Here is a 72,089-nt window from a genome sequence, read left to right as displayed (position 1 = left end):
TGATTGGTGACATGAGGGCTAAAAAACCTTAGCCCTTAATTGAATTTAGGGATAATTTCATCATTGCTCCCTTTTTTCATTAGATAAAGTATGAAACCCTTCCAAACAAGCTAAATCACACACTACTCTTACAGATCTCTCCTTTGTGCAAAGCAAACACATCTCCAAGGTACATTTCTAGCCAACCCACAACCTACACAGATCTTCAGCACACTGTTTTGTGGTCTCTATTCTATTCATGTCCTTAGGCTCCACATCAAAGAAGAAGAGTCTATGCAATCTCTATTCTATTCATGTCTTTAGGCTCCACATCAAGGAAGAAGAGTCTATGCAGTCTCTGTTCACATAGGTAGTTCTTGTTATGCTTTTGTTCTTTTTTTATTTTTATATTACTTGACCCATGTCATTTATTTCTATCATAGGTTTAAAATTATGACTTTTAATTATTAATTATGAATATGACTTTAATTTAAGATAAATTTTTATTTGAACATTTATAAATGTATATTAAATTATCCAAGCAACCACTACCTAACAAATTTAAATTAGCTGATAAAGTATTTAAAATATCCACCACTAATTATGTGAGCAGAAGTTCAAAGATGATTAACTCTTATATACTAAATTTTTCTGCCCAATTTTAAGAGGGAACTAGTATGCCTTATATGTCTAGCATCATTGGACTTGATAGAAGGCAACTGGTGTTTAGACAAGTATATGAACCTGAATCTAGTAGACACCTACTGTGCAAGTTGTATAAGGAAAAACATAGGTAAGCCAATGAAACAAAGTTTACAATGAATTGTGTACAATTAATGATGGCTATAGTGGATTGCTACTTCCGTTACTTGTGACATATAAAGCAAGTCATATTATATTACTATTATTTAGAAGCCTTGTTCAGATAGTTTTACATGCCCCTTAATTCAACTTCCTCTCAATAGATTAAGTGCCTACTTTGCTAACTAAAAGACAAAGTGCACTATTTTTCTGTGTGACTTGTTATTTGCCTACACTATGTGCAGCATTCGTGGCATCAGGTGCTGCAAATTTAATAATGTATAATTATAAATAAAATATTATTTTTTAGTAATAATTAATTTTTTTATAAGGATTTTTTTGAGAAAAAATATTAATTACATTTTAAAATTCTAAAACATCAATGGTTTTGAAATTAAGAAGAATATAAAACATTTAAATATATGGAAGGAGATAATACATTTCTTATATTTTGAAATGGAATCTTTTATATTTAACTTACGTGCATATATGCCTCAAATATAACATAGGGTATGTATGGGTACCTGTCTGGAGATTTCAACAATATTTTTGAAACACAATCTATAGTTTTGTATTATGTTTAGATTTTCCTAAAATTAATTTTGTAACCTATCTTAGGAGCAAACCTGAGTTTATATCAAAAGCAACAAATGGGTAGATTGTATATAAGACTCGTGATATTTTCAGATGAGCCTTTATATCCTCCTTGTCACACAACTGGAAACCAATTTTCCAGCACCTACTGTGTGTGTTTCAGTTAAAACTCTACAATATCACTTCCTTCTAAGTTTTATCTAGAAAAATAGGTAACTTTCCTCCAAAGTGATTTAAATTGGAAAAACAAACACACCTCTATCCATAAGTGTTCTATTTGCCACATCAACATCAAATGCAACAGTGATAAAAGTAAGGCAGACAATTACAGACAAGAAGACCAGTAAAGTTTAGCTAATATTCTGCCATCAAATCCATATGAAGCATATTCCTGATCCCGTGAAGGTTGGGCTAGGATCAGAATTACTAATTTATCGGCATTAGTAATTACTTATTCACTTTCCTAATTTATCGGCCACTAATTCAAAGACAAAACACTAGTTATTTACACACCTTTCTTGTGCTTTCATTGTTCAACATCTGAGTAATTTTATATAGAGACAAAAAACAAGGCTATCATTGACAATTTTTAGTATAATTATTTTCCAAAAATATATTAATGATTTATAATTGGAGGAAAGTCCAAAACTGTTATATTTAACACAAAAACTAAGCAGGAATGCAATTAACATTTCTCCTCTAGATATTCAATTGAAGTACGAATAACTTTACTATAATACTACTTATTACTCGAGCAGGAAATGAAATGATTGTCTCATAAGTCATAACTGGTGAGTGGTTTTATGAGCTGTTTGTAAATTTTCACCTGGATAAAGGGCTTTATGGCTGCAGTTCAAGAAGATGTAGTGACAAAGAATGCTACTGATGAGTGGTTTACTTAAGGCTGAGAAACTCCACGATCACCTGAGGCTGCAACAAAAGTTTTATTGGAAACAATTACTAGTTCATTGGCTTCATTACATTGTACTACATGTTGTTATATCACAATCTAACATGAACAAGTTAAATGGTAGAAGGGAATATGTATTGGCACTAATTTACTCAATATATTACTAAACTAAATTTAGAAGGTCCTTGTAATAAATGGGATATGGGACAATCATCCAAAAAAATTGAAATTCATTTTCATATAAAATAATAAGGAATGAGGCAGAAAGCATTAGATGGGGTCTCAACTTCATTTTTATATTTCATAATGAATATATTTAATTTTAGGCATTTTTAGAAACAAACAAATTCAACTACCTGTACAGTTTCGTACAAGTACAGCTTGAAACTAAAACGGCTAAGTCATCATCCAGTTTGGTACCAATGGACTTCTTTGGCTAAGCCATTTCAGGGGTTGCTGTAGTGTGAATAACACTGTTGGTAGTGAGAATAGTAGTTCCCTACTACTAATGTTCTGTCAGCCCAACCCATGACTCTGGCCCACTACTACTCTAGAGTCAGTCAGGTATCAGCTTCTTAACTTCATTCTTGAAAGACACCATCCTTTCATTTTATGTGTAAGGCAATCTTTTTTATACCATAATTCTCTTAAACTGGATCTAATGTGCATCTCAGTCAATCAAGTAAGTGTTAAGAATTAATGATTTTTTAGGAAAACTTATTTTAATTGACTTTGAGAATAAATTTGAGATGATAAAGAAAATACTAACATGTACAACAATAATACCATAACCATTGAATTAGACATAACTAAAAGAAAAAAAACCCCAATAAGTTAGCAAGGGTTAACAACTTTACTGGTCCCAACAACCTGAACTACCCCAAGCCAGCGTATCTTGCTCAAATCAACTCCATATGTTAGTTTGTCATGCCCATGGAAATACCCACAACATACATAAGTTTTAGTCAAAAACATTAAAGCAATGACTATCGGTTGGATAACTTACACACACACACACTGCTACAGAACAAGGATTTAATTACTATAGTAAAAAAGCTTCAGTGTCCTCGAATATGTATACACTACTACAGAACAAAGATGCGAAGAAGTATACATTAGACTTTTGCCTCAAATATTTTAGCTGGTTGAGAAGGTAATGAAATGGAAGAAAAGCACGAGAACATACCTTAAAGTAACAGTCCCAAAAGGAAAAGCTTCAGTGTCCTCGATATGACTTTCTTTGTGGTGTTCAGTTCTTCGTGGCATTGGGAGACACTGTGTGATGGGGGGTTTTGTTTCCAACAGACTGCGGTTGAAGGAGACAAAGCTTGCGCGACAACGGACGGGAAGGCGGCCTAAGAACGAGTTCTTCGTGGGCTAGCTAGGGTAAAAAGTAAAAACGATATACAAAGACGGTCTTTTGTAAAAACCGTCGTTGTCTTACTTCCTGATAATTACAATATTGCCACCGAAGGATATTCTAAGATGGTCGTCTATAGCCGCCTTAGAATGTGCGACGTTAAAGACAAAAGTTTTCTTATTTATTACAAAATTGTCACCGCTTCGTATTCTAAGACGGTTTTAAACAACCGTCTTAGAACACACGTCTTAAAAAAGGGCTTTTGTAGTAGTGGTTAATTCAAAACCCAAAGACAAATGCAATTCTATTATGAATGGTGCCATGCTTGAAACACTTTTGGCCACAACAGTTCAACACTTCCTTAAGAACCAAATAATGTACCATGGCAGAAATTGTGTTCAGGTTTTATCACGTGTAATATAGATGTGACACTTTCCTAGGAACAAAACTGTTGGAGTGGGTATTTGTCTTCGCGGTGATCAAGGAAACTTCATCAAAGCTAGATCCTTGCTTTATTTGGATTGCCAGATCTGAGAGAAGCAGAAGATTGGGCTTTCTTACAAACGTTGCATTGGATGACAAACATACGTATTTCAAATGTAATCTTTGTACTTGACTGTCAAATAGTGGGGGTTAAAACTCCTTCACATGACTCTTTGGATTTCCATTGTGTTTTGTGTATGTGTAGAGTTATTCTTCAACATTTTTCAAATTCAATGATGAGTTTTATTAGAGGACAAGTCAATCATATTGTCCACATGTCTTAGTTAAGACAGTAAAATTTCACACTATTGATCATATTCTAAATTGTATTTACTCCCTTATTTTAAATTAAATGAAGTAATCTTATTCTTTAAAAAAAATCCACTATTGTTTGATTTTATTGACCATTTGTTTAAATAGTTTCATATATTAAATTGGAATTAATTTACTAGCAAAAAAAAAGAAACCTCAGTTATTTACTTATTTATGTATTTTAAATATCAATAATTTATAATTTTATATTACTAAATCCTTTTTAAAACATTAAAATATAATCAGAATTAAATAAATAAAATGAAGACTTTTTTTTTATAATTTCATATTTTTTAAGATAAAAACTATTTTTTTAGAATAATCAAAATAAAAATTCACTCATTTTATAAAGATTAAAAACATATTTGTAATTGTTATCTTAAAAATAGAGGTATCCAATATTAATTTGTGTATAATCGGACATGAAACACTACATGCACATGGAGTTCATTTCCGTAATTGACTCAATGACACACGCATCATCATCATTATTGCTCGTATCTGTTTGTTGGTAATGGTAATTAATTACTCTCCCTTTAGCACAAGCTTATCCAATCCATCCACCAAAATTAGAGAAAAAATGTGGACAGTATCAAATGAAAAAATGTGCCCACATTTGATCCACAAAGCATATGAAGAACCACATGGTCACATGACTACCATCCTATCCATGGTTTTTCTTCTTTCTAACTTTTGTGGGTTATTACTTTAGGTTTAAATATATTTTTATTTTTAATAAATACTTAATTTGTATATTTATTTTTAATAAATTTTTTATTTTCAATTGAATTTTTAATAAAACAATTATTTTATTTATTATCATTCATATTTTATTCCAGTCTGTGATAAATTAGTGATTTTATGTTTATCCTATGATAAATTAGATACTTTTATTTTAGTTTGGGCTAATTATAAATAAAAAATAAAATTATTATTTTATTAAAAACTTAAAATAAAAATTATTAAAAAGTAAACATAAAAATCAAATATTTATTAGAAATTAAATACATATTTAGTTCTATTACTTAATTATTACAATTAGTTTATTATATGGATAATAAGGACTGAAGAGTGGTTTCATTGCTCAATTAGTTGTTACAACAGAAAGAGAAAAATAAACAAAATGTTTAATTACTTATATAATTTTTATAGTTTCTAAATTTATCTATTTTAGTCTTTATATTTAATAAGTAGATTTTTTAGTTTTTGAAGTTTACATTTTAATTTTCATAAAATCTTTGTTATTAAATTTTTTTAATTCACTTATTAAAATTTTAATTCCCAAAAGGCCCATGTTTATGGAATAAGCATTGGTTAACTCTGTGTGAGTAGTTGTGATAAGATAAAGGATGCAAGTGTTATCCGGAATGATTGGGCGTAAAGCGTCTATAGGTGGTTTTTTAAGTTTGCTGTCAAATCCCAGGGCTCAACCTTGGACAGGTGGTGAAAACTACCAAGTTGGAGTACAGTAGGGGTAGAGGAAATTTTCGGTGGAGCGGTGAAATGCGTAGAGATCGAAAAGAACACCAATGGCGAAAGCACTCTGTTGGCCCGACACTGACACTGAGAGACGAAAGCTAGGGGAACGAATGGGATTAGATACCCCAGTAGTCCTAGCCGTAAACGATGGATACTAGGCGCTATGTGTATCAACCCGTGCAATGTTGTAGCTAACGCGTTAAGTATCCCGCCTGGGGAGAACGTTCACAAGAAGGAAACTCAAAGGAATTGATGGGGGGTCGCACAAGCGTTGGAGCATGTTGTTTTAATTCGATGCAAAGCGAAGAACTTTACCCGGGCTTGATATGTTGTGAATCCTCTTGAAAAAAAGGGGTGCCTTCGGGGACCTAGACACAGGTGGTGCATGACTATCATCAGCTCGTGCCATAAGGTGTTGGGTTAAGTCCGCAACGAGCGCAACCCTCATGTTTAGTTGCCAACATTGAGTTTAGAACCCTAAGCAGACTGTCAGTGATAAGCCGGAGGAAGGTGAGGATGACATCAAGTCATCATGCCCCTTATGACACGTGCTACACTGGATGTGACAAAGGATCGTGATCCCGCAAGGGTGAACTAGCTCCAAAAACTCGTCCTTAGTTCGGATTATAGACTACAACTTACCTGCATGAAGCCGAAATCGCTAGTAATCGCCAGTCAGTCATACGGCGACGAATTCATTCCCGGGCCTTGTACACACCGCCCGTCATACTATGGGAGCTGACCATGCCAGAAGTCGTTACCTTAACCGCAAGGAGGGGGATGCCAAAGGCAAGGTTAGTGACTGAAGTGAAGTCGTAATAAGATAGTCGTATTGGAAGGTGTGGCTGGATCACCTCCTTTTCAAGGAGAGCTAATACTTGTTGGATAGTTTAGTTTGATACTGCTTCACATCCAAAAGGAAGCGAGTAAGAACTAAAAAATTCACTTACTAAATTTTAGGTACTAAAAAATTCATTTATTAACTATAGAAATTAAAAGAGATAAGTTTAAAAATTATAAAGACTAAATGAGTAATTAAGCCTAAAAGAAAAACATTATGAGGGTATTTATATGATTATGAAGTCGTCGTTCGTCTTGTTATGAATGGTCGCTCGTTCTGGTTGTGTTTTGTGTTTGCCTTTGGTAAACGTTGTCGTATGGTGTTTGTCATGCAGTGCATCTCTCGTCTTCGACGGTTGCCGTTTCAAAGTCAAAAAGTATAAAAAACGGCTTGCGCTGTATATTTCTCATCCACTGAAATTTAAGCCAGTGCCTTTCCTTGAACTTGTCAATCTCATTTTTATTGCAAAGTAGTAAATTATGCCTCAAACTTAGGGGGGCTTCGGAGCGTGCCTTAGTTTGGTTTTCAGATAAAAAAATCACTCAAATTAAACTGTTATCGCGTGACAGTGAACTAATTAGATCGGTAGAATGTTCCAACACGATTTCAAAATAAATGTTCTACCAATTAACGGAAAAAAGGGAAATCTATTATCTAACAATGAATTTTTAAGTTACTCCAAAAAATACCTGGTGTAGATGAAATCACAAGACAAAAACTAACTCAAGAATGCTAAAGGGAATTCGAAAAGCTAAAAATAGCAGAAAACTGGTAAAATGCAAAAAGATAATTATTGGAAATAAGAAATTAATTTGAGTTGAAGATCATCTCACTTGTTACAATATTTATAGATGAATGAATCGATTCACGTAAATCGAGATTCACCCCCGAAAAGGATTTTCACTTACTAACTAAGTCTTTCTATTTAAGTTTAAAGATCTAAGATTCTAATCGCTAGCTCCATTAATTTTTGACCTCGTCAAGCCTTATCTTTTCACGAGTTAGCAACTAACCCTCTATCATGATTGCCCTTTATTAAGCAACTTTTGCTAACTTACGGAATTTTAAATAATGTTACCAACCCAAACATAACATAAAAATGTAATTTGATTTAAATATAATATCAACTCTAAAATAAATCAAACCAATTTTTTGATTTAGTTTGGTCTAGTTTGATGTCTTTTTATTTTTTAATCTATTATTATAATTTAAAATTTATTAACTAAACTTAAATAATTATTATCTTATATTATTTTAAAAATAAAATTTATTTTTATTAATTTTTCTTTATCATATTTTAATTGAAAACGATTTTTTTACTTCTATTTAGCATTATTATAACACATGATATTGCCAACTCTTTTTAAAACATAATAACAATTTGCACATAACATAATATTTATTCTCGAACATGAGTAAATCATCGTAGTGGTGGTGAATTCAACGACGTTAGTGGGACGACCTCACAATTTAAGGACTCCTTCTTTGGTGAGCTTCTCCACCTTCCTTGATTAAGAAATTAGCATCCACTTATTTGACCCTATGAACAATAATAAAATAAATAAATAAAATTTGTTAAAAACTGACATGATATTATTGTATTCCTTTTGTTTTAAATTAATTTATATTTTAGAATGATATTTTATAAGTAAGTTTTAAAATGTTAATTTTATTAATATGTTAAAATAAAAAAATAGTTTACAAATATTGATATATTTTATTTTATAACGGTTGCAATATCGGTTAATCTTATTAGTTGTTTGTTGTCGAATATTAATTACCTTGTTATTGGCTAAACTATTTTGGTACCAATAGTGACAAAATTTCTTTGTTTAAGTATTTAATACTTAAAATTCAAACAATCTTACACTAATTAATCCATACACTCTTGGTAATTACAACAAATTTACTTATCTGGAAGTAATCTCGGGATAAGAACCAAATTAGGAGAATTGACCAATTCTCCAAAAAAATGGCTAAGAGATGGTATTAAGCTAAAGATATTATTTCCTTTTCGTTTAAAACCTTAAGTTATAACATGTAAGTCAACAATTTCTACAAAGAAGTAACTAACTTAGGAACACCTGATTTGAAAGTGGGATCTTAACATCGTATGAATTGAGATACTCTTTTAACTCAAGTCACCAAAACCAAATCTGTGATCCCATCCTGAGAACCTCTATACTCGAGTTGGAGTCACAACCTTCTCAGCTACAACGAGAAGATGATCACGCTCGATGCGTGGCACCTCACCTAGGGCTACATGATAACAATTGGGATAATTGATTATTCCGCTATAAACATGGTATAAAAGCACGGATATGGTAACTAACTCTATTTCATTCTTGCTCCACCCTCAACATTTGACTGACTTGAGCGTTGAAGTGTATGTAAACACCCTAACGTAGGATCTTCTTGATGTCATCGTGCTCCCCCACCTAAATAGCCATCATGGTTCGTTCCTAGACCCGGAGATCTCTTCCTCCTCAACCAAATCTTCATCTCCTGAATCTAACACTTACCATTATCTAATATGCATTCAATAATTTTTTATCCAGTAATAAGAAGATTAATTTGAGGAAAATTTGGATTGACCAATGACCAAGCGGCTCGTCTCGGTTGGAACACAAGAAGAAATGCTAAGAGTAGTCAAAATGATAGAAACTATGCAAAAAAATTGAGTGGCTTTGGTGCTAATTGGCACTGCCTCAATTCCAAACACAACAACAGAAGGGCCCCAACAACACACGCACACACTCTCTCTCCACACAAACAACAAAAAACAAGGGGTATATATATTTCCACGTACAACACATCCCATCCATCTCGAGAAAAGAGAAGAGAAACAAACAGACCTCATTCACAACTATACATAACACATACCAAACCACGTTGGTTCTCTCATTTTCAACTTTCAATTCCTGTTCCATTTTTTACACAAAGGAAAGGAAAAGAGAAGAGCGAAGAGAAGACGTAGTGGATTTTGGTCCGTGTATGCAACGAAGGAGCCACGCTCGAACACGATGCCCCTAACCAATCATCTTAACATAAAAACATTTTAACATTAAAACTCTTTTCCATTTCTCACTCTCTTCTCTTCTCTTACACTCTCTCCCAATCCAATCAATGGCTTCTTCTCTTTCCCCTTCTCCCTCTTCCCTCGACCAAACCCTTCGCGACGTCGACGACTACGTTCTGGTCAGTCCTTTCCGCATTGCTTCTCTTCAATCACTTCTTTTCCTTTCTTTCAATCGCGCTTTTCTTTTCACTTAGGTCACGTTCGAACGCTCAATTCGCCTTCTCTTTTGCATTCTGTTCCAATGCGTGCTTTTCTTTTGTTTTTTTAGCGTTTCAACACTCGCGATTTTTGGGAAATCGATGTTAAGCGAGTGAAGGTTTCTCATTTCTGTTCTTTTTTTTTCTTTGGCTACTTTTTGATTTAGTGCTTGCTTGTTTTTACTGCACTGTGTAGCTGTGCACAGCTTTTTTTTTTTTTTCGAACTGGTTTCTTTCGTTTGCTTCTTTTTCCTTTTTCGTGTCGGTTTGCTGAGAAGAATATGCTAAAAGCCAAGTCCTCTTGTTACCACACTTTACTTTTTTCCCTTTGACACTTAATTCTTAGGTGGTGAATCCGAGGACAAGAAAAAGACACTCAAAATGGGATTCAATTATTTTTCTGCCCCTTAACTGCGATGTTTTTCTATACCCTGAGTTATTGTGCAACTTTTTCTTAACGTCCTTATTAATAATGGCTTAACTTTTCTGTTTAAAAAACATTGGTTCCTTTCTCACATTCTTGGTGGGTGGTAATGGCTGGGTTTTGATTTGAATAGAACTTTCTGATAAGCAAAGGGGATGTTTTGTCCTCCTTGTTTGACATTGTCCTGTTTGGATTGAGTACCTATAGGAGTAGTAAATAAGAAGGTAAAATGTATCGAGTGAGAAGTTAAATGGGAGAACTTCTATATATAAGTTGATTTTAACTCACAAGAGAAACCCAATTTTTTTAGTTTCTTATTTTCTTCTGCAAATGCTTATGGAGAAATTGATCTAAACGGGATCATAGGCTCATTTGCCATTGGGTAGCTCCTCTTCTATAGTTCTATTGGTTTGATCATTGATGGTCCTCTTATGCATCAAACAATAAAACAGGAAGCAGTAAATTTATAATTTTGAACAGATTGATGTTTTTGTGGAGAATCAAACATAAGGATGTGAACACTAAACTTTGATTGGGTTGCAGGAAAATGGGTCAGAAGGTTTGTCAAGGGACACACTTCATTATGTGTACGAGCTTGTGAAGAATGGGAATGTGGCATTTCGAGAGAACAGAATGGAAGAGGTTAGTGTGCTACTATATATACTTTTTTTGAGGGGTGGTGGTGTTCTGTTGACTGTTCTTTTGAATGCAGTCCATTATATATGATAATTGCTTGCAATTCTTTTTTTTTTTTTTTCTCTCTACAAAAATATAAGTATTAAAGTGACTTTTTCATTAGAGTAATGATATGTCCGTGTAATTCTTAATAAAGTGCTAAAAGAAAATGTACGTGCATTTGTAGTCATGTAAACATAAAAGATATTTAATACTTTGTTGAGTAATTATGAGGACAGATTAGGAGGATGTGGAATAGTTCTTTTCGTTAAAGTACTTTGTCATGTAAGATTAAGCTTTTTTAAAATATGAAATTGAAATGAGATTATTGGCTTATCATAGCTTTATGTCAAGAAATTGGAAGAACAGATCTTCTTCCAACCCTGAGTTGTTCTGGATGCAGCTGCATGTAGTGGAATCTTATTTTAAATGTCTTATTTTATCATTTTATTCCAAAAAAAGGCCTTTATTATCAACCTAATCATATTGTTCTGTTGTGTCTATCATTCTTAGCTTGGTTGTTAACTAGTTTACAAAGCAGATCCTTTTGTTGCACTTTAAATATTGCATAGATATGCTTATTTTAGATTAATTTTTTTGTTAAAGGTTTAAGTACAATCGTTGTATGATTTCAGTATTTTTTCAGTTAGCAACTTTTGTAGAGCTTGATTCCCATGTCTATTGGCCTGTTAGATGGAAGTTAATTGAATTGGTGTTGGCAACAAGTGAACAAACCTGACATAATATAATTAGTCCATTATCATGACAAACAGTTAATTCAGTGTTTTTACTTCATGCTTTGCTTGGGAAACATTAAGTGTTACGCTTCAGTCTGTTCCTTTTTTTGTGTGTTCTTAATGTTTTTCCACTTCATACATGCTTTATTCCTGAAAAACACTCCTCAAATTTGGATATAGATGCAATTCTCATGCATTACAAGCCTTACTGCAGAACTTAATAAAGAGATGTTGTGGAATTGTTTCATACACAATGAAATTTGATGCTTATACAATGTCTTTCCAATGTCTGCCTTTGTCATTATTTCAGGCAATCAACTTTTACTCAAGAGCCAATAACATCAAATCAGGTGATCCAATCATCCTCAGCAATCGAAGTGCAGCTTATATTAGGTTAATCATAGTTTCACAATTTTCTTTTGAATTACTTGTTATAAACGTATTTATCATCTTCAAATAATTTTGCTCCAGTTTTGTATAGTTTAGTGGTCTCATGGCAATCATGATATTTTCCAATCAGGATTAGCCAATATTTCATGCACAGAACACCATCATCTTCAGAACGTAGGCCATTGAGTGGGCTTGAACCCACAACACTTGCTGAAGTATGTCCACTTGCATCATTTTTATCATGCGGATGTATTGTAGTATTTGTAAATTAATTTGCACATACTAAGTTGATTCTTGACAACCATTTCCAGCTGGGTTTGAAGGATGCTGAGAAGCTTGTTGAACTCCAAAGTAATTCAGCAAAATCATATCTTTTAAAGGCCAATGCTTTTCTACTGGTAAGTGTCTCATGCTCTGTTAATCAGTTAATCTCTCCTTTTGAATTTGTGGGGTAGCCCCTGATTTTTATGAAATATATTTACCCTTTAATTTTTATTTTCTTCCCATACATTTGTGTTTTAACTCATGTTGCTAGTTCAGGAGAATTCTCCCACCCTGGGTCTGTACCTACTTGATGGGGAACTCTTGAGTGAAGGACAGGTGTGGCGATGGACATGACTAATATTATGGTGATTCAGAAGAATAATAAGGGACAGTGACTAATTGTTTTAGTTATAACTTATGGCCTGTGATTCTAGGGAATACTTTGAAATAGAAGGCACCTTTACCAGTGTGTGGTTAATTCTTTCAGAAACCTACCAGACAAAAAGTAATTAAAATTATTTGAGTTTTTCTTCTAATAAACTAAATAAACAGTGCAATTGTGATTCTAAACAAGCCTCATTACATTTTATATATTTAATTAATGTGCTTTTGTTATGTTCTGGGTCTTCTATGGTTAATATGGCTATTTTATGCAGATTTCCCTACCTTCTTGACAACTTTAATTTAGAGTCATTATTATTGTGCTTCATTGAGTTTGAACTTTGAAGGTGTGGAAGTTGTACTTGCATAGTATTTAATGCTTGTGTAAAGCCCGATGTCATAAGTAACTTCTATTGTGTATGTGCTATAGGATTTTGAGTTTCTATAATATAGGAAATTATGTCAACTTGTATGTTTTTGCCCCTGGTCAATTGCACATCCTTTTCTCGAGTCTTTACATATGCCTCTCTGCCCTACTTCTTTGTTATGATGGTGCTCATGTTGAATGTAACTTGATATGATATTGTATTAAATTCACAGTTAGAGAAATATGAAAAAGCCCGGGATGTTATTCTTTCAGGCCTTCAAGTTGATCCTTTTAGGTATTACTCATTTTCAAGTCTTTCCTTCTTTTATATACTAGAAATATATATATATATATTCCTTATCTAAATTTAGATGGAATATCTGAATATAGAGCTTTTGCAATAGTCATTTATTGTACTATTTCACAGCTCACTATTTTTTTTTTCTCATTTCTTCTGATATCATGTAGTAATTCTCTTCGGGCTTCTCTTCAAAATTTGGAAAGTGTTTCATCTAGTTCAAGAGGGATGAGTACACATGGACATCCAGAACGTAATGATGATTTTGATTGCACTCTCTGCCTGAAGTTACTGTATGAACCTGTCACAACCCCGTGTGGACATTCTTTTTGCTGTTCGTGTCTATTTCAGTCAATGGATCGTGGTTAGTGCTATCTTCTGTTGATTATATTTTCTACATGAATCTATATATTCTGTGCTATGTTGATTCTTGTCCTCATGTGTTAGGAAACAAATGCCCATTGTGCAGGACTGTTCTGTTTATTAGTCCTAGAACATGTTCCATCAGGTGAGTTGTCTATAGACTCTACAATTACAATGTCATAAATGGGAAACTGCATGAAAGCTTTGGGTTGCTTTATTTTTCTTCTAGTTCATAGTGGGATAGTTCATCATTCTTCTAACCAAAATAGGTTGAAAACCAAGTGGCAAAAAATGTGGCAGTAGGAAGTTACTTTCTTAAGCTACTTTTCTTGTTGAGATTGAGACAATGTATTGCCCCAAATTAATAGGACAAAAAAAATGCATGTTGTCAACACCCTTCTGGTGATTGCTGAACCTCTTTGATATCTATAACAGGCAATTCCTTTGGGATTATGAGTATGTGTTCTTCAGAATTCAGTTTAATCTTCAGATATTTTGGTCAAATAAAAACAATAACAGATTTCATTTACCATTACTTTTCTAATGTTATTGTCAATTTTTTTTTTAGTGTGACATTGAAGAACATCATACAAAAGAATTTCCCAGAGGAATATGCTGAAAGGAAGCAAGAGCACGACAGTTTAATCAAAGCTGGTGTAGATTTACTCCCTCTTTTTGTCATGGATGTTGTCATACCATGTCAAAGGTTTCCACTCAATATATTTGAACCTCGGTATAGACTCATGGTGAGTTGGTAACAGATGCAGATAGTTGCTAGAAAATTTTAAATTTTAATATATCTTGTATGTGCAAGTTGGTGATTTGTTTTCTTGTGGTTCGTCCTTAAGAAACAGTAGGGTCTTTTTCAGTGCCATCTGCCTAATGTTGGTGAGTAGTTGGGACTTGGGAGTGAGGATATAGAAATTAAACCACTTGATTTATTATAAATATTTGAAAAATATATACCAATTCTTTATCTTGAGTAGTGAATAGTGATCAATGTACTGTTGAGAATTCTCCACCCAGCGTCCACGGACCAATTATTGATTATCGATTTGTACTTGTGGCACAAATGGTCAAGTATGCTTCATAAGTGGTTAGTAGTGTTATGAGTTTATTGAAATGTTTAATGGTGGTTAACTATGCTGGGTAGACGCTGGTGGACATTTTCAGTGGGACATTCTTCTTTTTCCTTTTCATATATTCAAAAAATGTTGCTATCAACAAAATGTATGAAAAAAATTAACATGTTAAAAATACTGAAAATGTTCTTATTCATATTCAATCAATTTTCATGAAACTATTTCTTCCTATAATGTATGTATTATAGTTATATTTTGCATTACAAAGTTTGTATTAGGGATTGACAACTTTGCAAAACTTAGAAAAATGAAACTTAGGGCTTTCTTCATTAGTATTGAAACTCTTTTTTATTTTTTTATTTTTTATCAACACTAGTATTGAAACTCTGAATGTCATCATATCTCTAATTTATTATTATTTTTTAAATAAAACAGGTAAGAAGAATAATGGAAGGCAATCATCGGATGGGAATGGTAGATTACTTCACTTATCTCCTTTTCCCCCTTTTTTGCTATATAGCACTGACCATTTCCATCTGTTATTGTGTGTGTGTGACTTGTCTTTTGATCTTGTAGGCTATACTTGATTCAACAGGTTCCTTAGCTGAGTTTGCCTGTGAAGTGGAAATCACAGAGTAGGTGTTTGGCATCCTTTTCACATGAAAATATAAAATCTCAAATACATATCCCCTTCCCCATATGAAATTCATTCTCATGTATTTCACTTGATTTAAATAATTTTATTTATTTGATGTTGTAGGTGTGAACCACTTCCAGATGGTCGTTTTTATATAGAGGTGAAAATTTAACTGATTTATCTATGTACTTATATATACTTCACTGCTCTCAACTTTATTAGTGAAGATGAAATTTGGAAGTTTTTTTTGTCTTTCTCTCAACTTTCAAGAACAAGCCACTTCTCTCTTTCATCTTTGTTGGCAGGATTTCTTTTAGTTCTTTCTGTATTTTCTAAGAACATTTCTCTGGTGTGATTCTCCATATGACAGGAGATTCACAAAATATATAAAAAAATTCTCCTATCTTTAAAATGCTTCCTTTCCAAATCCAGAAACTACAGGGTCTACCTAGGGTTTTCTTATTTGAAACAGAGACAAGGAACAAACATTTGACTGAAAAACTTGCTTAGTGTTCTCCCAGCCCTATCATATACATAGAATTTGTACTAGACATCTCCTATAATTAGGGAAAGAACATTACAAGATACTTAGTTTAATTACCCTAATTATGTACAGCTATTAAAAAGAAATAATTACTATGAAATCAATCAAATATTCTAACACAATTTCAGCGTATATTGTAAAATCTCAACAATACAATGGTTACAATCTTATTATAATATCAACATTTTGTTTGGATTTTCTTTATGTAGCTTTATTTAGGAGGACTTCCTTCTGTCAATGGAATTTTACAGATGATGAGATATTGCTGAACTAGGTGTGAGCTGAATTAGGCCAGACCATTACATGTAGTTAGAACTTAGATTGATTATTATTGATTGTAAAATGTGCAACTCTCCATTACAGAGCAAAAAATCTATATTTTGTTATGATGCTGATTGTCTACACTGTTCTCGCATGGTAAAAATTTTATCCCAATCATTTTCTGACAATTTTGATAAATCCAGAAAGTAATTTATTGAACTTTTTCTTGTTTATATCGTATGCGCTTGCCAGAAGGACTTGAGAATATTGTGAACAATTGACAAGTTGTACAAGTTCACTCTAAGAGTCAGTTGTTTTGGTGTTTGTTTCTCATTTTATTTTTGTCACTGCTGGGCTGGTGTTAGTGGTCCTAGGATACTTCGGAGGCTCCTAAGAATTTTCTATCTTAATCTGGATTCTATTAAAATAGATTTGGCTTTTCTTTAATTTTATTTTAAAATATTTCAATGTCTAAGAAAGTGTTTCTACATGCAGATTGAAAGTCGCAGGAGATTTCGTATCATCCATTCCTGGGATCAAGATGGGTGAGTTGTCTCTGGGTGTTTCATGAATTCTCTAGCTGTTGATCTGGCTGTTTTTCTTTCATGGAAATATGGCTTTATTTTTTAATGTTTTATGCAGGTATCGTGTTGCAGAGGTTGAATGGATACAAGATATTATGCCACCAGAAGGGACAAGTGAAAGAGATACTGTAAGTTCACTAAAATTTTGTTATGAATGTATTTGTAAGCTCACTGTCATGTGGATAGCATGCTAGTTTATTTGACTATCTGCATACATATGATATTTTTTCTTTTTGGGTGTACAATGGTGGTAATGGGGTTTGTACTTAAGATTCCATGCAAACTACTGAAACGCCCACTGTTAGGCTGGCCCTAGTGGTTTGAATAATGAGATCTTTGATTGCCTTTAAAATTTATATTCCTTTATGCTTTACTTTTAAATGTTAAGGCTTAGCTACATGTCTGATGACTCTTTAGATTGAATGCATTATACTGTAACAAATTGTTGATCCATCTTTCTAAGTAATAACTTATTATTATGTTGTTACAGTTACAGCAACAGACATATAATGCAGTCGAAGATGCTAGATCATGGATAGCAAGAGCTAAAGAAGCAGCAAGACATGGTAATTTTTAAACTATAATTATATGATGTTTACCTAGGACTACTTTGTACTTTGGTGATAGTGAAACCCAAGATATATTGGTAATTTTTAAACCATCATCAGATGATGTTTACCTACTACCTAGGACTTCTTTGTACTTTGATTATAATGACAACCAAGATATATTGGTCATCGCCTTTTTCTTTTCCCATTTTTTTTGGGGGGGTTGCTGAACATATATTTCCAGCACTTATAGGAATCTGTTAATTCTGATGATGCTTTAGTTTTTGTTATCCTATGTTTCTGAATGGGAGTGACCTTTTTCCTCTTTGCACCTTTACAAATGACAATGGACTGCTGCAATACTAAACTACTGGAATATCATACAGATCAAAGAAAACTTGAGAGACTCGCCAGTGTTGAAGTAATGATGCCCTCACCAAAAGACCCTGAGCGCTTTAGTTTTTGGGTAATTACATATATCTGTGACTTGACATCAGTTTTTTCGTTGTGGGTGAAAACATCACCTTTTGCTATTTTTGTGTACTTATTTAGGCTTTGATTGCAGCTGGCTACTCTTTCCAATCGGAGGCCTGCGGAAAGATTGGATCTCCTACGCATAAGAGACACTGCCGAGGTATTAAGCCATTTGATCTTCTGAGAGGGAGGGATTGTTGAATTTGATCTTCTGATATAGCATTTTATTCTGTAGTTTAATTCAATGGATGGGAACTGCTGTAGTTACATTTGTATACATTGCTTGCTTGTTACCATATAAAAACAAATTTTCTTCCTTTTATTTGTAGAGGATTAGACGGGGCCTGATATTTCTCCGCCAGGAGGAACAAGGGTGCAGAATTCAGTAAGACAAGCTGAGGAGGGCTGCCACTATTATTGCAATTGAATATTTGTTTATTGCAAATTCATTTACAAGTCTTTCAACATTCTTCGGCCTCATAAACAACCGTTGATGAGGTCATTTTTGCTGTAACATAGGGTTGAACAGTTTTTCTAATATATATAATCATCTACAACACATTTTTTATTGGCCATCTGGTTTTTGCATGTGGTTTTTAAGTTGAGTTATTATGCTGGCGGAATGCAGACGTAATAAATTAAATCATATTTGGAATAAGCCAGAATGATTTACAAGTCCATCCGTAAATCACAAAGCACTTTATTGGGGGTTTACTGTCTTTTAAATTGCCTTTACCCATTGTTTGGATCCTATGTAAAATTTCAAAACCTATAATTCTAGGCAAAAATATTAACAAGTGTTTTTCATTGGTTAAGAAATCAATGATAAAATACTTTTATAGAATTTTTTAATAATATACTTTAATTATGATTTCTAATGTATACTTATAATAATAATAATAATTTATTTATCAGAAGAATTGAAAGTTAAAATATACAAGCTTTTTGTAGAAAAATGATCCAGAACTTTTCGAACACACTAGGGACTTGATGGCAGCGAAAAACAAACGTCCATTGACGGTAATTAACACTCCAAATCATTTTTATATTCGAGTTTGTAGGAGTTCTGGAAAAAAGAGTAAATATTAGGGTATCTCTAATCGGGTAACTCTTCTTTCATGAGATATTTAATGAGGTTCACTTAATTTTGTATTTAAAATATTAGTTTACATTTATATATAAAATATTTAGTTACAAATGAATTATATTTGTTAACTATTTATAAATTAAACTATATTTTAATTTTAACAATGTATTATTTTATATTTCTTTACATAAATAAAAATATGGTTGTTTTAAAATTTATTTTATTTATTTAAATTATTAGCACACTAGTTTTGCATGTATTATAAAAATTATTTAAAATAGTGTATTTTTATTTAAACTTTTCCATTCCTTTTTCTTTATATTTTAAATTTTGAAGTGAAAATTTCATGTAATTACAAATTATTATATATTTATATATTATTAAAACAATTGACATAAAATATATTAAATTAAAATTAAGATAAATAATAAATATAAAAGAGTGAAATAAATTGTGGGATCTATTTAAGAAGCTTTTTAGAATTGCTAAATTGAAAAGAAAAATTGATTAAATTACTTAAAATAATAAAGATAATATATTATTATCAGAAAAAGTGAAAAAATATATATTAAAGATGATATATCATGTGAATTGCTTCATTGGATACGCCTTAACATTATTTTCTTTGGACAACAGTTAATGCCACCTCGATGACAAGGAGGCAGTATTTATTATTTAGAATGATTCGTTGTTTCGCGCTTTGCATTTGTTAAGTTTGTTGACATAAAACATTTTTTTTTTATTTTCCTGTTCAACCAACTAAAGTAAATGTCATACTAAACATTTGCGGACATAACATAATGCCTTGTTGGCAACATGTTACTATTATATTAGGGGCCCAATGCAAGACATTGTTTTATGTTTTATATTATCAATCATTCCTTCGCTCAGTGTTGTACTTATTGAATCTTTCTGAATTTCTATGAAAAAGGTCTCAATAAAATCAGAGTAGTTATCCAGTTCCATTTTGTTCTGATTGGTTTTAAGTATTAGCTGTCCTTGATTCATATCAGTCCAACTTTTGCAATGAGCACATTATTAATAATAGGTTTAATTATAACTTTTATTATTTAACTTTCTTTATTTTATAAATTTTATTATCTAAGTTTTCAATTTTTATGTATTATACCACTATCATAAAAAGAGTTAAAGATAAAATAAAATTACATCGTTTTATTATTAATATGTTGATAAATATAAAAAAAATAAAAAATTTATATGGTAAAATTCATAAAAGAAAAGAGTTGAGTGATAAAATTTGTTAAAATAAAACTTGAATGATAAAATTTATAAAATAATAAAATTTTGGTGGTAAAATTTGTAATTATATAGATATCATCAGTTTAAAGTTTACTTGCTGGTTAGAAATGGAGGTTTAAAGATTGAAGGGAGAAGAAAAGATAGATCTTCTCTGAGTTTAAACCCTTTCACTATATTAGTTGATTAAAAACATATTTTTTTAACATATTTTTTTATTGGTTAAAATTAATTAAAAAATATAAAATTAAAGTACAGATTCATTGAATAAAAACTGAAATCTACTTAAAAATAATATGTTCAAAAAGAATATATTACTCACATTTCTCTTAATGATAATAAAGTTATTTCTCTTAATGATAATAAAGTTTTTGTCGAAGTTTGTTGAAATTATTTTATAAACATTGTTTTTGCCCAAAAGGCCAAAATTTCTGTACATCAGCGTCAATGCCCCCATGACATTGATGCTTTGATTAATGACATGTCTCTTAATCTCAAATTACTTTGTGTTAATTATCTGATTGGCCAATGCAGCAACACAGAAGAAGCACGCTTCATAACGTGATGGATCCACATTATCAGTCCTTTATATTTCTCATAAAGGACTGCAAGAATATCACATTATGAACTGCAAGAATGCTTCAAAATTGTTATGCCCGATTATTATTTTTTTTATAAAAAAAACCGCAAATAAGTCACTTGCAGTTTTATATTTTCAAAAAAGTTGTCTAACTGATCATATTTGTTTTTTAAAAAAGTATTATTTGACATGTAATTTTATTTTAAATAATGTTAATAAATGAGTGGAAAGCACCAGTAAAAAAGATGAGTGAAAAGCAAATACGTTCTCTTGTCGTGGTATAAAATCGGGACAATGTCCGTAAGCAAATGACGTTAGACTCTACGTCAAATGTTTAATCAGAGCGAGATGCTTCAACATATCTAATTTAACGAGTGTTTAGATGCATATTTTCAATATTTTCCCCCTCTTAACAAGGGCTATATTTCCTTAAAGAAAAAACAAGGACAATATTTCTGGTTTAGAATTCTTTAATTTTAACAAATTTTTTTGTGGCAGTAATTTTAACAAATATTTAACTTCGACAGTTGACATAATCAAATGACCTTGGAGTCTACATCAATTCTTTTAATAGGATCAAGATGATTCATCCTCTAATTTAAGCACACTATATTTATGCTTTGTAACGTTGTTTTTTCTTTCTAAAGGTCTGACCTAAGTTTAAAGCACGTAAAGTCTTAATTTTAAGCACTCAAACAATACTGTTAGATGAGAGAACTAGAAAATGAATTTATTGGAAATTGGAGAATGATTACACAATAATTGCTATATATATATCAACTTGGAACTAACTAACTTCTAACAAAGTAACTAAAATAGCTACTTTTACAACTACTTTAACTAACTCTAATATCCTCCCTAAAGTTGGAGAATATATGTTAATAATTCTCAACTTGTGGATGAATCCATGGAAAGCTACAGCAAGCAGGCAGGCAGGCAGAGCCTTAGTAAACATATCAACTACTTGATATTGAGTCTTGACATGAATCAATGTGAGTAGTTATTTCTAAACTAGTTCACGGATAAAGTGACAATCAATATCAATATGTTTAGACCTCTCATGATGGGAAGGATTAAAGGCCAAGTGAATTGCAGAAGAGGATGACTATGTCAATAGAAACCTTGAAGTGTTTTAGCAATCACTGTAACCAAATCACTTCACTTGCTACTTAGGATAAGGCATAATACTCTGACTCAGCTGAAGATTTTGAAACGGTGCCTTGTTTGACAGATTTCCAGGAAATCAAAGAGTCTCCAAGGAAAACACAAAAGCCAATTGTGGATTTTTTGGTATCTAAACAACTCCCCCAGTTTGCATCAACATAGGTTGACAAGTGTAGCTTGTTATTTGGAGGGAAGAAGAGACCTTGACCTGGAGTGGATTTCAAATACTGCAGCAAGTGATGAACTGCATTTAAATGAGTAGACAAAGGATGCTTCATATATTGACTAAGCTTGTGCACAACAAAAGTAATATCTGGCTGAGATATAGTCAGATGCATTATACATAAGCCTGTAAATCATTCTTTTGTACAATGAAGGATCCTTAATAAGATCACCATCAACTAGACTGAGCTTCAGATTTGGATCCATAGGTAGAGTTATAGGTTTGCTACCTAAGAAGCCAGTATCATCAAGCAAGGATAAAGTGTTGTTTCTCTAACTTAAGAAGATTCCTTTGCTGGATTTAGCAATTTCCAAGCCTAAAATATGTTTAAGAGAACTAAGAACCAGCAATTTCAACAATGATTGTAACTGAACTTGTATCTGAGTAACACAAGCAGAATTTGGTTCAGCCAGGATGATATCATCCACATACACCAGTAAATAACCAAGGATGAGCCAGATCCATGTGTGAACAATGAATAGTCATTTTTATACTGTGTAAAACCATGCTGAAACAAGGTAGATGAAAATTTACAGAACCACTGTCTTGAAGCTTTCCTAAGACCATACAAATACTTATTGAGTTTGCAAACTAAATCCTTAGTACTGCTGGTCTTATAACCTTGAGGTAAATCCATGCAAACTTCTTCAAACAATTCTCCATTTAGGAATGCATTATTAATGTCTAATTGTTGTAAACACCAATTTTTACCAGCAGCTACAGCTAATAGGACTCTTACAGATGTAAGTTTGGCTACTGGTGAGAAAGTATCGGAGAAGTCAATCCCAGCTTGTCGTGTGTAGCCCTTGGCTACTAGTCAAGCCTTATATCTATCCATTGAACCATCTACCTTGTATTTCAGTTTGAACACTCATTTGCAACCTATGCAATGCTTGCCATAAGGCAAAGGAACTAAAGACCAAGTGTTACTATCCTCTAAAGCCTTAATTTCCAGAGCCATGGCTTCTCTCCACTTAGGAAAAAGAGCTGCCTAGTTATAAAACTGAGGCTCATATGTGGTAGAAATCTGATTGATAAAAGCCTCGTAATCTGGATTAAGTCTATCTAGGGAAAAAAATTAATGAATTGGATAAGTTTGTGAAGTATTGGAACACACAAAGTCAGACAAATAAGGTGGCTCTTTAGGCTCTCTTTGATATAGGACTATCCAAGGAGGAAGAGTTTGGTTTGGGTGGTCTCAACGTGGATGGGCTAATCACTAGAGCAATGGGTACGAGATTTCAAGAAGAATTTGGCGAGAGACTAAATTCTCTCATGGAGGGGAGAGAAGAAGAAGTGAAGTTCATTTATTTTACCCAACTTTTAAAATAAAATTTATTTTCATTTTTAATTATATTTTTGGGCCTATTTTTGGACTTGTAATGGGTTGCTACATTTTTTTATTGTTATTGTTAAGTCTTTTAATTATTAGATTAGTTATTGGGCCTTGGGCCTGATTTAAGATTATTAGTAGGAGTTATAAATAGACTCCTTAAACACTTTGTTGACAATTTTGATGAAATTTTTCATATTAGACTTAGTTAAGAGAGAGTCTCTCTTGGTTCTTGTGTGAAATCTTAGGTTCTTATCAAAGAATTATCAAAGAATTCTATTCTTTGTGACGAATCATCCTCAACTTATCACTCTTCCAAGATTGTGGCGTTGTTCTTTCCATCTTCTTCTCTAATTCCACTCTTTCCTTTTATTATTTTCCCCAATTTCATAGAGCCTCAAATTGGTTTTCCAGTTTGCTTATGCTAAAAATTGGATCCGCAAATCGGGGTTACAACAATTGGGTTCAGAGCTTTGGTTCTTAAAATTAGGTGTTATCTATCCTTTGTGTTTTCTGTTTCATGTGTGTTTCCTACTTTGTTTGTTCTGTCACTTTTTTAATTAACTTTATATTATTATTTTATCTTCTTTTATTTTATTTCTTTGAGTCTATCTTTCTTTTTTGAACTATATCTAGTATCGATATATTTTTATCTTTTTTTTATAAATATAGTATTAAAATTTTTGCAAAAAAAGGAAAGAAAGAAGTTAAAAAAAAAAGAAAGAAACCCAATTTTCAGATTTGGAGGCAAAATTCTATTACAATTTAGATTTGAATTTTTCCAATCACATATTTGCATTCAAGTTTGAATTGTGTGCCAAAATAAAAAATAAAAAAGAAGAAAAGTGTAGAAAAAAGAAAGAAAAAAAATCTGCATTGAGAGTCTTTCTTGTTTTTACATACCTCTATTTTTTTAAAAAAAAATGTGTCTTATTGGTTATTTACATCTAGTATAGTTCAATTCTTGGACAATTCTTTTCTTCATTCTGGAGTCTTTTAGTTTGCCTTCCTTGACTTTTCTTTTGAGTATTCCTTTCATTGTTTTTGCTTGTCTTTAAAATTCCTTAGTTTCTCTTAGAGTATTTTTTTTTCTTGGCTTCTTGAGTTGAGTTTTGATTTGTGACATATTTCACATTGAATACTTCTTGATTTTGAGCTTGAAGGTTCTGCATAAGAACTGATATTATAAAAGAAAAAGCCTTGAAAGAGTGATACACAAGTGAAATACTAAGTTGAGTGGTGAGGTCCTATTCTATTTTTTACTTGTGCACCAACTTTTCTTGTAGGTATGGCTTCTACAAGTGGAGATGCTACTCCACCATCTCCAAAAACCGCAAGGCTCATGGAGGAGATAATTAAACTTGGTGAGCAAATGAGAAGAATGAGTTATGAAGAAGAAGAAAGGATGGAGAAAATGAGAAAGGAGAATGAAGAGAGTTTGGAAAGAATACACAGAAGTAGTGAAGCTTTAAGTGTGAGGATTGAAAATATAGAGCGAAGAAGAGAAGGCAAATCATCTAAGTCTTCTTATGGAGAAGATGAGGGGTATGAAGAAGATGAGGGAGGTAAGAGGAATAAGAGGTATAGAGAGAGAAGAAATCATAGAAGATATGGAGGTAGACAAAGAAAGGAAGAGATTGAGGGAGTGAAGGTGAGCATCCCTACTTTTAACGGGACTTATGATCCAGAAGTGTATCTTGAGTGGGAGATGAAGGTTGAGCAAGTCTTTGCTTGCCACAACTACAACGAAGAGAAAAATATCAAATTGGCCTCCCTGGAGTTTGAGGGATATGCCTTAGTGTGGTGGAATCAAGTGAGGAGTGATGTTGAAAGGATGAGAAGGCCTTTGATTAATACTTGGCAAGACATGAAGAGAGTTTTGAGAGAGAGATTTGTGCCTTCCTATTATGGGAGAGACCTTCACAACAAGCTCCAAAGACTAATCAAGGAAATAGGACTATGGATGAGTATTACAAAGAGATGGATATTTCCTTAATCAGGGCTCTAATTGAGGAGTCTCAAGAGGCCACCATGGCAAGGTTTTTGCATGGTCTCAATAGAGAGATCCAAGGCATTGTAGAGTTGCACCACTATGCCTCTTTGGAGGATCTCATTTATCAAGCTATCAAGGTGGAGTAGCAATTAAAGAGGAATCAAGCATACAAGAAGTCCCTCTATGGCTTTTCAACTTGGAAAGATAAGGAGACATTCAAGAAAGAGGGAGGATCTTCATTCAAATGATCAAATCTCATGAAAAAGGTGCTGCCCTTGGTAAAAAAAATTCTAACCCTACTCCCATTTCTTCAAAGGCGAGTTCTATTAAATGTTTTAAGTGTTTGGCAAAGGGTCATATTGCCTCCCAATGTCCTAACAAAAGGACTATGGTTGTGATGGGTAATGGGGATATCACTAGTGCATCTTCTTCTAGCTCTTCTAGTTCTTCTAGTGAGAGTGAAAGTAAATGTGATGTACAGCCCCTGGAAGGTGATCTTTTGATGGTTAGGAGGTTAATGGGGAGTGTGTGTAAGGATAGAGATGAAACTCAAAGGGAGAATATTTTTCATACCAAGTGCATGGTCATGGGGAAAATATGCTTTTTGATTATTGATGGGGATAGTTGCACTAATGTAGCTAGACAAAGATTGATTGAAAAGCTTGCTTTGAAAACTTCCCCTCACCCTAGGCCTTACAAACTACAATGGTTGAGTGAGAATAAGGAGCTATTTGTAGATAGACAAGTTTTGATATGCTTCTCCATTGGAAAATATGTTGATGAGATACTATTTGATGTAGTCCCTATGGAGGCTAGCCATCTTTTACTTGGAAAGCCTTGGCAGTATGATAGGGATGTTATCCACAATGGTGTCACAAAAAAATTTTCATTTGTACATAAAGGGCAAAAGGTTACCCTTAATCCTTTATCTCCAAGTGAGGTTTGTGAGGATCAAATAAAAATGAGAGTGAAAAGAGAACAAGAGAGAAAAGAAGAGAAAAACAAAATTGATGAAAAGAAAGAGAAACATGAAAGGAGAGAAAATGAAGAAAAGAGTGGAGATAAAAAAAAGAGTGAAACTGAAAAAAAAAAAGATAAAAATCAAGAGAGAAAAATATAGAGCTTGTTCATGAGAGAAAAAGAGGTGAAGAGAGTGATGCTAGCTAGGAAACCTATGCATTTACTAATGCCTCATAATTATTGTTTGTCTTCTATTGCTAGTTCTTTGCCTATAGGCATGGAAGAATTATTGAAGGAGTTTGGCGATGTCTTTCCCAAAGATACCCCTCATGGGTTACCTCCTTTGAGAAGGATAGAGCACCAAATTGATCTCATGCGGGGAGTTTCCATACCAAATAGGCCAGCATATAGAAGTAATCCAAAAGAAACAAAAGAGAGCCAAAGACAAGTGAAAAGCTTGATAGAAAAAGGATGGGTTAGAGAAAGTTTGAGTCCATGTGCTATGCCCATCGTTCTGGTAAATCAAACTTTATCTCCACTTCTAAGGTGCTTGGTAGGTAAGAATTTGAAATCTTGGAAGCAATGCCTACCCTATGCTGAATTTTCTTATAATAGGGTAGTAAGCTCTACTACTTCTTATTCTCCTTTTGAGATAGTTTACGATTCTAGTCCATTGTCCCCTCTTAATCTGTTACCTTTTCCTAACACTTATGCTATGATAAATAGGGGTGGACTTTCGAAAGCCAATTTTGTTAAGAGTTTTCATGAGAAGGGGAAAGCACAATTTGAGAAAAAGATTGAAGAATATGCTGGATATTCCAATAAGGGGAGAAAGAAAATGGTTATCAAACCGGGTCATTGGGTTTGGATTCACTTGAGAAAGAATAGGTTTACTTCCAAAAGGAAATCTAAACTTCAAGAAAAGGGAGATGGTCCTTTTCAAGTTTTAAAGCGCATCAACTATAATGCATATAAAATTGCTTTACCACTTGACTATGGTGTGAGCAACACTTTTAATGTTACTGACTTGACTCGTTGTGATGTAGATACTTTTGACATCGATTTGAGAGCGAATTCTTCCCAAGATGGAGGGTATGATAGAGGACTATCCAAGGAGGAAGAATTTGGCTTGGGTGGGCTCAACATGGATGGGTCAATCACTAGAGCAAGGAGTAAGAGATTTCAACAAGAGCTTGATGAGAGACTAAATTCTCTCATGGAGGAAAGAGAAAAATAAGTCAAGTTCATTTATTTTACCCAAATTTTAGAATAGGATTTATTTTCGTTTTTAATTATATTTTTGGGCCTATTTTTGGACTTGTAATGGGCTGCTACCTTTTTTATTGTTATTTTTAAGTCTTTTAATTATTAGATTAGTTATTGGGCCTAATTTAGGATTATTAGTAGGAATTATAAATAGACTTGTTAAACACTTTGTTGGCAGTTTTGATGAAATTTTTATATTAGACACAGTTAAGAGAGTGTCTCTCTTGGTCCTTGTGTGAAACCTTAGGTTCTTATCAAAGAATTCTATTCTTTGTGGTGAATCATTCTCAACTTGTCAATCTTCCAAGATTGTGGCATTGTTCTTTCCATCTTCTTCTCTAGTTCCTCTTTTTTCTTTTATTTTCCCTAATTTCATAGAGCCCTAAATTGGTTTTCCAGTTAGCTAATGCTAAAAATTGGATTCGCAAATCGAGGCTCCATCACTCTTGAGGATCTCCTCAAAGGAACTACTAGCACAGAGGTTCCATTGATATTAGCAGTGGATGCAGATTCAACAATAGTTGTTGTTGGTGAAGTATTCATAGCATCTGAAGCAAGAAGATCCGAGGATGAATTGTCAGCAACAAGTAAAGGAATAACTATGTCATCAACAAAATGTGAAATATCTTGAGTAAGTGTTACTGCCTAGAAAAGAAAAATCATTTCATGAAAAACTATATCTCTAGAAACAAAGACTGATGGAATAGCCTGAGGAGTGAACTTGTTCCTAGTAGATGGCAATGTTGCTGCACATGCCAGGCAACCAAAGGCTCTTAAAGAGTGATAATTTGGCTTGGAATCAAAAAGCACCTGATAGGATTGTTGTTGTAAAATAGGAGAGGAAACTATGTTGACAAGGAAAGCAGCAGTGGAGACACATTCTCCCCAAAATTGTATTTGTAATTTGGACTAAAAAAATAAGGCCCTAGCCACATTCAATAGATGTTAATGTTATCTTTCCACTACTGAATTTTTTTGAGGTCTCTCCATTCAAGAAAATTGATGAAGAGTTCCTTGTTCTGCTAGAAATTCAATAAGAGCAAGCTTTTTTGGATTATCAAACCTGAGACACTAATAGTGGCTCCAAACTGAGTCTTAACCATTTGAAAAAACTATTTAATGGCGCTAGCAACCTCAAACTTGTGTGTGAGTAAAAATACCTAAGTAAAATGGCTACAATCATCAACCAAAGTTAAGAAAAATCGTTTCCCATCATATGTAGGTTTACCATATGGCCCCCAAATGTCACAATGCGAAATATCAAATAATGAGTGGGAAACATTATTAAGTGAAGTAAAAGAGGAGAAATTTGACAATCTGAAGTAGAAAAAATATGAGACATATCAAAAGGAATTTCATTGCTCAAAAGTCTAAGAATCTTATCAGATACATTGCCAAACCTTGAATTCCAAACATAAGCATTCTTATAGGTTACAACATTTTGACAAGAAAAAACTGAATTTGTAAAAGAATTGTATGAAACTAAATTAGAAGTTCTTGGATTTTCATCAAAACAAGCCGAGGAGGACAAAACATATAGGCCTTCAGTGAGATCACCACTGCCATTCTTCTTGGAGTGAGGCATCTCCTGAATAAAAAAATGACTTTTAAGAAAAGTGATTGACAAATTATTGTGAGCTAATAAAGCATATATGTGTGACCATGTTTCAACTCAATCAATGACTCCCAAATCGATCTCAATTTTGGATAATAAGAAGAAATTGACTTGGACTTTTGCTGAAGTGAAACAAGATCGCATTTTAGTTGAAAAATGAGAAGGCCATTGCATTGCTCAAAATGCTCTTTGTGATCACTCCAAATAGCCTTAGCTGAAGAACAATGCAAAACACTAACCTACATCTCCTTCGAAAGTGAATTCAAAAGACAAGAAGCAACTATGTTATTGTTGTGATGCCAAAGAGAATGAGTAAAAAATCTAGTGGTAGGTTTTGGAATGGAACCATCTACAAAACTGAACTTGTTCTTGCCAAGAAACACCATCTTCATTGCCTTCTTCCAAGAACTATAATTTTCTCTAGACAGAGGATGAAAAACAAGCATCAATATGAGATTATCGGAATAATGAATGAATAAAGGACTGGATTCATTCATGGCTACCGTGGGAGAAAAACCAGAGAAAAATTCAATGAAAGAGAAGAAGCTTGAAGATGAAGATGCTTCGTGAGAAGCTAGAAAACTAAGAATGTGGCAGAATTTTTCATGATACCATGTTAGATGAGAGAACTAGAAAATAAATTCATTGAAAGTTGGTGAATGATTACACAATGATTGCTATATATACATCAACTTGGAACTAACTAACTAAAAGAAATAACTACTTTTACAACTACTTTAACTAACTCTAATAAATACTTTTATTTTTTTGGTAGAGTAGGAAAACAAAGAAAAATTACAGAATAACAGAATCAAGTTCTAAACTGGCTAGTGCCCCCAAAGGAGGTGTCTTCTAGGATCCAATCACAAATATCAAACCTGAACCCTGTGTTGATAAGATGTGTGCTACTCCATTTGCCTCCCTGAGTACCACTTGGAGTTCAACTTTCCAACTTCTCCATAGTACCTAAAGAATGTCTGCGACTAGACCCACATGCATATGAGCCTTGGAACCAGCCTCGTTACCCTTACGAATAGCCTCAAATACGTCAAGGTAATAAATTTCACAAATTAACTGATGATAACCGCACTACCATGCTTCATATAGGCCTTTCCTATAGCCAAAAACGGTGCGCTCTGGGCATCCATCTTCAAAAAAATTTGAGAACCCACCTAGTCATCTTCTTTTATGATCTTGGAATGCGCCACCTATCTCCATGCAATTATTTCTGAAGCTCCCATCAACATTAACCTTCACTAAAGGTTCCACATGACATTGTCAACGAAGAGCATTCTCCATAGACAACTTTTTTCCCTCATATTGAACGTAAATATATGTTATGGGAAATTTTCGAGAATTGAAGACAAAGTTACAATGCCACCTCCATGCGCACCAACAAACAGTTACAATTAACACAACTTCATCATGCTTCATAATATTAACTGCCCACTTATTAACATCAGTGAAAGTAACAGTGGGATGAATTTTAATTACCAATTATTTCCACAACTACCGCGAATGAGGACAATCCTTCAGCACATGTAATGGTGTTTCATCAGCTGATGAGCATCTAGGACAAGTCGTAGATTACGTCAAGTTACATGTATCCCTCTTATTATTCATTGGCAATGCATTTTGACAGATTTGCCACATAAAACAACAAAGCTTTTCTAGTAAAGGAGCATGCCATGTTTGCCTCCACTTATAATCAATAGGAATAACATCCATACACATGATCTAATGATAAGTAGATTGTGAATTATAAACACCAACATTATTCCATATCCAACAAATAACATCCTCCCTCACTGGAATAGTTGGAACCAGAATAACTACAATCTTAAGAACCCCTCTTGCTCAAGTAAGAGTTGTTAAAGATGGTTCAATCTCTAAGCATTGTTCTCCTAAAAATTTTCAACTAGGAAATCTAAATTTGAAATATGGACGTATGACACTTTATTACATAACTTTCCTCTCACTGTCCAATCAAAAAACCAAAAGGAGGATTTACCATCTCCTAATCGAGCTTGAAACCCATCTCCAAGAGCATCACAAGCTTTAAAAATACTTCTTAAAATATAGGAGGAACCAAATTTTAAGGGAACAGATAAAATAGATTCCCCTCTTATGTATTTTCCCATCATGACTTGCACCAATGGGTATTCAAAGAATGCAAAATACTCCATATCATCTTTCCTAGGAGAGATATTGTGAATGAATATCATGCAGGTTTTGATGATGCCAAAAAGGTTACTTGATGAGCATGGATTGAATCAAGTCAAAAGAACAAGATCAAGTAAATCTAAGATAAGAACTTAATAAATTTGTTTAAAGAATCTCAATTTCATTGCTTTAGTTTGACCTCAACATCTTTAGTATCAAACACTCTTTTATCAAAGGCTAAATCAATTTAAAAAGATATTTTTGAACTGGTAATCAATTACCAGATTGTGTAATCTATTACCAGAGAGTTTGTGAAGATATTTTTGACTAATGGCACAAAAGTGTTTAAACTTTGATCTATGTAATTGATTACCAAAATCCTGTAATCGATTACCAGTAAAGAGATTTCAAAAAACCTTTGAAAAACCATGACTCTTCTGAAATAGAACTGTGTAATTGATTACCAGAATCCTATAATCGATTACCAGTGAGAAAATTTAAGAAAAGCTTTTTGAAAAGACACATCTCTTCAAACCATTTTGAAAAGGCACAATGGGCCTATATATATGTGTGTTTGACTTCGAAAAGTAAAAGGAGATTTTAAAAAGAGAACTTAATTGTCAAATTCTCTTTAAGCAACTATTGACCAAACACTTGCAAATCAATTGAGTATTCTTCTAAGATCTTTAATTTGTATTATCATCTCTAAAAGAGAAAAATTCTTTTGTACATTCTAAAAACATTGTTGTGATCAAGAGACTATTTGTCTCTTGACTTGTGACAATCCTGAACACAAGGGAGAGGGATCCCAAGGTGTGCTCAAAAGTTGTAAAGTGTTTACAAAGTTAGTGGAAAATCTCAAGTGGGTTGCTTGAAGACTAGACGTAGGCATGGGAAATGGCCGAACCAGGATAAAACGAGTTTGCATTTCTCTCTTCCCTTATCTGAGTTATTTTATTGTAGTTTACTTTGTCTTGCACATTTAAAAGAACATTATTAAATTGATTGCTTCTTCTTTTGCATTCTGAGCCTATCATATATCATATAAAAGGGTGTTAAAATTTGTTGGTGGGAAATTTGTAAGACTTAATTCACCCCCCTCTTAAGTTATTGAGGCCACTTATCCAACAGATACATTTGCAGCTTTAGTATCATAAACTCCTAGACCTCTAAGAAGTTTGGGACGTATAATAACTTGCCATGATGCAAGATTCTAGCAACAGGTATTTCCTTGAGAAAACCACATCATGGACCGACGACATTGATCAATCTTTGTGTACACATACTTGGGCAACCACATAGCTTGCATGCTATAAATGGGAATAGCTGTAAGAACTGAATTTGTTAGCCAAAGACATCTTGCTCTATTAAGTAATTTCCCTTTCCATGATGCCAAATGAGATTGCACTCGTCACAATATCATTAAAATCCACCGAAGTCACTCTATTAGAAATTAATTTGAACCCCAAATATTTCCCAGTATAAAGGGGTGCATCTCATTCCCTAAATTTCTTCAATCTCATCCTTTAACCACGTGAAGAACCCCCTTCGAGCAAATGAAGTTGGACTTGTCCAAATTGACTTTTAATCTAGACACCTCATTGAACTTATCAAGAATCACTACAACAACTTTAGCTTGATCACCATTTGCTTTACAAAAAATCATGACATTATCAACAAAAAGGAGATGGGACAAAGGAAGGCCCCTACACGAAAAATAAATAGGTTCCCACACACCATCGTTAACTAAGGCATGGATTCCTACAACCAGCCACTCTATACACATTATGAACATATATGGCGATAAAGGTTCACCTTGACAAAGCTCTCTCTTCGGAGTAAAGCCATCAAGCTTGACTACATTGCAAAGAATTGAGACAACGAAACCCTAAAATCCTCAGATAATAATATTGATAATAGAAACTAGGAATCCAAAATCTTAAAGTGTTGCTCTAAAACAAACCCAACTTAGTGCTAATATGTTCTATTGACACTCTTTGTTTCTGAACTTCTTCCTTCACGACAAAGTACTTCAATTCCATATGCTTAGCACCCTTAGAGTACTTGTCGTTCTTAGAAAAATACTACTGCAGAGTTATCACAACATATTTTTAGTGGCCTAGCAATACTGTCGACAATTTCAAGCCTTGAAATAAAGTTCTGCAATCAATTAGCTTGAATTGTAGCCTTAAAACATGCTACAAATTCAGCTTCCATAGTAGATGCAACAACAATAGATGCATATGGAATTGCTTCCATTTGTTTTTCGTTTCATATCATTTCTAGGACATTGTGCAAGACTAAATTTGTCTCCTTTCTAAATTGGAACAGGTGATGTTAAACACTTTTTCATCCTGAATCTCTCTAGTACTTTATTGATATATGCTTTCTGAGATAAGCTTATCAATCCTTGTGATCTATTATGCAATATTTCTATCCATATCACATAACTTATCTCACCCATATCTTTCATTTTAAAGTTATTAGAGAGAAATTTCTTAGTCTCATGAAGAAAACCAAGATCATTAGTTGCAAGCAATATATCATCAACATATAGGATTAGAAAAATAACCTTACTCTTATTGACCTTCAGATATATACACAGATCAACAGTATTTCCCTTAAATCCAAAGGAAACAATGGTATCATTAAACTTCAAATACCATTGGCGGGAAGCTTGCTTAAGACTGTATATTGATTTCTTTAATTTGCACATCATGTGTTCCTCTGAGAACCCTATTGGTTGGTCCATATAAACATTTTCTTCCAAATCTCCATTATGAAATGAAGTTTTCACATCCATCTGATGTAGCTCCAAGTCATAAATGGCTACTATTGCCATGATAATCCTGAAAGAATCCTTTCGTGAGACCGGTGAAAATGTCTCTTTATAATCAATGTCATCTTTTTGAGTAAATTCCTTAGCAACAAGTCTAGCCGTGTAACATTTAAAGTTGCCATGAGAGTCACGCTTAGTCTTGAAGACCCACTTACAACCAACTCTCTTACAATCCTTTGGCAATTCTACAAGGTCCCAAATACAATTATGTTCCATGGAATTTATATTTTCTTTCATGGCATTTAACTACTTCTCAGAATTATCACAACTTACAACTTGTGAAAATGAAACCAGATCATTACCATTAATGCTTAAGTCTATTTTTGTTTCATTTAGACATACCACATATTCATTTGAAATAGCTTATCTCTTTTCTCTTTGAGACCTCCTTAATGTTCTTGTGGTTCTTCCACAATAGGTTCATTATGTACCATGGGCTCATTATTGTGCTGCTTCTCTTTATTATTATTATTTTTTAACAACAACTAAAGGAGAAATCACCTTATTGCTAGAGGCACAAGCTAAAGGGACTTGTACTATAACTTTTTTAATTTCCACTTCTCGTGGAACTGTACTCCCACTGATTTCACAATTTTCAATGAACCTTGCATTTCCAGTTTCGACAGCTCTAATACTATTATTAGGACTATAAAACATATACCCCTTTGAATTTTTTTGATCACCAATGAAATATCCACTGATTGTTCTTGCATCCAATTTTCTTTCTTGCGGATTATAAATCCTTATTTCTGCCTGGCAACCCCAAACATGCAGGTGCCTTATATTAGGTGTCCTATTTGTCCATAGTTCAAAGGGTGTCTTTGGAACTGCCTTACTAGAAACCCTATTCAACAAATACATGACAGTTTTGAAGGCATACATCCATAAAGATATGGGTAAAGTTGAATTGATTAACATACTCCTAACCATATCCATTAAAGTTCTATTACGCCTTTTTGATACACAATTTTGTTGTGGTGTGCCAGGCATTGTGTATTGCACACAAATGCCATGTTTCTAAAGAAGCTTAGCAAATGGACCTAGGTGTTGCCCAGTTTCATCGTATCTTCCATAATACTCACCACCTCTATCAGATCTAATAATTTTCACCTTTCTGTCTAATTTTATTTCTACTTCATTCAAGTAAATTTCTAAGGCATCCATTGCCTGAGATTTCTCATGCAGTAAGTAGACATAATCGTAACGTGAATAGTCATCAATAAAGGTGATAAAGTATCTTTTCTTTCCGAAAGAATTAACATCAAAAGGTCCACAAATATCAGTATGCACAATTTCAAGAAGCTGAGTGCTTCTTGTAGCTCCTTTCTTTGTATGTTTTGTTTTTTTCCCTTAATACAATCCACACAAATATTTAGATCCGTAAAATCTAGATCAGGAAGAATTTCATTCTTTATTAATATTTCCATCCTTTCTCTAGAAATATGACCTAAATTTTTATACCACAAGAAAGCAGATCGTTCATTCACTAAACTATGTTTAGTGCCAACATTATGATGCAGAGTTAAAACGGTTTCAACATACAAATAATCTAATTTCAATTTATATAAACCATCACAAAGAACACCAGTACCAATGAGATGATTATGCTTAAATAAACTTAAACATCCATTACCAAAATTAAAAGAGTATCCAGTAACAACAAGTTTAGATAATAAAACTAAATTCCTAGATAATCTATGTACATAAAGAGTTTCTAGTAAATCTAAATGATGTCCAATGTCGAGTTTTAAACAGCAAGTCTCGACTACTTCCACTGGAGCTTTTACTCTATTCCCCATGAAGATGAACTTCTCATTTAGGCTTATGGTTTGGATTGTAAGGAACCCCTGTATAGTATTAGAAACACGAGTTGTACATTCACAATCAATCCACCATGTATTACGGGGAACTTCAGTTAAGTTTGATTCAAAACATACAAGAGCATTAAGCTCACCTTTCTTTTCGAACCAAGACTTACACTTTAGGCAATCCTCCTGGAAGTGTCTAGATTTCCTACAAAATTGATAATTATTGCCCTTTGATACCTTCTTCTGGATTTGCAAAGAGTCGTCATTGATCTTTAATGACCCTTTGCCTTTATCATGCTTCTTCATAAATTTCTTTCCAGCTCCTTGATTCCCTTGGTGGCTTACATAATGGACTGAGTGACTTCCTTGATTTTTAAGCCTCATTTCTTCCTAAACTAACATACCGTGCAATTCATGCACATTCCATTTATCTTTCATGTTATTATAGCTCATTTGGAACGGGCCATACTCAGACGGTAATGAGTTCAAAATAAATTGAACAAGGAAGTTCTCATTCACAGTCATTCTGAAGGTCTTAAGTCTTGTTGCAATGTTTGTCATCTCAATGACATGTTCATGCATAGTACGCCAACCATCAAACTTCATGGTGGTCAATGTACTCATTAATGTCCCAGCAATAGATTTAGCAGCTGTCTGAGAGCACTCTCCCACCAATCCCATAAACTCTTTAGCATTATCGGTCTTAGGGAAAGTTGTCTTAATATTGTCTGCAACAATTATTCTCATGAACATTAGGTTGAGTCTGTTAGATCTTTTCGAAGCTTTATAATGGGCTTTCTCTTCATTGGTACTAGCATCAATAATAGTAATAGACTCCTCTTCCAACATAGCAAGATGAAGATCCAAAACACCGAGGTGAAATTGGACTTGCTCATTTTAGTCAGAGAAGTTAAACCCATTAAAATTGGCACAAATCATATATGAGAATTCAATGAATTGGGAACATGTATTGCATAATAAAATTCACATAAGTGTTTTGAGACATAAAACACATGTTATACATATGATTCATTCAGATAACGGTCAATGTATATCGATGCTCTCCTTTGGGTGATACACCAACACAATGTACAAACATGATGATGCTAATAAAATTCTTAACATTATTTGGCAATTAAATATGCACCAATTAGTAGTATCTATTTCCTTTGGGTATATAAATAAAACTAATGATACACACAAATCGCCTACAATTATATTTATTAATTATAAGAACAACTAATCAACCTTTGGACGATCTATAAATGCCTTATAACAATGAATTTCAATTACCAATAAACCAATAATCATATAATTTAGCATCCATTATTCTATGAGTAATTGAAATAATCATTAATATGAAATTGAATAACCTTATAAATTTGGCCACTTTGGTGATTAACAAATTCATCATACATTTAATTCCAACCAAATATATGGTTTGCACATACTTATTGTTATTAACAATTCATAGTCATTTTATTAATTTCATTCCAGGCCAAATAAAATAATAGAAATTCAATCACATTGAAGAAAATGTATAGCATATACATATTTGCTGTTACCGATAAACTTTCAATCCTTTAATCACATTTAATAATAATATTCAGGAAACAAAATGAGCAAGTGGGATTGAGAATAACAAAAGATGGGCTACAAATAGCAATTCCAAAGAATTCCTTGGTTCCAAGGAAAAAGAACAACCTACATGGTGGCTACCCACTTTCTTTCTCCAATATTATACTTTCTCGGAAAAAATCAACAATCTCCCTTTTTATTTATTTACAAAATATCATATTTGCAGCGGAAAAATAAAATTCATAAATTTCATAATTAGGGTTCATCGTAATTGGAAGAAAATAAATCATTATTGGATAATAAAAAAATTATGGCTCGGATACCACATGTAACAAATTTTAAGGGTTCCCTAGATTAACAATGATAGGAAACCAACAGGATCTTGAAACCTATGATTCTCACAAATAATAAATAAATAATGCGTACCTTTCTTCATAGTGAAACTTCTTTCACTCCCTTGACTATTCTTTCTAACTCTCTACGTTCGTGATGGCTAGAAAGATTAGAAAGAACACTTTCTCTCAAGAAGGGAACCTTGTTTCACGTAAGTGGGTATTAACCTCCTTTTATAACCACTACTCCCATCAAGTAGCAACAGTTACCTTTAGACACTTCTCCTATTTAACCCAAATACAATTTAGTCCTTAATTATTAATTATTTATTTCATCGATGATTAATTTTCGTTGGAAAATTTAACTAATCATTTTTAGTAGAGTTCTCTTCTTCTAACTACGTTTTCTCCGTTAATAGGACTCGTACCTGAAATCTTGTCTAAGAGAATCGAATCCAGTACCACTCAAACCAATGATTTATTGATAGATAGAACCCTGGAAAGTAAGGATAAAATTTTCAAGCAAGATTTTGCTTTGATTAAGATGTAGAAAAAAAATGATGCCTTCCATGTAGACAAATGTAATATTTTGTTTTAAATCAAACTTAATAAATAAAATTAATTTTAACCACAAAATAATTAAGAAAAGGAACCGACACTTATATATACATACATGTGTATATATTTTGTTTCTATTTTTTTGTCGTCTTATGTTTTTCTTTTTCTATATCATGCAAATGAAGGAGAAAAAGAAATTAAAAAAAAAAAAAACAGAATCCATGATCTTTAAGCCTTTTTTTTATTTTTGGGTTCATAAAAAAATAAAAGATATTAATCCACTGTTTCTATATCATGCAAATGAAGGAGAAAAAGAAATTAAAAAAAAAAAAACAGAATCCATGATCTTTAAGCCCTTTTTTTATTTTTGGGTTCATAAAAAAATAAAAGATATTAATCCACTGTTTCTATATCATGCAAATGAAGGAGAAAAAGAAATTAAAAAAAAAAACAGAATCCATGATCTTTAAGCCTTTTTTTTATTTTTGGGTTCATAAAAAAATAAAAGATATTAATCCACTGTTTGACGAGACCTGAAAAAAAATTAATTTCAATAAAAATTAAACTCAAATAATACCAAAACACTTTAATTTTAACCTGAACACCTTAATTTTAACCTTAACACCTTAATTTTAACCTTAACCTTCAATAATGGTGATTGTCTTCAATCACCTAATTACAATTAAGTTTCAGTTAGAATGTCACCAAATGAGTTGACACCTCAGCAAGGGAATAATAAGGAGGTAGAGCTCAAATATTAAAATGCTAAAACTAGTTTGATTAGATAATATTCCCTTTATATTATACGGAACCAAATCAATTCAAATTATGATAAGGCCTTATCCCTTGTGGAAAACTCTCCAACTAATCAGGTCAAACTACATCAGCACATAGCTCACCAACTGAATGATACTTGCACCAAAAATGAAGAATTAATCACCACACTTTCCTCTCATTGGTCAGCAATGCCTCCACGTCAGATTAGAGTTCAACTTCTACCGGAACTCACATCACATCCATCCATAATGGCAGATGTGCATGTGATTTGATGTTAATAGACGGTCATGATTTGTTGCATTCATATAATAATGGTGGGGTCCCCCCTTTTTTTTCTTCTAATTATTGTTGATGGGAGTAGAAGGTAAACCATTTTTTGTTTACCTTTTCTTTGTTTCTTCTGTCCTATTTTGCTATTATATCTTGCAACTCACGTTCACTTCCCATACCACGTGAAAAGAAAAGTGTCAAAGAGGGTTACAAACTTACTACTTTATAAAGATCATATTTTATATGATGAAAAGTCAGATTAAATTCTATTTTCTTTCTTTGACAAGATGTTGTTTTTGCTTTTTTATTTTGGCACTCAAGTGTTGAGTTGTACTTAAAATTTTTAAAATGGCCCTTAAATTTCAAGGATAATAATAAAGGGGGCCAAAATTGAATGATTCCATTTGTCATGATTTAAATAATATTACTTGGACTTGCGAAAATGTATTCTAGCCATCAATAATAAGCTACTGAATTATGTGCAATTTAAGTAAGGAGACATTTTTTAATCAAGACAAAGACTTAAAGCCTGTCATACCAAATCACTTATTGCTAAGTGCTAATATATCAAGTCAGTGACGCCATTGAAAAGGTGCTCTGCCTGTGTCCTCTTAAGAACCTATTGGTGAGAATTTTCAGTATACAAAGAAGGATCAAAAAATAAAAATCTTCAGGAAAAAGTAAAGACAAAAACTGAAATTCCTGAACAACTCCACCTTTGTAGGAGTTAGTTTTATCTTTGTTGGCCTATCCTTTCTTTCCTTCAAAAAAAAAAAAAAACACCAACCCTTTAAACTCTCCAATCAACTACTCCAAAAATCAAGAGCAAAATCAAAAGAAAGAAAAGGAAACAAACACCAACACCTCATACACTTGTCTGTCATAGGGTGATCTCCTTTAGTGTGAATTGAGAAGCCAAGCCACTCAATTCATCACCTTCTCCCTCTCCTTTTCCAAGGAAAAAAGAAAAAAAAATCATCAATTCCAATGGAGGTTTCATGCAAAATTTTGAGAAGATCAATTCACAGTTTTCTTCAAAACTACCACTATTTCACCTCAACTGCAGCTTTTCTAGCCCTTCCTTTCTCAGCATCAATAATCCTATCACAAGCTTTTGTGCCAGCCTCTTCATCCCTCTTGCCTCAGATACACGGTCACCTAAGGACTCTCTTTGATGCTGCAGGCTTTCCTTCCACATCACAATTGTTTACCATTCTCAACCTTAAGGTTTCTCAAACAATCACTTCCTCAATCTTCACCCTTCCTTTCACTCTCACATTCCTCCTCATTGCAAAAGCATCCATAATTCAAGCTCTAAGTCACCACAAACCAACTTTGCCAACTTCCTTCACTTCCATCTTGTACCATTACAAGCCTCTTCTCCTCACCTATATCTACAACTCTTTCTTCATTCTCTCAGCAAATGCATCTTGCTTTTGCCTCCTCTTTTTGGCCTTCACATTTGCTGAAGGGCTGGGATACACTTCATCAAGTTCCACACTTTTGATGTCTGCTGCATCTGCAGTTCTCTATTCTGTGATCCTTGCCAATGCATTTGTGATTTGCAACATGTCACTGACACTGTCTGGCATGGAGGGACATGGAGGGTACATGGCAATTCTGAAGGCCTGTGTTATGCTAAGGGGAAGGACATCAATGGCTTTGTTCCTGGCACTGCCTGCCAATGTAGGCCTTGCTGCCATTGAGGCTTTGTTCCAGTTCAGGGTTGTAAGAGCCTATCACAATGGTGAAATGTCATCATGGCCTTTTATGGCTTTAGAGGCCATTTTCATTGCCTATTTGTACTCAGTTTTCATCACCATTGACACAATTGTGAGCTGCATGTTTTACAAAAGCTGCAAGGTGGGATTGAGGGGTGATCAGGAAGACAAGCATTTTATGAGGATTGAATTCCCAGAGGAAGACAGTTGTGGTTACTTGGTATTGAAGAATTTTGAAGAACTACCTTAAGTAACATAAGGTAGCATATTGTTGTCATCAATCAATTTGGCCAAGGTTTTTCTGCTTATTTTCTCAAAAGGGAAGGAGCTACAAGTTATTCAAAATATATAGCATGCATTTGAAAATTCCTTCATGTTACTGAAACCAAATCGAGCAACACCCCAGGGCAAAAAGGTTTTCAACAGAGGAACCTCAGCTCAGCTATGTGCTAAAACTAGAAGATGGAGATTGATTCACCATTTTACTTTAATGTATTTCTTTTATGTTGTTAAAATGTCTTCTTTTTATCCTATCTCTCTACCTTGTATATTTATTGGTAATCTTTTACTTGTGAATAATACAAAGGCTCTTGTCTATTTCCTTGCGTTCTGTACAAGTTAGATAGGTGAATACTCGCATCTTGATGTTACAGGAAAATAAGGGCTACTCAATTTCTTCTGCGTGAGTGATGCTGTTGCCTTTTAATAAAGATAGAAGCAGCTGCCAGCACAATTTCCTTGTGAATCCCATGATAGACAAATTATAGTGTGTTTTGATTTGCATCAGGATGCACGTTATCATGTCAAATCAGCTAAAAGATGCAAAAATACCACTTTTTTGCTTCAGACTTGACACACATGCTGTGGGAAACGCAAACCCAAACACCCTATTAGAGGCAAAGCAATTTACTGGTTTGTTTTCAGACCAAAAAAAGTAAGACGCTGTTTTGTGGACCCCATGGAGAATATGTTCATTTTACATTAGCTCAAGCCTCTAAATTCTTTTTTAAAATGTATGTATGAGACCATCTAAGTGTCAAAACCAATGAATGATATAGTGTTATTATTATATTATGATCCCAATACATGAGATCATTGAATGGAAAACAAGCTCGGAGCAGTCATGATATGTGGACTCTAAACCATGGAACACACATTTAATTACAGAAAAAGCTGAATTGCTTCTATAAAGTTCAACTGATATTTAGTGATTTTAAAACACTTGTACAATATTTCCAACTTGTTCATTACTTGTCCAAGGCAACAAAGATGAGAAACAGTGGAAATGCAAATGCCGTGGGAATTTTCTGTACCAAAATCAGGATCCGTGAATACATCTAATGGACCAAACCTTGAGGCAAGGGAAACATGTAAATTGGGATAGCAAAGTTAATACTTACCATTCTCACCATTCCTCTTTCCAGACACAATTAGACATCAATGAAGTTACGGCGCCGAAGTCACTCATAGGAATCAAATGTAAAAGTTCAGCATTCGAACTTTGACAAACTTGGTTTTAGTGACTCTCGGAGTTCCTGTTCTGCTATAATAACTCTAGTATACAATTCTGAATGACCACTACAAATGAAATCTCAGTATGACAAAATGAAGTTACAGATGGAAAATGCAAATATTTTTTGTACCAATCAATTTCCAAGACTAATTCCTTTCGATGTGTAGAGATCACCAAAGTGAGTTGTCTCTCCTAACAAAGTCTTATCCATATACATGACTAGGAATCGAACCCCACACAACATACTTACGTAAATGCAAATATTGATGCAATCAGTGAGGTACCTCCCAAGCAGCACCATTAAATAGCTATACTATCAGAGTGAATACGAAAAGTGTCTTTCTACTACCAAAATGTGTGTACCCAGTCCATTCTGGAACAACTGAATGCAACAAGAATTCAAGAAGCTTTTTCGCTAATGTGTATTGCATTTCACAAGATAACTGAAACTAGCATTTCTATCTAAGCCTTCTCCTCACTTGTGTTACAGTTACAGTTACAGTTACAGTACAGAGACCTGATTTCTAATTCTTTTCATAACCTGACAGCTATACAACATGCTCTTTGGGGTGTCCCACTAAAATAACTATTAAATGGAAAAAGACAAACTAATTTCTATTTTACATGAGACAGAATTAAATCCTAAAAGAGGGTTCGAATTTTGTTCAAGGTTTCATGGTACAACATTAACTTTTTGGTGTCCGACAAATTTGCCAATTGAATGATGAAACCAAAGCCAGCTCTACTGCAATAGAAGCATGGTCTATTTCAACCTTCTTATTAAATCGAAGGACCAGATCCATTATCATAGCATTCACTGGAGGCAGATGATTCTCTAGTGATCATCATGAGAAGCATCCATGCTGCGTCTAAATTTAGCCTTTCCAGAGTATTCTTCTGTGAATGATCAACAAAAATATGATTCAGCATGCCATCAATAAATCAACTCCTAAGCCTTTTTGTATGTTCAAAGGTCTCCAGGTGGAAAGAATTTTCCATTTCACTTCATTAATTAGATCAACTTGAAAGGCTAGTTATCACACCAAGATCTCACAAAGGGGCTACTTAACTCGATGTTGGAAGCAATCCCCTTACCACAGGTAGATCTCCTCTCATTGGCAAGAGAATGATGTTGGTGCAAAGGAGAAGCCAACCCAGTCTTCAACTATCTTTTCCCTCTTCCTCATGAAGTGAATGCCCTTAGCCTTTTTCTTCAACCTCTTTCTCAGCTTTCTTCTTCTTCATATTTCCCACTCCTCCTTATCAAGTTAATGCCTTTAGCCTTCTCCATTTCAGCCTCTTTCTCCACTTTCTTTTTCTCTAACTCCGCTTGCTTGCAATTCTGTTCATGTGCTTTCAGAAACAACCTTGTAAAATTGAAGAGAGTTGCAGTAACTGCAATCAACAAAAAAGCAACAATAAGAAGTTAGCTTGAGCATTATAAAATAGATAGCAGGACAAGTCACTTTGCCAAACAAAGCATTAACATGCAAGAACGATGAAACTAAAGTCGGTCTTCCTTTCCTTATCTACTCTCCTTTCTCACCCTCTGCTTCTCTGTCCTACCGACAACAAGAATAAGTACTAATGCTAAACCAACCTTGCTCAAAAGGACAACGGGAAGGATCCTCACCAAAATATAGGGCAAGTGCATCTGCATTTCTACCCTGTCCACAAATAAAACACACAATCTTTATGTCCCTTTATACCTATGTATAATCTTCCAAAGAGATGGTTAAGCATATTACCACCACAGAATATAGGTTTGTTACAGATACCACCTCTGACTCTGCAACAGCAATGAATTCCTTCAATGTCTGAAAAAACATTAAAGAGTCAAATGCATTGAAAATATACACTAGATGACAGACTTGTATTAACTACGATTAGCTTCATTCATGCAATAGGATGGAGTATTTGTTCACCTCTAAAATAAATTCAAGGACTCCTTAATTTTGGTTTGACACATAATATTTGTTCAAGGCTAAAGTAACAATTTTTTTTTTTTTAAAATGTCATTGCATACATTCTGTTAAAGATGTAAAGTTAATAATTTAAGCTTTTGGGAAAGTTGGCTCATGACATGGTTTCAAAGATTTGATGAGCAAGTAGTGTAGAATTTGATCCTTACCACTTGATTAGCTTCATGAATGCAATATGACGGAGAGTTCGTTCTCTTCTAAAACAAATTAAAGGACTCCTTAATTTTGGTTTGACAGTGACCCATAATATTTGTTCAAGACAGAAGTAAGAAATGTAATAAAAAAAATATTTAGTGCCATCACATATATTATGTCCAGATTTATTTTTTTTTACTCAGCAAAAATAATATTGTATTATATGTTAATCAGTATAAGTTGTATTGTTGAAATTACACATTGGGCCAAATTTAGCAGGACTATGGTTCCCTAATACAGAGTATCTAAATTGAATTAGGAAACCATAATTCTGACAGTTTGCTTGGTCCACAGCTACCCAACATACATATAGAGTCCCACCCTAATCACATAAATGCCTCCTTCATATTGTTGGACCAGTGATGAAACGATACGTCAAAGTCCTTATTCAGATTTTTTTGTCAAGTCCAGCAAAAATTACATCCTCCAGTATCTTACTACCATTAAAATTGTCCCTTCAAAAATAATGTTATTTCGATGCTGCCAAATACTCCAGGTCAAGGAGATCCACCAGCATTTCAAAATCTGAGAACTAGAGCCATTTTTATTCCAAACCACGTGCTGGAGGAAATGCATTCTTGGGATCTGTGGAAGTGGTCCTGAAGTGTTTGTCCACGATACTGATTTCCACCAGAAAGGCAGTATTTTCCTGCAACTAAAAAATATATATGTTGCATCCTCATCTTTATATTTGCAGAATGGACATGTGGGATCATTTATTTCCACATTTCTCCTACGCAGGTTCATTTTTGTTGGTAATCTATCCTCGAGTAGTCTCCACGCGAAGAACGCAGCTTTGCTAGGAGCCTTGACCTTCCATAACTCAGTAAAAACACCATCCTGATTTTCATCAGTTTGGGCTGACATAAGCTTCTTGTACTCGCTCCCTGCTGAATAGACACCCGATGCATCTTCCTTCCAAATCCACTTGTCTTCTCGGTCCGGGTGGATGCTGATATCTTCTAGATCTTGTAAAAACTTTACAGCCATCTCCATCTCATCATCGTAAAGTTGCCTTCTCCATTTAAAGTTCCATTCCCAACCTGTAGCTGTGAAATTGCCCATCATCTTTATGAGATGTTGTTACTGTTTGAAAATAGAGAAAAGTGTGGGGTATTTCAACTTAAATGGTACTCTATCCTCCTTCCATCCATCCACCCAAAATTTGGTCTTTTCTCCACATGCCACTTTCCATTTTATCCCTTTATCAAAAAGGCTGCCATCTGCACCTGAAGGATCTATGATATTTATATCCTTCCACCATGTTGATGCTCTGTTGCCCCTTGTTGCTTCCTCCAAATGTCTCCAATCACCATATTTTGAGTCCAATATTCTAGCCCATAATTCTCCTTTGTTATAGAAAAAGCTCCATTTCCACTTTCCAAGGAATGCATAGTTAAACTTCCTTATGTCCCTGATCCCTATTCCACCTTTCTCCTTTGGTAGGCACACCGACTCCCACTTTACCCATGCTATCTTCTTCTCCTCCACACCTCCGCCCCACAGAAATCGTCTCTAATTTGTCCAGAATTTTATTTGGAGCCCTGAAAAAAGATAAAAAAATATATAGGAATAGAATTTAGGACAGACTTTATGAGTGTTACCCTTCCCCCAAAAGATAATAGCTTTTGCTTCCATTTTGTCAATTTTCTCTCACATTTCTTGACTATAGGATCCCATGTGTCGGACCGCCTTGGATTTTCCCCAATCCGGAGGCCCTAATATTATGTCCAGATGTGATATAAAACCACTCATATGTCTTCACCTAATAGTTTAAGCTTTTGGGAAAGTCATTTCATGATATGGTTTCAGAGACTTGATGACCGAGTGAAATTTGATCCTTACCACTCATTCTTCTAATAAAAAGTTGAATTTAGCACAAGGTAGGAAGGCTGGTGCATAATACATGCTTCAAGCCCAAATGATTCTTGCACGAGGGGATGGGGGTGGGGGGTTACAGATGTAATATAAAACCATCCATGTGCCTTACCTAACAGCTCAAGCATTTGGGAGAGTAGGTACATGACAAGCTCAATAACTTACAAAAGGCCAATAGCAACACTGCTCCACAAGCATTTTACCATTATAATTTAGGAGTAGATGGTAAGAGTGTATTGACATGGGCTGAAAAAGTTTAGATGGGAAAACTTAGAACCAATGTGAAATTGAAAATAAGCCAAAGCAAGCATTTGGAATGTAAACTCGGAATTAGATAACAAATAATTTTCTTTTGGACAGTACAAAATAATTGATAGAGAGAAATGAGGAGAGTAAAGTCTGATAAGATTTCAGGAATTGCGACTGCCTTTAAGCAACCATGAGCAGAACATAAAAAGAAGCCATAAATGATATGAATGAGCATTTTACTTCAACATAAACCAAAGAATTCTTTGGCACCCATCATAGATAAACTTTTGGAAGAACATAACACTTCTTTTACAACAAGGTAAGTTGTTTGAGAAAGAGACAGCAACTGTTCCCTTCTCTTCAGAGGCAAGTTTGGGAACTTTCAGTTTGAGCTTCTTCTAGGATTCTATTGATCAATTATGAATAGTGGCAATCCTAAAAAAACTCCTTTTTTATCATCACTTTCTGAAAAGTTACGTGGGAGAAAAGGTTGCCCAATTCCAAAGTAAGGACATTCCACATGTTAGATTTCAACTTAAAACCAATTGGCTCTAAGTGAAATTGTCCAACAGATATATAAGTTGCACCCTAAGAACTGAGACAGGCGATGTGAAACTTCCTAACGCCACAAACTCAAGGAGGGTTAGGCCTTAGAGTAGTACACATTTGTAATAGACTTTCACTTAAATCACTGATGTATTGCCTTTAATTGCATTGAAACTGGTAGCTAAAGAAAAGTTCTTAACTCCAGTGGTCCAACACAACTCAGCTCCAATTTTTACCTATTTGTATAAAAAATTATGAGCTTTTCAGAATTGTTGCTTAATTTCCAAAAGGGAGTATCGACTTCTTCTCTAGATTTACTTGCCAATTATGGAGTGGTTCTTGGAACTATAATTATCGCCATTTACTTACTCAAGGGAAAAGAGATGCTAATATAAGTGTTCTATTTTATGGAACCATGATTTCACCCCTTTAGGGGAAATAGGTGCTAAAATAAGATTTGTGTTGGCCACTTTACATCCAATTTTATAAATCCAAAGATTGAGACCAAAATTGCACCCAAATAAATACAAGAAACAAAATTTATGAAAAAAATTGATGGATCCTTAATCCACATCTACAAGCTTCATTGTAAACTGGAATTAACTAATGAGGAAAATTGTTGGAAAGCCACCTTACTTGCGGTCTCCCGTAGCCCACCTTAGTTGTTGCCTCTTTGGGGGCTACCTTAATAGAAATATGACATAGATAGAGCTCATAAAGCTTGGGTAGTCCTTACCTTACAAGTCAATTTCGTGTGGTTGAGTTAGGCCCTAAGACCATTTTATAAGATGGTATTAAAGTTTATCCTAGATTCATTGTTAAGCTACATGCATTTGCACTCTCTAGGCTGATAACCCTGAGCATGAGGGAAGTGTTGGAAAGCCACCTTAATTGCGGTCCCCTAGCCCGCCATAGTTGTGCCCTCTTTGGGGGCTACCTTAATTGCAGCCTCAAGGGTGGTGATTTAGTCTCACCAACTAGAGATATGGCATAAAATGTATCTTATAAAGCTTAAGTAGTCTTCATCTTACAAGTTGGTTTTGTGCAGTTGAGTTAGGCCCAAGACCAATTTCTAAGAAAAATAATAATAAAATTACAATGTCAACTACCTTCATGATGAAGGAAACCAGTATTATGAATTGAGTTTAGACACATAACTTTCTTTGCATTGTATTGTATTCTTTACATGATATAATGAAGAATCAAGAATACTAAACACCTTACGAAAAACTTCAGACACGGGGCCATCATTTTTAGATGCAACAAGCTCCTGTTTAACCTTTTCTAATCCCCTGATGATTGCCTGCATTTCTTCTGCTAATGATTTCAATTGTATCTGCAAGATCAGGAGTTTACGATCACTATTCATTGCAATCAGATTAACTAATACTGACAGTTAGCTAGTACAAACAACATTTTCTTTTCGTTAAAAGTGAAAATACCCTTTGATTAATAGACATCCAAGGTGTTGATTTTCAACAACCAACCCTGCTTAAACTTTCAGCACCTAGTTCTATTGATCAATAAGTCAATGAAACTTATTGGGAAAAACCTGTCTCACATCGGCTAGAGCTAGTGACAAGATAAGGTATATAAGTGGGGGGCAACCCTTACCTTACAAGTCGGTTTTGTAGAATTGAATTAGACCCAAACCTACATTCTAAGATGGTATCAAGAGTTTACGCTAGATTCATTAAAGGTTCACCCACTATATTATTCACACACAAGCCCAAAAGTGTTTTTGGGTGTATTGGAAAAACAAACCCAAGTCTCACATCGGCTAGAGATAGTGCCAATATAGAGTATATAAGTGGGAGACAACCCTCACCTTACATGACCCAAACCCATATTCTAAGAGAACTAAAACATGAGTACCCATTTAATAGGGATTTTGGTGAATATTGATTCAACAAGTGTGCTCGTGTGTGAAATTTCTTGATTTTATGATTATGCAAAACTGCAATTTCTTCCATGGTTTCTGAATTTGCACTTTTTTTATGAACAGGGCTATTTTCTTCACAAAGTTTAAAAGGATTAATTTCCAAAATTGAAATTACAGTGGATATTTATCAAAGGGCCAAAGTTGAAGGATGCAATTTTGGACTTTTACATTTGGCTCAACTGCACTTTCCCAGCCAAATTTAGTAGTCCTATTGCATTTTCCCCATAATTTACAGTATGAAGTAAACCACGTTTGATTTAACATGGCATTTGCAAAGTCCAATGTGATTCTTTGGAAGTAAAATGATAAAAAAAATAACCCGTATGACTATGCCAAAAATGATATAGTTTTGTCTGGCATTGCAACAAGTAATTGAAACAGGAAGGGATGTTCTTTACAAATAAGGGGGGAAAGTGAAATTGGACTAGTAAATCAGGGTAACAAGGTGCAGCAGACCTTTTTTCTTTTGCATATAAAGAACCAAAATATAAATTGTTACCTTAGTGGCTGCTTCCAGGTTTACAAGGTCAAGGTGAAAATCAAGGAGTCCGGGAAACCTGTCAGCTAGGACCTGGAGTTCAAATAGAAAGAATCAGAAAGGTAAACCACCAATAATATCTTCATTTAATGCAACTAAGACTCTTACCTTGCAAAGAAAATGCATTAGTGTCATTTTACTGTTTGAAGCACGAGTTTCGGTTAGTTTTAAAAGACTATCTAACTTGAATCCAACAGCAGCTCCTGTACAAAGTGGAAACATTTCACACTCATATTTTATCGGAGATCAGATATTTAAAAAAAATGAAATTTCTTTACTAACATATGAAGGGACAAGTATTATCTAATTTTAAAAATAGACAGAAGTAGCACCATATATATTTCCCATAACCAGAAGTGAATGGTAATAAAGACATTTCTATTACTAAAAAAAGACATACCCCTTGTTGTTCCTTGATTCAATGTATTACCCAAATAAAGAATTTTCTTCATAATCTCCTTCAGTTTGAACGAGTTTCGGACCTATTGGCAAGAAAAAAGTGCATAATTGCACATGGTTAAAAAAAATACAAGCAACATATGTTTATTATACTCATAAGCAAAGTACCTCTTCACAGGCAGCGTTCACTGTGTTTAAACTCTTCTTAAACTCTGTAATCTGCAAAGTGGAAATAAGATATGCAAAAAACCAAATCCACAGCAAATTCAGAAAAACATTACTGACAACAGCAAACCTGAGTCCTAAACTGAATCTTGAAAGAGAATACTCTGAATTTTGACTCCACTCTTGGCACTTTCATCAGCTCCAAAAAATACTGAAACATAACCAATGTATATAACAATATGATTACACATACACATTCTTGAATTAACAAAGACCAAAAGAATTTGTTTATAATCCAAGTCTCAACAGTAGTGATTGACAAGAGTAAGACAAACTTTTTCTTCCACATGCCAACAGGCAACCAATCTATCATTGTCTCATTACATGAACTTTGAAATGGTATATGCTTCCTTTTTTCATGATTTTGATTCACTCTCTGTACGGCCAATTGAATTGGTATACGCTTATTAATACATTCACGTAGTCAGCGAATTGGAACCATTGGATAAAGATCAGATGTCTTATACTTTATCTCCATAAACTAGACTTTAAATAGGCATCTGACATACGAATCATTTGATCTTCATCATACAGTTCCAATTTATGACTACGTGACTGCAGGGAAATTGTGTTGAAGTCTCCCTATTCTTCACTTTTTCTTTGTAATACAGATCCCTGTTGAGATACCACAATGACTAGAGATATGGCCAATATAGTCCTTACGAGCTAGCTTTGTGGAATTGAGTTAGGATCTAAGGCCAAATTCAAAGATGGTATTAGAGGAAAGAATAAGATCTTTATTTGTAGGAGGGAAGAGAAAAAAAAAGTTGAGAAAGAAAAGAAAGCAAAAACCTCTTCTCATGTTGGATACCAATGCTTTGATACCATATTGGGATGGAAGGAATTACAAAATCTAAATAAGTCCTGAAGTTTGGGGATTCTGGCCAAGCGGTCTAAGGAAATGAGAACTGGAGTTTTATTTCAGCATCGGAGTTTTATTTCAGCTATTGATTCTATCAAAATCCCTACATCAGTACAAGAAGCCTTAAAGGATGAGAACTGGGTTCAAGCCATGAATAAAGAAATGGGTGCATTGGAAAGGAATGAGACTTAGGAGATTGTAGAGAGACCGAAAGACAAAAAGGTAGTGGGTTATAGATGGATATATACAGTTAAATATCAGGCTGATGGCTCATTGGACCGGTATAAGGCAAGGTTGGTTGCAAAGGGATACACCCAAACCTATGGAATCGATTATGAGGAGACAATAGCTCCAGTGGAAAAAATGAATACAATTAGGATCATCATCTCCTTAGCAACGCACTTTGGTTAGGAAATGCATCAATTTGATGTTAAAAATGCCTTCTTACATGGAAGCTTGGAAGAAGAAGTGTACATGGAGATTCCACCTGGAAATGTTGCCACTAATGGAGGAAATAAAGTTTGCAAACTAAAGAAGCCCTATATGGTCTCAAGCAGTCTCCTCGTGTTTGGTTTGGTAGGTTCACTCAAGCTATGGTATCTTTGGGGTACAAGCAAAGCCAAGTTGACCATACTCTCTTTATAAAACACTCCCAAGATGGTAAACTTACTTTGCTCTTGGTCTATGTCGATGATATAATTATTGCAGGCGATGATTTGCTTGAAAAACAAACCTTGAGGGAGAGGTTAGCTACCCAATTTGAGATGAAGGATCTCGAGAAGCTAAAGTACTTCCTCGGGATAGAGGTTGCACACTCTAGGCAGGGTATCTTCATTTCTCAGAGAAAATATATACTTGATCTCCTCAAAGAAGTTGACAAGTTGGGTTGTAAAACCACTGGAGCACCCATAGAGCAAAATCACAAGATTGAAAATGATAAAGAAAGCCCAAAGGTAGAGAAGACATAGTACCAAAGACTTGTGGGAAAACTTATCTACTTATCCTACACCAGGCCTGATATAGCCTATGCAGTTAGTGTGGTTATTCAATTCATGCATCACCCAAGAGAAAGACATTTGCAGGCAATAAATAAAATCATTCAGTACTTGAAGTCTTCTCTAGGAAAGGGGTTGTTGATTAAAAAGGAGAAAGATTTATCATGAAAGTATATACTGATGCTGACTATGCAGGATCAATTGTTGATGGGAGATCTACCACAGGATACTGCATGTTCTTGGGTGGAAATTTAGTAACGTGGAGGAGTAAGAAGCAAAATGTGGTTGCAAGATCAAGTGCAAAAGCAGAGCTATGGCTCAAGGTGTTTGTGAGTTGTTATGGATGAATATCATACTTGATGACCTCAAAATAAAATATGAAGCTCCTATGGGACTGGTTTGTGATAATAAGTTTGCCATCAGCATTGCACACAATCCAGTTCAACATGATCGAACAAAGCACATAGAGATTAATCGACATTTTATTAAGGAAAAATTAGACAGTGGTCTTATAGCCACCGAATACATCCCTTACCAAGGACTTCCCACGGAGCAACTTCAAGACCTTACTTGCAAGTTGGGAATGGTAGATATACATTCACAAGCTTGAGGGGGAGTGTTATGATACATTCCATAATTAGCACATATTTTATTATGTAATTAGTACAAATTTGATTTTTTTTATTTTTACAGATTTTGTTCCATTTCATTTCTTTCCTTAATTAGGTCACTGATAGCTTATAAATAAGTCTTGTATTCACTCTTTAAAAGATAGAATTACAATAATATTCAAATTATTATCTTTTAAGTAGAATTGATAGGCAAATTATTTGACATTATTTGTGTAGATTTGTTGGCCCTTTAAACCAGCATATCTTGCATGATTGTATAGATGTAACTGTGTAATTATATCCTTAATTAGTTAGCACTGCTATAGGTTACCATATATAGTTTTTAGCAAACTTCAAGGCTACAAATCAGATTGTATCATATTATTTAAATGAGAATTCTCCACAGGAGAGGACACAATTTTCATCCGAATTTTTCTGAGTTTAACATGGTATCAGTCTAGGTTTTGATCCCAAACTAGCTTTTTTTCTTGGTTGCACTCCCAGTCTCCAAGTTCCCAGTTCTAGCCTTTTGCGCGGTACTGTTCACAAGAGCATCATGTCTACTAAAAAATATGATGTCCTCTTTGTTCATCTTAATGGAAAGAATTACTCCACCTGGGCATTCCAGTTCCAGATCTTTATCAAAGGCAAGGAGCTTTGGGGTCATGTTGACGGAACTAATTCTACTCCTGACAAAACTATGCACAAGGAGGCACATGCCAAATGAGAGGTCAAAGATGCACAAGCCATGACTTGGATCATAGGCTTTGTTGAGTCTAATATCGTCCTCAATCTCAGACCCTTCACCACGGCAGCAAAGATGTGGGACTACCTGAGGAAAATTTATAACCAAAACAACACTGCTCACAGGTTCCAACTTGAACATGAAATTGTCATTTTTCAACAAGATAGACTCTCAATTTCTAATCTTTATTCTCATTTCATGAATCTTTGGGCTGAATATACTGACATTGTCTATAAAGATTTGTCAACTGTAGGACAAATTGCAATCCAAAACGTTCATGACACCACAAAACGAGATCAATTTCTTATGAAATTGAGATTTGATTTTGAGGGCATTCGAACCAACCTAATGAATAAAGCTACTGCTTCCTCCTTGGATGAATGCATAAATGAACTACTTCATGAAGAACGACGTCTCCACACTCAGACAAACATGGAATAGCAGAAATTTGCCCCCTTTCCTGCGTGTATGCAGTACAAGGCAAACCCTCGAGGACGAGACATGAATACTGTCCAATGTTTCTGCTACAAAGGCCATGGACATTTTGCTTCCCATTGTCCTAAAAAGTTCTGCAATTACTGCAAAAAAGAAGGTCACATCATAAAAGAATGTCAAATCAGACCACCATGGAAAAATGCAATAGCCTTCACTGCAACTGTTGGCTCTTCTACTACTCCTGTTTCTGGGGATCAAAATCCGCCAGCTTTTGTGCCAACTTTAACCCCTGAAATGATTCAACAAATGATCGTTTCAGCATTTTCTGTTTTGGGTCTTTTAGGTAAAGCTTCTTTACCCAGCTCTCCTTGGTATTTTGACTCTGGCGCATCCAATCATATGACCAATAATGTTGCTGCCCATAGCAATGTTACAAATTACTTTGGTAATTTGCAAATACACACGGCAGATGGAAACAATTTACCTATCACAGCAATTAGTGATATTTCCTTATCTCTTACCAATGTTTATGTTTTCCCTGATCTCACCAATAACCTTATTTCAGTTGGTCAATTAGTTGATAATGATTGTAGAGTTGAATTCTCAAAATCTAGTTGTCTTATGCAGGATCAACACTCACGGAAGATGATCGCAAAGGGGCCTAAAGTTGGACGTCTTTTTTCTCTTTATTCATCATTGCCACCATGTTCTTTTCTACCTTTTATTTCTTGTAATTCTACAACTGTTAATTTCAAATATGGTATAAGCGTCTTGGTCACCTAAATTCCAATGTACTTCATGAACTAATGAAATCCAGAGTTCTTGGCAATAAAGATTCCTCATCTTTTAGTGTTGCTCAATTTGATTGCAATTCTTGTAAACTTGATAAAAGTAAAATTCTACCATTTCCAATTCATCAATCAAATGTAAATCAATCTTTTGACATAATTCATAGTGATTTATGGGGAATCACACCTGTAATATCTCATGCACATTACATATATTTTACCACTTTTATTGACGACTATAGTCGTTTTACATGGGTATACTTTTTGCGTTCTAAAGGTGAAACATTCTTTGCATTCAAATTCTTTCATGCCTATGTTCAAACTCAATTTTCATCAAAAATTAAAACTCTGCGTTCTGACAATGGGGGGAATATACATCTCATTTGTTTCAAGAGTTCTTGCAGGAAAATGGTATATTATCTCAAAGGTCATGCCCTTCCACACCCCAACAAAACGGGGTAGCTGAAAGAAAAAATTGTCATCTTTCTGATGTTGTCCGTACCTTAATGTTGGACTCCCTCATGCCCTCCTATTTCTGGTGTGAAACTCTTTCAACTGTTGTCCACCTTATTAATCGGCTGTCTTCTCAAGTGTTAAACAATGATTCCCCTTTCTTAAGGTTATTTGGTAAGTCGTCCTATTATTCCACTCTCTGCACCTTTGGTTGTGTCTGTTATGTTCATCTTCAGCCACCAAAACGCACCAAACTCACAGCTTAATCTGTTAAATGTGCTTTTTTGGGTTACTCAGCCCATCAAAAAGGTTTTATATGCTATGATCCTCATTTATATAGGATTCGGGTTTCTAGAAATGTCATCTTTCAAGAAGATACATATTTTTTTGCTACTAACCAGGACACTCACTCTTCTACATCCAAATTTGTTTTGCCATTGTTTCCTAATAGTTTTGCAGAAGAACAAGCTCGTCCTCCTTTCATGGCTTACTAAAGACGTCCGATTGTTCCACCAATTCAGCCTTCAATCCCTCCAAGGCCCCTTCCCGATCATTCTCTTGTTGTTGATTCAGCACTTCAACTAGAACCAACCCCTTTACGTCGCAATACTCGCATTCGTAAACCACCAAAAAAGTATGGTTTTTTTAACCTTTATCTTTGATAGCAACTTTAGCATTTGTTCCTATTCCTTCTTCATATAAACAGGCAATGAAGCATAAATGTTGCCAGGATGCTATAGAAACTGAACTTCTTGCACTAGAGGAAAATCAGACATGGGACATTGTTCCATTTCCTCCATCGGTTAAACCTCTTGGCAGTAAATTTGTATTCACTATAAAGTTGCGTTTAGATGGATCAATAGATCAATACAAGGCTAGATTGGTTGTTCTTGGAAATAAGCAACAATTTGGCCTAGAATATGAAGAGACCTTTGCACCGGTGGCTAAGATGACTATTGTGAGAAATATTATTGTCATTGCTGCATCTGAATCTTGGCAAACTCACCAGCTAGATGTCAAAACTGTCTTCCTTCATGGTGACCTCAACGAAGAAGTTTACATCAAACTTCCTACTAGTATGCCCTCACCATTATCTAATACTATTTGCAAGCCAAAACATTATTTGTATGGATTAAATCAGGCACCAAGAGTGCGGTTTGAAAAGTTTAGCATGTAACATCCCAATTTTTCGTAAATAAATTTAAAAAGCTTTTTAGTAATAAATAAATAAATAAATAAATATAGAGCAAATAATAGGCTGAGTACCCTAGGTATAAATAGTTATGTTAAGTCAGCTGCCTCCTTTTGGCCTCATTTTCGTTTTTCCCCTTCTCCTCTCAAAACTCTTCCTTTTTCCCGCAGCCCACCAAATCAGTCTCAGAAAAACGACGATCTCGAACCCGTTCACCGTTGGATCGTCGTGAAATTTGAGTATCATGTTCGCAACACAATTCCGAGCATTCTCACCGTTGGGAATTTTGATATCATGTCTGAACTAAGAGAAAAACCCTTCGCATTGTAGCCTTTTTCTTTCCCGCAGAAACCCAGAGCTGTCTTGGTAAAACTACGATCCCGGTTTCGTTAACCGTTGGATTATTGTGAAATTTGGATATGTTGTTCGAAATTCAATTCCGCACGCTTCCACCGTTGGGATTTGCGAGATAATATTCGTGGAGGGAGAAAAAGGAATCGTATGAAGACAGTACAAGTGGAGGTTTCAATCTCTTCTCCGTCTCTCTGACGTTTGGAAATTCTATCGGAGCAGTCGGATGAATAATTGAAAGAATTTCCGGGAACCGCTAGAGATGTTGCTATCGCTGGCTGAAGACACGTGAGCCCGCTTAGAGGTAAGGGATGAGTTATTCACAGTTGGGGATTAGTGAGAACATGTGTAGGGATCCTTAGAGGATTAAATTGGGATTTTATTTTGGGATGTTTGTTAAATTGCAATTTTTCCTTTATGATTATAAATAAAATATTGATGTCCTGATGAAAATTGCTTGATAAATTGTGCTCTTGATATTTGTATATTTGGACCTATGATTTGGATATAATTGTGTAATATTATTTGAGGGATTTTAGTCCTCATGTTGTGATAGTCTTTTATATAAATTGTTATATTGAGGATATGAAATGATAATTCAAATTGTGAGTATGTGATGAATTGTAGAATAACATGTTGCTTTGAGATTATAATATTGTTATTGAGATTGAGTATAAGTGTAAAGTTGAACATGTGTTAATTTGTGAGATACGTGTAAACATGTGATGGTGGATTGTGACACTATGAGATGTGAAATTGTGAATGAGTTCTAGTTGTGGATAAGTGTGTAGTTAACACTTGATGTGAAATTAATTGTGTTGTAAGCTATGAATTGTACAATACCCGACCAGCGTTATCTTGAGAAAAGCGTTGATGCGCAGTGTTAAAGAGAAAATGTAGGTTTCCTATTTAGGAACCAGTGTTAAATCGTAGCGCAATTGTGTTGAACGTGTTTAAAACACGAGTGTAAGGTCGTGGGTATTGTATAATTCATGAGCAGTGTCTGTATGTAAAAAAAATTATTTTAGGGGTTGGACCTGAATCAGGAGGGAGAGGCCCTGACGGACTCTTCGGAGTGTAGGCCTTGGGGATCACCGGGTTTGAGTGCTCCTTTAAGCCTATGCTGATCTCATATGGTTGGAGCATTCTCGCAAAACATCGTGACCCTGACTGGTCTCCCTATGATCTTACTTAGTGAGAGTGACCTGACAAACCCATTGTGTGGTGTGTCTTGTTATGTACTCCTAAGCGCCCCAGGGTGGTTTTTCACTGACATGGTACCACATTGCATATAGAATTGAGTCTTAGCATAACTATTGCATATGCTTGCTAATTGATGTGTTATTATATCTTGATCGAAGTGTGGGATTCTTGTGTAATGTGATTGATAATTGAAAAGTGAATTTTGAATGACGAAGTGGTGAAGTTACGTGAGCTATGTTTAAGCAAGTGGTATCTCATTTATATAATATGTATATTTAATTGTCTTGTTTCTCTATTAGCTAGGAATGTGATAACTCACTCCCTGTGTGTTGTTGTGTTTGGATCATGTGATGATCTTGAACTTGTGTTCGGGGGAGCAGATGAATAGGTGGATGACTATGAAGAACCTCATGCTAGAGGACACGGGAACACCACGCTCTGATAGGATGTGACATTAGGATATAGGTTCTATATTAATTGTATGAAACTTATATGACTTTCTTTGAGTCGAGATGACTTTATTATTTATTTGGACAAGTTTGAATATGATGTAGAAGAAAGTGAATGTGAGCCTTTTACCCATTTGAAAAGCTTGTATTTAAAAATGTTTTAAAAATACTTTTAATTAATATTTGAATTTTTATTCCTTTATTAATATATATGTGAGGAGTAGAGGGTGTCACATAGCACAATACTACTTGGCTTTTCCTTCATCCAAAGTAGCTATGATCCATCTCTCTTTCTACAAAGGATCTCAAAAGGAATTGTGATCCTCCTTGTTTATGTGGATGACATTATCGTCACTGGCTCAGATCAAGATATCACTACAATCAAACAATTGTTGCATACAACTTTTCACATGAAAGATCTTTGACAGCTCACTTATTTCTGGGGATTAGAAGTACAATTCCAACAAAAAGAAATCTTTGTCACTCAGCACAAATATACTCAGGATCTAATTCAGCTAGCTAGTCTCACCACTGCAACTACAGTTGACACTCCCATGGAAGTTAATGTCAAGTTAAGACGGGATGAAGGTGAACTCCTACAAGACCCAACTTTATATAAAAAGTTGGTTGGAAGTCTCATCTACCTAACCATCACAAGACCTCTCTTTTGTTGTCCACACAGTCAGCAAATTCATGCAAAATCTTAGACATTTGCATCTTACAGTAGTACAACAAATCATTAAATATTTGTTGATCACTCCTAGTCGTGGTCTCTTCTTTCCTACAGGTGCAACAATACAACTTCAAGCATACAGTGATGCTGATTGGGCTGGATGTCCCGACACAAGGAAGTCTACTACTGATTGGTGTATGTTTTTAGGAGATGCCCCTATCTCCTGGAAATGCAAGAAACAAGAATCGGTCTCTAAATCCTTTACTGAAGCAGAATATCGGTCCATGTTTGCCGCATGCTCTGAGATTATTTGGTTACGGGGCCTTCTTTCAGAACTTGGTTATTTACAAGCAACACCAACTCCGTTGTATGCTGATAATACAAGTGCCATACAAATTGCAGCAAATCTTGTATACCATGAAAGAACAAAGCACATAGAGGTCAATTGTCATTCAATCAGGGAAGCCTATGACCACAGAATTATCACTCTGCCTCATGTCTCAACATCTGTTCAACTAGCCGACGTCATCGCCAAATCTTTGACACATCAACGACATAATTTCCTAGTCCGCAAATTAATGCTTGCAAATTCAACAACATCAATTTGAGGGGGGATGTCAATAGAATTGATAGGCAGATTATTTGGTTATAGATTTGTTGGCCCTTTAAACCAGCATATCTTGCATGATTGTGTAGCTGTAACTATGTAATTATATCCTTAACTAGTTAACCTAGTTGTAGGTTATCATATATAGTATTTTTTAGCAAATTTCAAGGCTAGAAATCAATTGTATCATATTATTTAAATGAGAATTCTCCAGAGGAGAGGACATAGTTTTCATTCCAATTTCTCTGAGTTTAACACTTACAAATCTTATAAATCTATAAATTCCTTTCAAATCGTTTAAATCCTTATGATATAAATCTATTAAAATTCAAACTATCATAAAAGTCTTGTAAGAAAATCTAATAAGTCATAATATTCCTACATAATCTTTAAAATCCACAAGACTTTTTTGTACTAAAATAGTATTTTAAAATCCTAATCAATACACCCCCCCTAAAATCCAAACTATAGAATCTTAATCATAAAAGTCTTTTAAAAAAAAATCTGATAAATCATAACTTTCCTACATAATCTTTTAAAATGCACACGACTTTTTATGTTAAAATAGTCTTTTAAAATCCTAATCCAATACACCCCTTTAATAATATTAATAATATGATCAACCTATCTAAGGATAGTAAAATAAAATAGAGAAATAAGAAACATTAAGATAATATCTCAACATATCTAAACACTCCCCTTGAAGTTGGAGCATATATATATCAGTGCATCAAGCTTGTTACATTTGTATTAGAGCTGGATGGTATCAGAGCTTGATCTATCCATCTTGTTACATAATTTGTTGGATGGTATTAGAGCTACATAAACATCCAGTTATTGGATCACCCGTATTTATCTACACTCTAGATGTCTATTCCTAAGCGTGAGGGGTGGTGTTGTTTGGCCACCAACAATTTTTCCACGTTCCAAATGTCCAATCCTGGAAGTGAAGGGGTGTATTGTGTTCCCACATTGACTAGAGATATGACCAATGTGGTCCTTATAAGGCTTGGACAGTCCTCACCTTACAAGTCGGTTTTGTAGGGTTGAGTGATGCCTTAAGTATGAATTCTAAGAATCCCCTTCATTCTCTTACTCTACTTTTTCTATTCTACATTCCTATCTCACCATCCCACTTCTAGGTTTTCTTATTCACTTTTGGGGCCCTAGCATTATGATCTGACTTGCCGAATCAACAATTCAGAGAATGTGAAGGTGATTGAAGTGTTGGAAAACTGTCCAATTCCACAAAAAAAGAAAATGGCTAGCATTTATCATCCCCAGCTTAATTCATTGGATGTCAAACTCTTTGGAGGTCAAGAAAAGTGTGCAAGGTATGGAGGGGGAGGAAGGAGGAGACAAGTTGATACAAATCTTCCAAAAATGGAAGAAATGGCATCCCTTCATGCAAGAAGAATGTGGATTTGCCCAGTTTCGTGGTACATGACCTTTTGGGGTGGATAGCTAGAGATGAAAAATTCTGAGGTGCAAGATGCAATCCACAAAGAAGGAACAATATACTGTCATTAGTATGGATGGAATAGTAGTGCAATGGTTCAGATTCTTGAGAAGGAATACCCTAACTTTGACACGGGAAGACCTGACAGAGGTTTTGATTCAAATATTTGAAGGAAGATGCTTGGGGTAAAGTATTATGAAAGACTCACCACCTTGAGAAACCAGCAACAGTAGAGAAATGTGTCAACAATTTGAGGTATTGGTGGCACAGACTAAAGAAAAAGATAAAGTAAAAGGTTTGCACCCGTGACCAAAAGAATGTCACGAGAACCTAACAGTAGGAAGTGTTCTGCAATTATTTAGTTTCGATTTGCATTCCATCAATTGTTTCCTTAAAATAAACCTGCATCTCTTATTATGGTAGTTTGGCTACCTAATCTTCATTATTTTCACCTTACTTCTTAATATTAAGGTAAGCAATGACTTCCAAACAAATCACAAACAGCACCATATATATTTCATCTTTGTTACGTTTAATTCTCCTCTCAAATCAAATCAGAGTATCAGTAGTTTATCCTATCGTTACCACACTCTAGGAAAACTGTACTTACAAGACAGCCCAATCATCCTTCATGTAAACTTGAAGACACCAACACATGAATCAGCTATGGATATGCCAAAAAAGAAATCCCATACAAGTTCTCTGCTCGCATTTTTCTTTTCTGAAATACTATATAATATTATGGTTAAAAAAATCATTCACAAACCTTTTCACACCTCCCCAAATTCTCCTTATCACCGGTGTATCCCTATATAAACCATAACCAAGATGAATCAAAATTAGAAAAGCAAGAAACTTACAATATAAGGTAGAAATTCATAGTAACAGACTAACAACAAATGCTAGAAATGAGAACCCTTAATTGTCAAAATAAGATGTAAGAATCATGTATAAATTTTATAGGAGTATACTTACTCAGTGTAACTCTTTCTTTTCTTTTAGTCATGTGAGTCTAACTACAGTTGGTAGTTAGACTGATATTAGTTAGACAGTTAGGACAGCTGTTTGACAGCTGTCACTAACCAACTCAAGTTAGTTGACAGTTACATAACTGTAACTGTTATATAAACTATATTGTTCTCAGTTTCTGTTTAGGTTAAATACAATATTCTTTCACGGCAATTTAGTTCTCAGTTTTACTTTCAGATTCGCTTAAATTTGTTAAGCTTCACCTTTAAAAGCTCTATCTCCTCTTTGGTAGGACAAAATTTAATGAGATTTTCCAACTGATCGACATCTAACACCGAATCATCCATAGCCAGTACTGCAGCCTGAGAATATGAATTTCAACATGTTAGACAATAAATTGAAGAAGTTACAGGGGGGAGATTTAGTTTGATAAAGTTTGCACATATATGATAAGACAAGAATCTGTTACCAAGAACATCTACTATCAAAAGCTTTTAGTCTTAACTAATAACTACATACATCCAAAAAAAGAAAAAATTAATCATCTTAATGCAAATGCCACTATAACAACAACAAAAGCACTTTCCCATTAGGTGAGGTCACCTCAATGGATCAAACAACTTCATTATTTCTTTCTTAAACCAAGTTCTCAAAGAAGGCATTTATACCTAAATCTTTTTTAACGAATTCTCTTAGAGTTTTTCTGTCTTTACCTTTATTTATCGGGTTATCCTCCATCTGATCACTCTTCTTACTGGGGCTTTTATTACGTAGGATTCTATCATTTTTTGCCTTATTAATAAATGCTTCTTCTACTTTATCTCTGGTAAACTCAGTCATCATCTTCTCTTTTCTTGTCTGTCCTCTCCTCTCATTCACTGAAAGATTCTCATCTCTGGAACACTTGGCTTAAACTTTCTTTTGCCACTTTATTGCCTCGCATTCTGTACCATAAAGCATTTCCAGTCTTATGGATAAATATAGTAACGTTTTCCTTTAAGGTTGAGTGGCATCTTTTGCTCACCAATAACACTAGAAGCATTTATTGATTTCATCCACAAATCTTGAAACCTATCTCTCTTCATTCTGTCACTTTGTACGATAGATCCAAGATTCCATATCCAATTTTCACCTTCAAGCCAAAGCTAGCACATGTCTTGCTGAACTTGCATTCAAAAAGTTAAAATTTATGCTTCATGAAAAAAGAATACTGTTGTTCACTATAATATGCTTTAATGTAAAATCCTAGCTCGCATGATTATACATTAAAAATTGCTCACATGAAAGAAATTTCAAAGTATCAACTTACCATCATATCAGGAAGTGGCATCTTAACCTTCGTGAGCATAATTTCAGTATTATTGGCCCTCCTAAGGTCAATCTACAATTAATCATTCGAATAACCTATTTATTAGATACTAGGAAAATACAAAATGAACATCAACTCGATGATTTTGAATAAATGCTTTAACAGCCAAAAAAATGTACACTGCACTTTTGCAGTATTTGAATTTTAATTCCAGAAAATGGAAGAGACAATAATAATAACATTAAAGAAAATTTTCCAAGATAGTCATCCATGCTCAATACTTTATGTTCAATATTTTTCTTGACATAACAAAACTATAGGAAAGAGTGGATTTGATTCCTTCACAGTTAAAGAGAGATTACCTAATCACTCAAGTCAGACCACAATGAAAATTACTTTTATGAACAAATTACTAAGCATACTTTTTTTTTCTTCTAAGCATACAAACAATGGTACTAAATTCCAATTTTAAAACAATGAATCCTTTAACACCAGCAACCTTTGTTGTGAAGTACAATTACAAATCATAATGATTGCACTTCCAAAAGGAAAGACTACCAATAAAACCCGTCAAATCATCTCCCACACAATTTTCAAAAATCAAATACTAAGAATATTCATTTAGAAGATTACCAAGTGGATTTTGTCAGTTTTGGATCCAACAGATTTGCGTCGCCCTCCAGATTTACCATCTGAATCAGCAGGTTTTGGAACATTTGCAGAAAAAAGCTTCTCTATCTCTGAAACGTCAAACTCTTGTGTTCTAAGATAAAATGTAAAACCATTCATTACAACATGAAGGATTGAAAGCATCCAGTGAAGTGTATACTTGTAGAGAATTGAAATGAATCAATAAAATCTTGCAATAGGCAAGTCAAATTACATTAGAGGGTCTCCACGTCTTTGTAATTCATCCCATAAACTTCCTTGCAATGCCCTTGTTACCTTACTCCAATGCAGAGGCTTTAAGGAGGACTGCCGAGCTGCCATGGCACCAGCTCCCGTAGGACGTGTAAGTCCACGCCCTCTCCCTCTTGGATCAGTTCCAGGTGGTGATGGAGAAGGAGCCCCACCTAGAGATCCAAAAGGAGCAGGAGCAGCAGGAGCCCGATATCCAGTAGGAGGTGGGCCTCGACCACTTGGAGGTGGTGGAGGAGGTGTGCCTCCATGCATTGAAGGTGGTGGTGGTCCACAAGTTGGTGGAGGCAGGGGAGGTGGGGCTCTAGACAATGAAGGAGGTGGCACTCCACTTGATGGAGGAAGAGGTGGTGGTGGAGGAGCAGTACTTAAAGGAGGAGGAGGAGGTGGTGGTGGAGCAGTACTTAAAGGAGGAGGAGGCAGTGGTGTAGATTTACTTAAAGGAGGTGAAGGTGGATGTGGCAGTGGGGGTGCTGGAGGTGGAGTTTTAAATGATGTTGGAGATATTGAAGGAGGAGGCACTGGAGCTCTAATTGTAGACGACATAGGAGGAGGAGGAGGAGGAGGAAGTGGTGGTGGTGGTTGTGATGGTGGAGGACAGGAAACAGAAACTGCATCAAGTAATTCAGAAACTTTTGATGTAGTTGCACCACTTGCAATGGAAGGAGCCAGGGAAGGAGGAGCTAAAGCACCACTATTTTGTCCAACTATGGCAATGGATGGATAAAAAGATTTCCATTGGGTAGGAGTTATGAAGCTCCCTCTATTTTTCCCAAAAAATGGAGGCAGAGGAGGAGGTGGAGGATGAAGTTGTAACATTTGATTGTAGCTCTGTTGTGGTGTTTGAGTCTCTGACTGAAGAGACGTCTCTTTGACTGACAGTAATGATGGTGGTGAAGAGTTTGAGTCTACTTCAGCTATGCTGCCTGAAGATTTTGAGTTATCCCCTGTACAACTTTTCAGGTCATTTGCCATGTCCATAGAAACAATTACTGCAGCGACATGAGAACCAGAAGTAGATTTTCCTTTGGCATCAGTGATTTTATCTTTTGCAGAGGTAACATTTGACGGAGTAGCCGCTGAATTAATATTCCTTGATGGTGGATATGAGACATGCATTGAATCTTGATAAGAACCCTTATTAGAAGGAATCCACCTAGTTGTTGCATCGGGTTTTGCGTGTTTTGCCAGAAAACCAAGTGGTTCTTGGTGTTTAGTCTTTTGCTTTGCTACAGCTGTATCTCCCACTGGCTTTGAGTTTGAAGGAAGTTGTTTCTTTTCAATGTTATCTTCATCATACTTGTTTTGTATAACTGACAACTCATCATGCACATCCACACTGACTTCCTTTGTCATAAAAGTGACTCCATAATCCACACCAATATCTTTCACAGCATGAGTATCTGAAACCACCCTCTTGTCAAGCTGGTACTTCACATAATCAAGCTGTTGGTGAATTCCATCATCTAACACAGAATCCTGAAAAGTATGAGGATCTGAATACTCTTTCCAGAGCTCTTTATGACTTCCATCATTAATAACCATTGGAGAATCGTAATCCCCCTTACCTTCCTGTGCATCAATTACATTGCTGAAGATCTCTTCTGCTTCATAGAATTCCTCAGCCTCAGGTGAAGCACATTCTGTGTCATTTGCATCTCCACTCACATTGAATGTGGTTAGATTAGGTATAACAGCATCAGCATCCAAAAAAAGCACCTGATACAGATATGATTATGTGTTCAACTCCTATTGCTTCAGATAATAACTGTGACATGAAAAACAATAACTTACCTCTAATTTGAAGTCCTTGGGGAACTGATCCTTTGCATCCCACAGAATATCAATTTCATCATGCCTCAGCATCAGTATATTTGACTGTACAAACGCAGTATGAAACATGACTCTAAACATCATCTCCTCACGAACAAAATCTTCACCTAAATGTATGCACTCAAGAACCACATCTCCTTGAACATGACAATGGATGTCAATTTTCACGAGCATACATTCTGCCTGTGGTTAAAACTTCTTAAGAGTGTATTTTGCTAATTAATTCACAATTCATTATGAATAGCACAGATATTCTATCTAATCAATTCACAATTCTTTATGAATAGCACAACGTTAAATCACCTGCTGGTAGTGGCGAACATGATTTGGGGTCATTGAAGTTGAGAAAAGAAGCTTAGAACTTCTGTTGGAAGGTTTTGAAGGGTCTGGACCGTAGACACGCACAACCGGCCTGCAACCTTTTCCACTATCAAATAATGGAAGGACTCTAAGAATGAGGCAATCCAAATATAAGGGTGTATCTGGTGGAGGCCACACGGAACCCAAATGCCTCCTGGAAATGTACTGAAGATATCTCAAATGAGAAGGTTGTGAATTCAAAGGAGATAAAAGGTGGACAAGTTCTCTAGGTGCTTGCTTGTACACCATTTCAAGAGTCTTGTGTTCCCCATTGTATTGTTTCCTGTACAATAGAAGACCAGCTAGCATAAATGCGAGCACAGGCCATCCGCCTCTTTCACAGTGCATCAAAAGCACGTTTTGTTGCCCCTCCAAAGACAGCCAACTCTCGCTTGACCGAAGGAAGTGGTGAATCATCTCCAAAGGCAAAAGTGGACAACCCTCATATTGCCGAGGGTACTCCATAACTGTCATCTCATACTGAGACATAATGTCTGAAATTCGACTGCGCCTATCTCCTTCTCTGAAATTGAGCACCATGAAAGAAGCATCCGGATAGTGATCCTGCAGCTGAGCCACTATCCCCCCAATATAAGCCTTGTACTCCTCTTCCTCCAACACATTCTTGGAGAAGCAACAATCAAAAACTGCACAAACACAATCAAATATTACAGAAATGCAAGACTGCACAACTTCATTAAGACACTAAAAGCACAAAGTAAACCAATACAATTCATAAAACAGAAGCTTAGAAGAATAAGACCAAACCTATATATACACTACACTAAACAGAGGAGACACTTTCCACCTGCCAAGTACCATATTTACTACGATGTAGTTAACGGAAACAATAGTTGTTACAAGGCATAACTACAACTACAATTCCCTTAAGGAGGTTTTAAAAAACCATCTGGGAACGCGATTTCAGCCACAACATCAACCACAATTTCCCACAATAACAAGGAACACAACAAAACCATGATCGCAACCACAATTCAAAACCTTGAGGAAAAGCACAACAGTCTAACTCAAAACACATCTTCCACACAAAACCAACCTTCCTGGGGTTTCCAATTCCAATCAACAATCCTCAATTGATGAATCACTACCATCACTACTATTTTACTCCAGTTATTTCAAATTCAACCCTCCCATTCCACATTTTGTTACACTCTAGATAGAATAACCCCTCAAACACCCCTACCCTAAAAAACACAAACCAACAAGGAATAGACCAAACCAATGCAACAGAGTACCCCCAACAAAAGAAAGAAATCAAGTCCACATTGTCACTGCATGACAATAAAACCACTTAAATAAATTTCAGTAAACTCAGGTCAAAACTCAACCACCAGTCACGAAAGTGATGCTTAAATTCCCAACAAGAGCTCAAATTTCGAAGATAATAAAGAACAAAAAAAAATTATAAATATAAATGTATATTTAAAAGAAAAGGGTGTAAATGTGTAAGAAAGTAAGGAAAAGGAAAGTGGGAGACCATAGAGTCTGTCGGAGATCTCGAGGAGGTGATCCGGTGGTTTCCGGTAAAAGAATCTTCGGAAGAGAGCCATGAGAATGAGATGTACTGATGAAAGTGTTGGGTTGGGGCTGGGCCATGCGCCTTCACTTCCCTTTGCCTTTTCTTTCTTTAGGAATTTTTTATACTAAACAAACTCAGTCTATTATCAACGTCAAATCACTTCTTTTCTTTGAGTCTTTCTCACGATAACCATCTTCGTTCGTCCATTTCCCTCGTGTCCATGCATAACGTTTACAATTATGCTACTGCATAATACTACGTTCGTATTTCGTTGCAACTTGTGTTTTTTTTTCGTTTTGTGACTACTTGTACTTACATTTACTCTTGTACAAATATTTCATGCAAAGAAAAAAGTACAAGAAACTTTTATTTAGGAATAAATAAAAATTATTTGAGACAAGGTAAATGTAAATTCTTTGTCGAGGAAAGCTTTTTTCATGTCAAATTATTTAATTTTGTATTATAATTTTTAGTACTTAGCCTTGAACTGAAAAAATTATAATCAACTCTTTCTTAAAAAGTCTCAGTTTTTGTTAAAACAAATCATATGTAGCTATTCTTTGAATAAAGGAATCATATTTAATTTAGATAAAATTATTATGATATGTAATAAATTTTCTCTCTCACTATTTAATATTATTTCATATAAAAAAAACCAAAAACTCAAAACTATTGATTAAGTTAAAATAACTCATAATAGTTCATCTATACTCTTGATTAAAAAAAGTTATTAATTTTTCTTGCATCGAGTATCTTAATTTTTTTTCATTTCTTGTAAGTATTAATTCTTTTAAATTTTAAAATTTTGACACATCATAGGAATGGCAATGATAGATGTAATGGGCAGTTGCTAAATTATCTCTAATGTGTAGGATAATTATTCATTTAATTAGTGGGGGGGGGGGGGGGGGGTTGGTTACTTGAGTAGGGGTATAAGTACAACTATACTTTGTGTAAAAAAAGTACAAATGTACAAGTAATCACATACGCACGCACTTACACCTAAGGCAAACAAAACCTACAAACTTAGAAGTTTTAAAAATTTATTGCAAAAGTTTATTGTAAGTTTTGTTGTATCTTATAATTATATTTGTAATCCATCATATATAAAATATCTTAGAATAATATTTTAATTGATTTAGAGGTGTATTTTAATTATTATTTTATTCATTCTTTTTTCGTAATTAATGAAAATGTGACTAACATATATCAAACAATTAGGTATCCAACATCCAATGATATGTAAGTATTAAAAGTATATTTTTTTCAAAATATAAATATAGAAATAGATATCATAGTATCCCATTGAGGGGTCAATTGATTGAGAGAGTATATGAGTCTTGTAAAGTCTTTATCTTTTGTTATCTGTCTTTGATTCCTATGAATCAACAAAAAAATTATAATATTCTACTTAAACTCTACCCATTATATCATCCTTAATCGTATCTTGTTAATTAATAAGCATAAAATTGATATATTTTAATTCAAATAAATTGTTTTTATAATTTCCTTCTCAATTTCAAAATCTTATCACTTTTCTCATCATTGTTGACAATGGATGCATTAAAATATGTAATTTTGTTTATTATGATGCTATTTCTATTTTTATTTTTATAATTTTTGTATAAATCCATATATTAAACTAAACTCCTAATATATCAAATAAATTATTATCATCTTTGATATATTAAATAGTAGAAATAAACTAGTAATATCCGTATAACACAAGAAAAACTTACTGATACATATTTTCATAATTTGTACCCTCCCAAATTATATATACTTATATTTATATCTACTGCTATGAATCTATGATAAAGGAAATTGCTTGTTTTAGTACGAAAAATTTTAATTTTTCAAAATTACAATTATTATGTTACTCATTTATGAAATAATAGAAAAAAAATATTGTAAAACTATAAACATATTTTACTGATTATATAAAACTTCAAAACAAAGAAGAAAGTGAACAAAATTATAAATATTTTTCCATTCCAAATCAATTATGATTGTTTTTAAATAGTTCACAACTTCTTAGATAAAAATAAGTTCAATTATGATAATATTTAATATATAAATTTTTATATTAATAAAAATATAATTTTTTTATACCATAATACTAGTGTGAAGTAGCCACCAATTTTACTTCAGAACCATTCAGACCAACAACTTATTGGTATAAACGGAGGAAAATTGTTATTCAAATTAATTTACAAAGATTATAAATGTCCCCAATGAACAGTTGATGTTACTAATATTTTTATTGTGGCTTTTAAAGTTATTTATTAATAATTTTAACTACTTTCTTAAAGTAATGGACAGTGAAATCGACTTAAATTGTATAAAAAGAGATTCTATTAGGTTTGAACTTTGACTTGTAGTTACAAGGAGCAAATAATTGTGGCAATGTAGCAAATGACACTTTGGGGCTTTGGCTGATCACAAAAACCTAGGATGATTGAGTGCATCCTCCATTAGGGTGCAACTCTTTTCCTAACTAATCCCAAATTGGCATGAGTGGATAGGACATGCCCCTTCTTGACAAATACAAATCAACTTTAACTTTTTCATTTCCCTTATCTCAACATTGTCAAACAAAAAGTTAAAACAAAAGAATTCCAAGTTTTTCCTTCTCAATTTTGTTACAATTTACAAGTCATTATTTGAGAAAAATGAATGATATGCTCGCAAAAGGACAAGCCTATTGTACCAAACCAGAAAGTCTGCATGCTCTACAATACAAGAGATAAGTGTTTGACAAACACCTTAATTAATTTTAATGTCATAATAATTAACCAAAACTATGACTTTTAAAATTTGAAGGATTACATTTTATAAAATATTTAAAATTTGACAGACTTGTGGTAATGAGATTAATTGGATGCACACATGCATACATGGTATTGCATGTGGGTAAACATGTAAATTAAAAGTGCTCGATGGACTCTCAACATAGTGCTAAAGGTTTTCGTGATGACTAACGAAAAAGAACCTATAAAATATTTGAGTGGGCGAATTCCTATAGATGTAAGGTCTTACAAACCTTATAGAGGTAAGTAAACATTCACACTTATCTATATTCGATAAAACAACACTCCCTTCACAAGGTCAACTTAAGGGACTCCTTGAATGGTCACAGAGTGTGACCATGGTAGTGTCGAGAAACAATTTAAATTTGTAATTTCAAATCTCTAGGATATTGTTTAGATTTAAAAAGGATGTTATCTTATTTCTAAGATGTTGTTCAGAATTAAAGATATTATTTGTAAATTAGAGATTTGT

At 34.3% G+C, this 72,089-nt stretch overlaps 3 protein-coding genes across 11 annotated transcripts; 2 read left to right on the top strand and 1 right to left on the bottom strand.

Annotated features, from left to right (window-relative positions):
* Positions 1–9,580: 9,580 nt before the first annotated feature.
* LOC114409696 (LON peptidase N-terminal domain and RING finger protein 1-like) lies at positions 9,581–18,639 on the top strand. 7 transcript variants are annotated; one of them, XM_028373256.1, is made up of 19 exons: positions 9,581–9,957; positions 11,003–11,101; positions 12,182–12,264; positions 12,392–12,476; positions 12,573–12,659; positions 12,802–12,861; positions 13,507–13,568; positions 13,742–13,935; positions 14,019–14,079; positions 14,503–14,680; positions 15,452–15,490; positions 15,593–15,651; positions 15,777–15,813; positions 16,954–17,003; positions 17,101–17,170; positions 17,533–17,608; positions 17,941–18,056; positions 18,143–18,224; positions 18,394–18,639. In XM_028373256.1, exons 1-19 carry the CDS (start codon positions 9,886–9,888, stop codon positions 18,399–18,401), a joined length of 1,518 nt encoding a protein of 505 aa, XP_028229057.1. In that variant the 5' UTR covers positions 9,581–9,885; the 3' UTR covers positions 18,402–18,639. The 7 variants fall into 7 exon arrangements, with proteins under 7 accessions (XP_028229057.1, XP_028229059.1, XP_028229055.1 ...); XM_028373258.1 differs by having other exon boundaries at positions 9,583–9,957; positions 17,977–18,056; XM_028373254.1 differs by having other exon boundaries at positions 9,583–9,957; positions 18,156–18,224.
* A 21,809-nt stretch (positions 18,640–40,448) lies between these two features.
* Positions 40,449–42,185, top strand: LOC114409695. The gene has a single exon (XM_028373252.1). The coding sequence runs from the start codon at positions 40,855–40,857 to the stop codon at positions 41,836–41,838; it is 984 nt and encodes a 327-aa protein (XP_028229053.1). The 5' UTR covers positions 40,449–40,854; the 3' UTR covers positions 41,839–42,185.
* Positions 42,186–43,488: 1,303 nt separating this feature from the next.
* Positions 43,489–68,838, bottom strand: LOC114409694 (formin-like protein 20). Of its 3 annotated transcripts, none has more exons than XM_028373250.1 (17): positions 68,766–68,838; positions 67,211–67,914; positions 66,869–67,090; positions 65,040–66,793; positions 64,790–64,919; positions 64,157–64,228; positions 63,111–63,209; positions 62,645–62,686; positions 51,126–51,206; positions 50,999–51,049; positions 50,832–50,913; positions 50,540–50,634; positions 50,393–50,464; positions 49,171–49,287; positions 44,850–44,918; positions 44,702–44,768; positions 43,489–44,496 (listed from the first exon to the last, which is right to left on the bottom strand). In XM_028373250.1, the coding sequence occupies exons 1-17, from the start codon at positions 68,836–68,838 to the stop codon at positions 44,327–44,329; spliced, it is 3,900 nt and encodes a 1,299-aa protein (XP_028229051.1). In that variant the 3' UTR covers positions 43,489–44,326. The 3 variants fall into 3 exon arrangements, 2 of the variants coding, with proteins under 2 accessions (XP_028229051.1, XP_028229052.1); XM_028373251.1 differs by having other exon boundaries at positions 44,415–44,496; positions 44,702–44,763; XR_003666183.1 differs by lacking the exons at positions 43,489–44,496; positions 44,702–44,768; positions 44,850–44,918; positions 49,171–49,287; positions 50,393–50,464 and having other exon boundaries at positions 50,614–50,634; positions 50,999–51,042.
* Positions 68,839–72,089: the final 3,251 nt, after the last annotated feature.

Source organism: Glycine soja, chromosome 4, assembly GCF_004193775.1.
Source record: "Glycine soja cultivar W05 chromosome 4, ASM419377v2, whole genome shotgun sequence".
NCBI classification, from domain to species: Eukaryota; Viridiplantae; Streptophyta; class Magnoliopsida; order Fabales; family Fabaceae; genus Glycine; species Glycine soja.
The sequence above is the reverse complement of the archived record's forward strand: the minus strand, read 5'-3'. Positions and strand labels throughout refer to the sequence as shown.

Coding starts and splice junctions, on each gene's coding strand:
- LOC114409696 (XM_028373254.1), top strand. CDS start 9,886: ATGGCTTCTTCTCTTTCCCCTTCTCCCTCTTCCCTCGACCAAACCCTT. Junction 9,958..11,002: donor ACGTCGACGACTACGTTCTG/GTCAGTCCTTTC, acceptor ATTGGGTTGCAG/GAAAATGGGTCAGAAGGTTT. Junction 11,102..12,181: donor GAGAGAACAGAATGGAAGAG/GTTAGTGTGCTA, acceptor TCATTATTTCAG/GCAATCAACTTTTACTCAAG.
- LOC114409695 (XM_028373252.1), top strand. CDS start 40,855: ATGGAGGTTTCATGCAAAATTTTGAGAAGATCAATTCACAGTTTTCTT.
- LOC114409694 (XM_028373250.1), bottom strand. CDS start 68,838: ATGGCTCTCTTCCGAAGATTCTTTTACCGGAAACCACCGGATCACCTC. Junction 66,794..66,868: donor CCAAGGACTTCAAATTAGAG/GTAAGTTATTGT, acceptor TATCTGTATCAG/GTGCTTTTTTTGGATGCTGA. Junction 49,288..50,392: donor ACCTGGAAGCAGCCACTAAG/GTAACAATTTAT, acceptor CTGATCTTGCAG/ATACAATTGAAATCATTAGC.